General features: G+C 46.1%; 1 protein-coding gene across 8 annotated transcripts; it reads left to right on the forward strand.

Annotated features, from left to right (window-relative positions):
* Positions 1–7,929: 7,929 nt before the first annotated feature.
* On the forward strand, positions 7,930–31,653 carry LOC133361623 (zinc finger protein ZFP2-like). 8 transcript variants are annotated; one of them, XM_061580595.1, is made up of 4 exons: positions 7,930–7,990; positions 13,008–14,130; positions 19,320–19,418; positions 29,304–31,653. In XM_061580595.1, exon 4 carries the CDS (start codon positions 29,332–29,334, stop codon positions 30,214–30,216), a length of 885 nt encoding a protein of 294 aa, XP_061436579.1. In that variant the 5' UTR covers positions 7,930–7,990; positions 13,008–14,130; positions 19,320–19,418; positions 29,304–29,331; the 3' UTR covers positions 30,217–31,653. The 8 variants fall into 8 exon arrangements, with proteins under 8 accessions (XP_061436579.1, XP_061436578.1, XP_061436583.1 ...); XM_061580594.1 differs by having other exon boundaries at positions 13,008–13,335; XM_061580599.1 differs by having other exon boundaries at positions 13,008–13,292.
* The last annotated feature ends 40,436 nt before the right edge of the window (positions 31,654–72,089 follow it).

The raw sequence follows: 72,089 nt of genomic DNA on the forward strand, positions 1-72,089 counted from the left end.
CAAGTGGTTAGAAATATGCCTGAAAGCCCGAGTATCTTCAAATTAATGTTAACCCAAAACTCCACACACAATTTCGGCTGTCTACAAAAGGAACATTTATTTAAGCAACATTAATTTAACATAGCAAAGGGTGTTGGACATAATAGTATTATGCACACATGCATAAAATTAATATTCAATCGTAACATAAGTGAAGCCAGGCTCAGTTGTGCTTGAAAGCTCGGATGAACAGATCTAATTTCAGCTGCATATGTGCTGTGTTAATTTTATGACTGTTACCATGCTAATAAAAAGTTCCAGAGGAAAACAAAAACAATATTGTTTTGATTCAATCTCCGATTTCAAAAGAGTAATTATACAGCAAATACAAACTTGACACTGTTACACACTGACATGGTACAAAGGTGGTGTTTTGTTGTATATATAGGCCTTTCCCAAAATTGAAATCAAGAATAATTCTTCCAATATTTTTTAAATAATTGATCGGGGCGAGCATGGGACATGAAAGGGTCAGGTACAACCCGCTCACTCACAACAGATGCCTTTCACACCGACCAAGCAACAGAGATAAGCCATAAAAGGTAATTTTAAAAAAACCCCAAAAACAAGAGAAGGGAGAGGGGGTTTTGCTAGTGAGATTCTGGAAAATCTCTACAGGACTTCAAAAGGCCCCCTCAAAACAACAGACAGTAGACGCCACGATATACATATTTTTTTTCGTTTCTCTTAATACAACGGTTAAAGGTTCAGAACTTAGCGACAAAGATGAAGTCGATATCATAGTCTGCCACACTCACCCAGATTAAAAACCAGACTGCAGTCCCATTGGTGGGCTTGATTTATTATTTACCTTATTTTACTCCCATTAACCTCACATATTGTTTCTTGTTGTATCTTGCTAGCTACATGACGTTACCAAAAACCAAGAAATACGAATTCCAGCAGTCAAGAAAGCTTAAGTAACAACTTAGTTACATCTAACCTCAGGACATCTAAATATAACGAGTAAAACAGCACAATCCCTGGATACAGACACACGAAGGTTAATAAAACCATAGGAATATACGTGGTTATAACAATGATAAATCACAAATCTTGAATAAATAAACCAAATAATAATTATGAAGTATTAGACCAAGGGTCATCCAGGAGGGATGAGGCGAAATAGGTCAATCACACATAACCAAGATAAATGCATCTCATAGAGAGAGCCTCCCAACCGCTTTTGTCTCCCAGCAGCACGTGATAGAAATTGCATACGCATGCAGAGGGCATCTCCCCTTAAAAATAAAAATCAGACACCACGATGGAAGTAGGGTAAACACTACATAAAACATAATTTAAGTCACTGACAGAAATCAGAACTACAAAAGTGGTACGGTATCAAGCTATAGGAGGTAAAATAATATTGTTTTACTTTCAAATGGTACAACAGAAAAATAACTTCAAAAGCCACAACACACCTCTTTGTGAGAGGCAAAGAATGACACACCCAGCCGTGGGGGAAGAGGGGGAAAAACATACCCGGACAGGGGGACCCCCCCCCTCCTTCCAGATTAATTATTGCAGAGGGTTGGAGGACTGAAAGGACGCACTTGGGGGCAATCTGGAGCAGCTGTTTCCATTGATGGCAGGATGGGTTGAGGAAGGCGCCGGGAACCAGGCTTTGATGAAACTTATATTCAAAAAAATCAGAACACACACACGTATGCCGGACAAACAGCTATTCCCACAGGCTGAGAGCGAAATCAAAGGAAGTTCCGGTGGTTTTTGAGAAGGCGAGCCGAGGGGAGAGATTTTTACGTAAAAACAGAGACACTACCCATACATTACTGCCACTGCAAGGGACACAAGAGCTACGACCAGCGAGCAGACTCCGGGGCACGGCCTCGAGATCAACAATGGGTGGTGTCTCGCAGAGAAGAGGGGGGAGGTGATACTCGGTGCTGAGTTCGGCATGGACCGACAGAGTATCGCTGAAAGTTTTATTCTACATTTATCCTGATGTTTTGAGTCGCTTGCAAAGTCAAGGATTGCGATAAGTTGTATTGTACTAAGCTATCAGAGTTGTGTAAGAGGTGTGCAAATACAATTTACAAGTTTTGAGAGCGAGTGCCAGCTCCAACAAGCCAGCAGGGTTGCGATCGGCAGGCTCCAGGAACCTGCCCCCGTGACTGGCACATTGTCAACGAGCTGCACCAGCAGAAGCCACGAGTCTACGAAGTCAACGCAAAGAGTTGAGTACTGCAAGCAGCAGGCTCCGGGGTGAGAATCTGCAATCAACCAAGGATGGCGAGGCTTGCTGTGTAGCGACGGGTCACGGAGTCAGAGTTCAGCGCTGACAGAAGAAGTGTCGCTCAAAGTCACTCTACAGTCTACACTGAGTGTCAGCTCCCACCCAACAGCTGCACGATCAAGGAGAGCAACGTAAAGCAATCAACCTCGAGAAAGGGCGGAAAGCGCCCAGCATCGTCCAAGCCAGCATCGCTGAGAACCAGCTGCACGCGCAATCGTGCACCGCCAGAGAGCACGGAGCAGGAGAGAGAGAGCACGGAGCAGGAGAGAGAGCACGCAGCAGCGCCACCGAGCGCCACCGAGCAAGGGTGTCAGCTGCCAGCGAACAAGCGACAAGCGTTGTGCCGACTCCGAGGAATTAATCGATTGTTCCGATTACCCAGTTTGACAACGTAATCATTGAGGGTTAAATGTAAGGAACAAGGAGGAGAACATCTCCAGGAGTATGGTGTTAACAATTCCAAGCATAAGAGTTCGCATATTAGAGTGTTATGTTTTTGCTTAGAAATTAAAGTTGCTTAACACAGAAGTGTCTGAGTGGTGCTTTCCTAAGTTGATGCATAATAATCTTAATGATAAGAACTGTATCGTGTGGTGAGATGTGAATTTGGAGACCTGACATAAACAAAACACAGACATAATCAGTCAATGTTAAAGCGAGAATAATTGTATCACCCGATTGATAATACAACCCTAGACAACGAAGCCGAGCTTAATTTAGCATAATTACATCACACTTGCATAACTTCCTACAACTCATTGTTATTATCCTGTTTGATAATACGACCCTAGACAACGAAGCTAAGCCCAGAGGCGTAGCTAGGATATTTTGCGCCCGGGGACGAACTATAAAATTGGCATCCCCCCCCCCCCCCCCCCGTTTAATCACATTTTCCTATTGCATCGAATAAGGAATAACAATTTAAATTTTAATGAAACATTGTATTTAAAGAAGCAAATTTATAGAAATTATATTACATGGCTCATTAAGTCACTGTCGTAGACTGGTTGACATAGTCTACAAAAGATTAATTTTTCTTGATTTCACTGTCGCAAACTGGTCAATCACGCAATCAAAATCTGTTTTTTTCCAAAGTTTCTCTTTCAACGCTAAGAAGAGCAAGATCGCTGAGACGATCTTGTCCCATTGAAGCACGCAAATACGACAAAATAAGTTTCAATTTGCTGAACGACCGCTCACAGTTTCGATTTAAAGCTTTCGTGACTGCAGGGATTCATCTTCTTGGTTCTTTCGGTAAAGTCACGTAGAAGGGAAGTAATAAAATAATAAAAATAAAACATAATAAAACAATTCTCACGACGTTTCGGCCACAACGCAAGCAGCCGGCTGCTTGCGTTGTGGCCGAAACGTCGTGAGAATTGTTTTATTATGTTTTATTTTTATTATTTTATTACTTCCCTTCTACGTGACTTTACCGAAAGAACCAAGAAGATGAAGACCGCTCACAGCTTGCAATTGAAACTGCTATTGTTAATACAATTTGCAGTGAAATTCGCAAATTCGGAAATATGTCGTCTCCATCAAACACAATAAAACTAAGAAGATCCAAAGAAGTTTCTGGTAGAACTTCATTCCGGTTACTGAGCAGCATTTTGCAATCTCCAATTTCTGTGAAAAGTTTGTGGCCATTGTTGTCAGTGTCATAGAAATTTCCAAAATCTGTGCAATTTCGACGAATTGCATCGACATCTGTGTCGGATAGAAGAGTTTTGACGTCCAGCAGAAATCCAAATTTTGTGTTCAGGTCTTTTAGTCGTAAAAACCGTGTTGACATCTCCTGTTGAAGTCGATAAAATACGCTCTTCATAACCCGCACAATTTCTTCTGCTGAAAGTCCTGCATCTCTTGCCAGTTCTCCTGGCATCTTCCGACGTCGCCTAATTCTTCTGTCCACATCGATCCCCCAGGCTGTGCATCGTGTTTTGGCGTTTTCTACAGCAACTTGGCTCAAATCATCCCGAAGCTTGACACATTCATGCTCCAAAGATTCAAGATCAGTTGCTGCTTCTTTGAAATTCATAGTAGGATCCTGTAAGCGCTTCTGAACACGATCAATTTTTCCAAGAATGACATTCCAGAAATGTAATTAAACTATGAAGTTAAAAATTAATACGCATGCCTGTAACTGTTCTGCATCACTTCTGGTTTCAGGCGTCATAGTTACGTCCTCCGATAATTTGTCTAGTAGCCCTACTAGTTCATCCAGTCCTTCATAGATAGCTTTAACAGCTTCTGATCGTGCACTCCAGCGTGTTTCAGACTCCCGCTTTACTGTGATGGGCACAGCTTTTTTTAACTCTTCCCAACGAATTGTTGAACGAGAGAAAAACAAATATATACTTTCAACTGTTCCAAAAAATATGACGACAAGTGGATCCTGTTTACCTGAGTGTACTCCTGCTAAGTTTAAGCTGTGGTTGTCACAGTTGACAAACAATGCTCTGTGATTTTTGTCACATATTCGTTGTTGAAGGCCGGATATATGCCCAGTCATCACAGCAGCATTCTCATAACATTGTGCCCGACAGTCGGCTAGAGGTATGTTGTCAAATTTCAGTCTCTCGACGATGACTCTATCTAGGCTTGCTGCATCTTTTGCATGTATCTCGATATAACCTAAAAATGATTATTTGATAGTTACTTTTTTAGTTTGAAAATCCACATCCACAAATCTTATGACCTGAGAAAGCTGTTCCCGATGTCCTAGATCAGGAGTTGAGTCAAGTAAGATACCGTAGTACTTGTTTTTCCTGATATCACTCAACAAATGGCTCTTTACAGTCGACGCAAGTATGTGAATAAATTCATTCTGGATTTCCGGTGACAAATAAGAAACTGATCCCGGATTTTCTCCTGCAGGTTGTACGTGTTTTGCTAACAATGGGTCATACTGAGCAACGAGTTTGATCAGCGCGAGAAAGTTTCCAACATTTTTATCCTCATCCGCATTCAAATTTTCCTCATGGCCACGTAGTGACAAATTTTGTGAAACCAGAAACTTAATACAGGTGAGTAGTCTTTGCAGTATATCTCGCCAACATTGTTTTTCCAAATGAATCTGAGCTTGAACCACTGCGTCAATTCCAGTACCATCAATTATCCTTCGTTTGGCTTCCTTCCATGTAGTAAAAGCTGTGCGGTGGCTAGGATTGTTTTCATGAGAATTTAGTTTTTCTGGCTTTCTCCACTTGTTGAAACCGTTTGTTAACTCAAACGAAGCTCGTGAGTTTGAACTCGATGATGTAAATAATAGACAACAGAAACAGTAAGCAGCGGTATTGATTGGTGAATATAATAGCCACGAACGATTCACTTCCTCTCCGTTCGCTAGTCGGCGTTTAAACCATGCTGATGTAATTGAACGTTCTCTGGATACTGGTGGTAGATTGTCTCTGTGCTGAAAAGGCAAGGATCTGAGAGTAATCATTTCATTCAGAAGAGGCTGTGATATTTTCGATAGCTTTGTCGTTTTATCAAATTCTAAGTAACCAGCATCGTGAAACCTTAGTACAGCAGGAACAGCATCATAATGAGTATTTTCAGCTTCTCTATCAGAAGATTCTTCTATCTCATCTTCTCCGTTACTGTCAACAAGTTTATCATCATGTTGAACCTGTTCAACGACGACGCCCTGGTCCTCAGTGTTTTCGGAGTCTTCCTCAGCATAAACAGTAACATCCATGTTTTTCTCCGAGTCCTCAATGTCTTCAACCTTCTCGTTTACATGCTCTGAAATAGGTGTTTGATAGCCGCCATCTTCTGATTCTGAAGAGTTGGAGTTTGCAGCTTCAGCTTCTTTCTTCTTGGCTTTCTTTAAAAAGCTAGCCAGTAATGTACTTGACTTTTTTGATGCCATTTCAGCTTCTTTTTTTTTCTTTGACGACATTGAGCGCCACTTCGTTTTCTTCCTGACATGGCTGACAAAAATGATAAATATATTATTATATCACTGAGTGCACTGAAGTGAAAAAAATGTGTAGGCCTAGACAATAACATAGTAGCACTGGAATAGTGCTACTACAATAAATAATGATTATAATAATTAGGCTATACATGCAGATTAAAAGTACATAATTTATACGCTTAAAGACAGATTATGCTGCAGATATTAAAAAATATCGATATAATAAATTGTATTCTATATTTTAAAAAATATTAATTTATTTATCAAAAAATATCATAAAACATACCTCTTGTTGTTCAAGTAACCAAAATAGGTCGCCGCTTTGGACGCCACCGCTTATAAGCTTCTACTGTCGGTCGTATGCGGCCATGTAACGGCATAGACTTTCCTGCCGAGGTTGACGCTCGTCCGGTGGCTTGTAGTCGTGGCACGGTGGTCTAGCTAACACAGTAACACTCTCACTTAGTGTCCGCCAGCGAGCATGGCTCGGCTCTTAGGTCAGTTCAAATGTAAGGTACGAGCGACGTACACGTATAAGTGAGCCTTGTAGTTAATGCTGCTAAATGAAGGCCACGCTCTGTTGACGTGCGTGGGCTGCTCCGGCTGCTGCAGCTGCCTGGAGCGTGGTGTCACTAATAATAACAAAAAATAGGCCGTCGTAATTTCCGCCACCAAAAAACAGGCCAGTGACTAAGGCTGAAAGACTGCGCCTGTCTGTTGTTTGGGATGTTCTTCCATGTACGTTCTTAATAGGCGAGCGTACCAAAATGTAATTACATGACATGTAGGCTATGTGTGGCGGGATATATAAACTTTTAGGTTGAGCTGTAGATTTGTGCAGTAGTTTCAGGCTGCCGCGCCTGCCGCAATAAGTTATAATGTAACGTTGTAAGCCTCATTTTGGCGCCCCTTAACCTTGGCGCCCGGGGACATATGTACCCCCCTGCCCCCCCCGAGCTACGCCTCTGGGTATGACTGTGGCCGAGAAGAACCGAAGCTTCGTTCGGAGCAAAGAGACCACGTAGCTTCCACACAGCATTGCGCAGCTGATTAAAAGAATGCCGCCCGACTGATTCGGATCGCCTCCACACTTTGAACACACATACGCAGTGTAGACATGTATTGTGTACACACAAGGTACACACAGTGTACCCACAGAGTCTACACATACACAGTGTATACACAATTTATACACACACACAATGTATACACACAGTGTACACACTATACACACAATAATGTTCACGTTGTTGAGCTCACGCACCCAAGGGGTCTCTGTTCAAGAGAGGGAGCAATGGAAAATAAATCTAAATAAACTTAAACTCAAACCCCGCTCTCTGACGTCACCACTCCGCAGGACCTCATCGGCGTGAGACGTCAGGGGGAGGTGTACCCCGCTAGTGACGTCATGTCACCAAGGTATTCGCCCCCCAATCCCCCCTCCACCGCGATTTTGAGCGTGACGTCATGTCTAGTTGGTCACTGCTGATTTCCGTTACAGTAAAATCTTTATTTGGGCAAAGCTACGCCGAGTCATTAGCGGCTCATTAACATAATTTGTTCATAAATACGATGGGTTCAGCAGCCAAGCCTAATCATCCGACATGGGCCCGGGTCATTAACATAATTTATTCGGTACACCGCTGCTTGTCGGGGGAGAGGACTGTGTTGAACCCGGAAAGTGACGTCATGTCACCTCCTGCTGCCTCGTGACGTCACGAGATACTAGGAGGCTGCTGCTCCTCGCGCGCGCTCACTGAGATCCCGAGGTGAGAAGTTCACATCGTTGCTGTGGTTGTTGTTGTGGTGGTTGTTGTTGTTTACCCAGGTAGAGCCTCGCTCCTTCTCCCCCTCGTAGAGATATCAATTGAGTAGCAGCGAGTATGGAATCGATGTCCTGGTTGGAACATTACAACGCGGGGCCTTGCCTCCTACCCTCGCCTGATTGCATTTGCTTTAATTCTCTGCTTAAGTTTAATTTGTCTTTACCTGGCTCACTACTTTGAAACTTTTTTCATTTCAACAGTTTATTTATTTATTTTAGCGGGCCAAGCTCACTGAGCTATACCGCTCTTTTTCAGAAGCGACCTTCCCACGAAGTGGCTTATCAACGTGTGGGACTGTATATATAAAATGGAAATTTGTGATTATGTGTGTCTGTTAATAATGTTTAGCGTACTTCTCGACATGCAACAAACTTGAAATTTTCCATGTGGGTACTTTCCAGACTATACACCATGCAAAAATTATAAAAATAGACTTTTGTATTTTTTTTGGGGGGGGGGCAATTATGCATCTATATTTTGCACGGCAAGTGAGTTGTGACGTCACATCTGTCATGTGACCCGTGTGCGGAAGCGTCACCCAGTGTGCCTGCTCATGTCACGCACCCCCCCAACCCTCCGCGGCTAAAGTGAAATACAAATGTGTTGCAGGTCTCAGGCGTTCTTTGCGCAGCATTGCTTTATTATTTCAGTCGTTTACTGCCGTACGCACCCTGAAAGTTGTGTGTGTCTACTGCAAGCGCGTGTATGTGTACCTATGGACGCGCACACGTTTGGGTGTGGGGAGCGGAAGTGTAGTGGTTAACGCGCTGTGCTACGAACCCGGCGACACGAGTTCAATTCCCGCTCACGGCCACCACCGGTGACGATTATTTGAACCGGTCCTTGGCCTCCCCTAAGTCGACTCAGCCTCAAACGAGTAACTCATGTGGTGTGTGAACATCGCCACTGGGGAGACAAAGGCGGCCGGGCGTCGTGAATCCAAGTCGCGGGCGAAGCCGGGTAGTAAAGCTAGTCGGTCAATACTCTAAACACGTGGTGATGTTTAGGGAAAAACAGGAGGATCCGGAGGAAAATCTATGCGACCACGGGGAGAGAGAGACACTCAAACTCCAAATATACATTCATAATTCAGGTTTGTTTGGGTTAGATGGCGTAAATATATATGAAGGTGTCGTTAAACCCGCCAACACTTGACACAGCCAATTAGTAAGGGTTGTCACGTAAACAGAACGTGGCCAATTCGTCAAAAGTACAGTACACTGGTTGTGTGTTGGAGAGCCAAGCCACAACATTTACAATCTGAGTATGACGTTTTGCCAGTAATTACAACCAGCTTCATCAGGCGACAGCCAAATGTTGTGGCTTGGCTCTGTAGGAATAGAAATCGGCTCGCTGGGTTTATAGCTCAGCACGCTAACCGTTGCACTACCACTCCCCACTCAAGCACAAATATTGTCGGAAGTATTGTATTTATTCAATACTAGCTAAGTTACCCGGCTCCCACAGGTCTCAGTAATCAACCATTAATAGTAATCTTGATTTGAAATGGGCATAGCCCAAATGTCAGCAGCCAATGATAATGCAAGTTGTGGGCAGCCAAACTGACGGTGGTTGGTTTTCCACCAAAGAAAATTACAAAAAATAACAAAAAACTATGAAGTTTCGATCGCAACACAAGTACTTTAACACATGGCAAGAGAAAGAGAGGGGGGGGGGGGTTGAGGAGCGGGGGGGAGTTGGACGCTTCGGTGGGGGGTTGAAGTGTGCAGGTGTTACAGGTGTTGAAGGTGAGCAGGTAAGATAAAAATAGAGCGAAAAACACTAACTCACCAGTAAGTACGCATGGAAAGCTTGTAAGGTGTAGGTTTCATGGTGTTGGCACAATTTGGTTCCCAAAATAACGTATACGCGTGCAAAGTCTGCTTTATTTATATAGATGTGTCCTATTTTTTGTCTCAGAATATTTTTTGTATACGGTGTCCCAATGTTTACTTAAATTGTTTCGTTTTCAGTTTATTTGGAATACAGTACAGTTCTTATTTCAATTGTGATGTACCTAACGCCATTACTTGGGTAAAGCTTAAGTATTGAATATCGCTCTTTTAGCTGTCGCGCGGCACTTTCCAAGAACGTAACCTCTGACAATTAAGGGGCGGCTGTATTTTCTGTCAATCGAGTACAGCAGAGACGTATGGAAATTTTACCAGAAACGAGATCTCTGCTTTCTTGATGTAATTAAGGCCTATAGTACCATAAAGAGGCTTGGGGCTTTGGGTTCTTAGTTTTCAATGTCTCTGCCTCTGCTCACATTCGTTGAGGCTTTTTATGATTTTGGGCAGGCCTGTCTAAAGCTGCGTGACCAGGAGTTGGAGCCATTTCCTGTTCAACTCGGCTTGTGACAAAAATTCACTCTGGTCCCATGCATTACATTACATAGGATCTCCAATAATGATGTAGTTGGAGAAGCTCACAATGGGCATAACAAGTAATTGCTTTCATTGCGGTTACAATAATACGCTTATCTATGCCTATTCTTAGGTTTTTTCGGTAAAGTCACGTAGGTAAAACATCAAAATTAATAAAAAATAAATAAAATAAAACAAAAATCACGACGTTTCGGAGGCAACACAAGTCTCCGTCATCAGGTGGGACACGTCACAGCCGGATTAGCATCAAGTGATGCAGCTAATCCGGCTGTGACGTGTCCCACCTGATGACGGAGACTTGTGTTGCCTCCGAAACGTCGTGATTTTTGTTTAATTTTATTTATTTTTATTAATTTTGATGTTTTACCTACGTGACTTTACCGAAAAAAATCTAAGAATATGAATCCTTGCAGTCACGAAAGCTTCAAATCTAGAATTATCTATGCCTGGTTATAGTTAAGGGATTGTTCCCTGCTGGTCAACCCTGTTGCATCTGAGGATGATCTGGTAATGGCTACTCAATGAGATGGAGTTAAGGAATCTTGTTATGGATTATTCCATCATGAAATGGGGCCATCCCTCTCCCTGCCATACTGGCATCGCACCCGCCCCTCACCCTTCGTCCTGCGGATGGCAGGTAAACAGGATAGTACCACGTAGATATTTCAGGCTGGGCCCGACCAGGTTACGTGAGTCACCCGGCCACAAGGCGCTTGTTGGCGAACACAACCCCTGGGCCTTGCTCCAGGGGTGATATCAATATAGAATATATGTAAGGATGCTCCTCAATGGGCTCCCCCTGGAACTCTACCAGGCATTTCCTACTGGGCGAAGACCCTGGGGCTGGCCCAGGACACGCTGGCAGGACTATTGTCACTCGGCTGGCCTGGTAACGCTTGGGAATTCCCCACGAAGAGCTCGAGTCTGTTGCAAGGGAAAGGGAGGCCTAGACCGCCCTACTCAACGTGCTGCCACTGCGACCCTCACCAGGACAAGCAGATTTAGAAAGGAATGAGCAAACAAAGCTGTACCTTTTCTTGGCCACAGATATTACTCCTTTCTCTGTGGTTGCACAATATTAACTTATTTAAATGACCGTCTGTGCTGGCTTATACAATGAAGGCTGGCCTGCCTATGATCCATCCTCTATTGAACCAGACTATATTGTATCAGAAGCTTACAGATCCTTAAGATATCAATATTAAATATAATCAGTGAGTCTCTTTGCCAGGCAAGGCTGCATTGGTTTGGCCATGAATCCCACATTCCCAGACACCGCATGCTCAAGCAGCTTCTGTTAGTCAAGATATGAGGGCTAAACAGGCATGCCATTGGCTAGAGAATAGATTGGAGGATGTGATCAGACCTGCAGATGACTGGTACCAGGAGTGTCAAGATCGGCCTCTGGCGGAGGCCTGTGAGCTATGTTGCAGGGCAGTTGGAGGTATTTGCTCTGCAACAACAATGAGGTCGGAAGAGCGACACTCACATGAATGGGTGGAACACTGGCTTCCTAAAACCCAGCAAGACAGTGGGGGCAACAGCTGGTGCATCTGTCAGTCATCCCTTGACACCTGGATCATTCCCATGACCTACTGGGATCCACACTGACATGGCCTTAAATTGCACCTGTCATGGCATGAGCACTGATGAGGTTACTTCCAATTCGTCATGAATTGTGGCTGATTTTTATAGAAAATATTAATTATCCATGTGCAATGTATTTATTTGTAAGAGTTTATCTATCTTGGCAGCGGTGGTGCAATTATTTCACTGCATTATGAACTCAACAATTAAAGTTTGATTATCACCGACAGCAAACACGATTGAGCAGTGAAAACTGAACTTATTGTGGGCCTATGCTATGTTGATTTATCTTAAATTAATTACATGGTGAAGTGAGGAAGCATTAATACTGAGCAGATGAAGGTGGCCAGGCATGGTTCTGGACACACCACCACATTTTTACCATGCCTGTGTCTGACAGTGTAAAGTTTGTATTTGCAGTAAAGTATATTAACTATTGAACATGGAGGTTAAATAAAAACAATAGTTTATTTTTGTTTTCCTCTGGAACTATTTCTAAGAATGGATACAGTCAGAAATTAACACAGCACATATGCAGCTGACGTTAGATCTGTTAATCCACGCATTCAAGCAAATCTGAGCCTGGCTTCACACCTATAAGTTGCGATTAAACATTAATTTATGGATTTCTGCATAATACAAATATTATTTTCAACACCTTTTGCTATTTTAGATGAATTTTGCTTTTATAAATATTCTTTTTGTAGCCAGACAGCCAAAATTGTGTGCTTGGAGTTTTGGGTTGACATTCATTTTGGAGATACTAGGGCTTCCAAGCATGTTCATGACCATTGGCCCTCTCATTGTGTGCCTTAACAGCCCGTGTGATGAATTGGGGAATCTTTTTCACTATATTATGAAAATAAGAATAAGTATAGACGTGCAAGTCATGTGTGACTGTATATATATGCATTTTTCTGTGCCTCGATACTGACGCAAATGGTGTGGATATTTTTTTTCTGTTTGCATCTGCGCTTCCTCTGCAGAATTGGTCTGATGGAGCAAAGGCACTCGGCACAGCTCAGTACAAAAGGCAACAATGCGACCAGTGTGCATACAGCACGGATTGTACTGGAAATTTGACACGGCACCAGAGAACTCGCACAAGAGAGGAACCCTTCAAGTGCACTGTGTGTGACAAGGCATTTGCATGGTCATCAGTTCTTCAGAGCCACTAGAGAACACACACAGGAGAAAAACCCTTCAAGTCCACTGTGCCGGAATGCATTTTCAGAGTCATCGCCAGAGAGAGGGGGAGGCGCAGACTGATGGTGACGTCATCCCGCGAGACTACCACTCCCCACGTTATCCAGAGTATACACGCACATACAGTACACCTAGTCATTACACACTCGAACACAAAGTACACTGACACTAAATATACAGTTTGTTTGAGTGCTGTTTACCAGGACTTACTAATGCTGCCATAGCACGCAATGTTTTGTTTTGGGCAGCAGCACCACTGTCAGCTGAGCAGAATCAGAATATGTATTTATACTGAAAGAATCCGACGGGCTATAAAGCTCTTTTTCACAGATGCCCAGTAGGGGCGGATCAAAACATTATAACACACAATACAAAAACCTATAGGATTGCAAAGTATAGCAAAGGTAAACAAGCCACTTAAAAATAGATATACCAAAAAAAACTGAACGATAATTTTCTTACCAGGAACAACCCACTAAGCTATGTTTCTTTTTCAGAAGCGATCTGAGACCACAAATGATAGCTTAATGAAGTGGCTTATGTTGAAATTTATCGCAGCTAAATAATCTAAATAATCTTGATGCATGTGTAATGAGCAACTTCCCACAACACGTCGTGTAGAAGGTTCTTCTTCTTTATTACTCACACTGGGCACAACACAGGCCAACACTTGTTCTTCCTCGCACTGAGTGTAACTCTAGGTAATAACACCTCTACTGGCTACACACATTGCCAATCACTCGGCATGGTCCCATCGTCCTCACTCGGCTACGCCGCTGGCTGGCAGCGTGACGATGACGGCGATGGAAACTACACGAGATCTTCCACGTGGCCGGACAACGGAGTGAGATGTTGGTGAACAGCGACGCAGCCAGGACCCCCACATGAGCTCCGAGCCCCCGGGTCCGCTCCCCCTGATATCCCCCCAGGCGTGGCTAGGCCCCGCCTCCGGCCACACCCTCTCGTGGAACCTTTGAGCAGTATCTCGGCTAACCCCACCTGTTAACTTTTCCCCAGATACACCTCCTTCTCTGATTGGTTGGTACTTCACCGTGCTCGTACCCGTGATTCCTTTTCCGGCCAGCAGGTGTCAACCAGAGGTCGCAAACGGGTTTTGATTCCTTACCCGTACCCGGCCGCACCAGGGTCGCAAATGGGTACCCGTACCCGGGTATCGGGTAGGATACGGGTATCGGGTACCCGGTTGCGACCTCTGGTGTCAACCTATCATTACCCATATTTACACACTGCACGACGTAATCATACAAGGGAGGCACAGGACCGGTTCAGATATTCTCTGCCATTGTTAAAAACCGTGAGAGGGAATTAAACTGTCCATGCAGTTAGTAGCAGACTGCGTTGACTGCTGCACCATTACTCCGAACATTACACTCTCACGCACACAAATACAATCATATACTCATGGTCTGAAATGATGACCTGGATATGCCTCAATTGGAATTACATTTGATAAAATCTCAACTTACTGTTGGGAGTCTTGCGACTCAGCGAGGCTCTCACCATACGGGAAGGAATGGTGGGAGTACCAAAATTGCTATTCCAGTCTTGCGAATGCACTCGCTTGCACTTGCTTGCCTCTGCTCCCTGAACAGACAACCAAGCATTACGCTAATTTGTTTGGCACATTCCGTTGGTTAATTTCCTAATAGAATTAAGCCCAGCCATGTGTTGTATACAACATTTAGCGGTAAGTACCTGGCGTTGCCCGGGCGGTAAAGGCAGACACACACATAGACACACACACAGACATCAACTTTAGACACACATATGTAGTTACACACACAAATGGACACACACACACATAGACTTACATATCGACTCATACATACATACATAGACTCATCAACCGCCATTCGCCACTAAGTGGCGGTGACGTAACCACAACGTTTGTGGCAGGCTATGTGCACCTTGAGGCCACGTGAAGTGTCAAACTCCCGCTGGCAGGAGGTCACGGGGCAGAGCCAAATGCCACAGGTCGATTGACTGAGACGACTGGCTGATGCAGCACCTGTGTCCCCTACTGTGCCAACTTGCTGTGGTTTAGCCACCCGGCGCTCCGCTCGTTGTTGTGAGCGTCGCGTGGAGTGTCCGATGCTACATACTCACACACACATTGACCTACACAAACACACATGGATTTACCAAGACACACATCGACTTAAACACACAAACATGGACTTACACACACACGGACCCACGCACACACATCGACTTACACACACATACATAGACTGACGCAAACAAATGAACTTACACGCACATATCGACGCACACACACACACATGGACTCTCACATACACACATTGCCGTACACACATCGACTGACACACAGACTCCCACACAAACATACATGTACTCACACGCACATAGAGGCACACACACATGCACTGACACACACACATGGACTTACGCACACACATGTACATACAGACAGACGTGGACCAAAATACAGAAAGAAATGGACTTACACTGACTCACATGGAGCGACGCACACACAGTGACTAACACACGCACAACAAAAACAACTGCCATTCACCACTAAGTGGTGGTGATGTCACCACGACGCTTGTGCCAGGCCATGTGCACCTTGAGGCCACGTGAAGTGTCGAACGCCTGCTGGCAGGAGGTCATGGGGCAGACCCAGGTGCCACGGGTCGACTGACTGAGGTGACCGAGATGACTGGCTGATGCACCATCTGTGCCCCCTACTGTGCCAACTTGCTGTGCTTTAGCCACCCGGCGCTCTGCTCGTTGTTGTGAGCGTCGCTCCTCCGCCCTCCGTTGTTGTTGGAGGGTGACTGCCTCCAACTGCCCAGTAGCGTCCTTCACGAGCCTCCTCCACAGAGGCCGATCTTGACACCGCTGGTACCAGTCATTGCCAAGTCCACTCAGTTCCACGTCCTCCTGTACCACATCATTCCATCTCTTTTCTAGCCCGTGCCGTGCCCGTTTAGCCCCCTCGATCCAGCCGAACAAAAGCTGTTTAGGCATGCGGTGGCTGGGCATGCGGGCTAAATCACCCAGCCAACGCAGCCTTGCCTGCCGGAGGAGCTCACCGATGGCACTTTGCCCAGATCTTTCAAGGATTTGTGAGCTGCTCACACAATCCAGCCTGGTTAAACCCAGGATGGATCGTAGGCAGGCCAGCCTAACGTTTCGCAAGCGTAGAGAAGGGAGGGAATGACTGTGGCCGAGAAGACCTGCAGCTTCGTGCGGAGCGACAGACCAGGTAGCTTCCACACAGCATTACGCAACCGATTAAAAGTTATTGCCGCTCGACTGATTCGGAGTGAGACCTCTGCTGTTAAACTGGAGCCGGTCATAAGCACACTGCCCAGGTATGGGAAACTCTCCACTCTCTCCACAACTGCCCCATCACAGATTAGGAGTTGTGTGGGTGGAGTGTCCGATGGTACAAAATACCCAGGCAGGTGCTTAGTTTTGGTGGGGCTGATGGTAAGGCCCCACCTCGTAGTGGCCCGCTCCAGTCTCAGCAGCAGCGTCTCCAACTCCTCCTCTGAATGAGCAGCTATTACCAAATCATTGGCATACATGACGTGGTTGACCAATAGGGAGCCATCCCTTGATTGCACCCGGGCATCCATCAGCCTCAAATTATATCTGTACAAAATCGAAATTTTCCCAGTACAGCTATTGAAGGCTTCACGAACTACGTGGTCAAAATAAATGTTAAATAATGTGGGAGCCAGAGGACATCCCTGTCGCACCCCAAGGTGTACAGGGAATGGCTCTCCCGGCCACATAGATTTACCTGGGCCCACTCACCATCATGAAGGTCCTTAATGATCGTGAGCAGAGGTTCAGGGACTCCGAAAGCACGAACAACCCAGAGCCCAGGCCTACTGATGGTATCATAGGCCTTGACCAGGTCAATAAAGCAGAGATGTAGGTCTTGTTGGAATTCCCTACACCTCTGCTGTAGCAGACGGACAGAACATATGGCATCTGTGCAGGACTGCCCTTTCCTGAAACCGCATTGGGGCTCCGCAAGCCTCTCCTCCGCGTGCCTAGCAAGGCGATGTTGAATAATTCTTGCCAGGACCTTTCCCGGCACACTGAGGAGTGAGATGACCCTGTAGTTGTTACAGTCTGTGCGGTCCCCCTTCTTAAAGAGGGGGACTACCAGGGCATCCTTCCAATCCTGCGGAACCCGTCCAGTGGTCCAGACTGTTATGATGTCATATAGGGCAGTCTGTGCACAAACGCCACCCTCCCTCAGCATTTCGCTTGGGAGATCATCTCTGCCCGGTGCCTTTCTTGGTCTCAGACTCCGGATCGCCTTCAGTACTTCCTCAACAGATGGCACCTCAGCCAGCCACTCACAGGGAGTGACTTCTTCCAATATTTGAGGCACCGCAGCCTCAGCAGGGTCATCCCCACTTTGTGCCATGATGTTTTCCTGGCTGAGGGATTTCTCCTCCCCCAGGACCTCACAGAAATGCTCAGCAAATCTGCAAACCTGTTCCTGGGGGTCGGAGATTGGTTCACCGTTTTCTCCCCTAATGATGGTAATCGGTGTGGCGCGGTAGATTACTTTTTTTATGGAGTTAAATAGTGATTTGTGATCGCGGCCACTGAGGCAGACTCCATCTTCTCAGCAACCCGCGACCACCACCCATCCTTGCAGCGCCTTACGGCTCTCCGAACCTCCGAGCGAAGGCTGCGGTAAGCCTCCTAATTCTCTGACGTGGGATGCTGTAGCCGATGAGAGTGGGCCTGTCGCTTTTTAAATCCTTTATATTTAGTTCACTTGCTTGCTTGCGCGCTTACGACCGTGCAAATCTTTCGGTCGTTTTTTAACCCACTTCCCGTGATCCAATCGAGCTGACATTTTGCACACAGACTCGTTGTGCGTGACAATTTATTTTCGTGAAAAAAAATTCAAAAATGTTCCACTTTTGAGGAAAAAAAAAATTTCACTAACAATCATATTTTTCCTAAACACCGAAAATTATTAAAGAAAACAACAAAAATGTACAATATAAACAATCATACAAGAACTGAAAACCTTATAATCCTTATATACGACTTTCCTTATATTTAATTTAAAATACCAATGTGATAAAAATGAAACTCTTACTCAAGAAAAACTGAAATGAATAATAAAATAAAACCGATGCCACGCATATAAAAAATTTATAGTCAAAAACTTAGTTTTTACGGGTTAATTTTTTCTCAACTATCCTCAACACCTCTGTCAGCCAGGGTCTCTGGGGAGGTCTGGACCGTGTACCAAAAGCAGCCATTGCAGCTGCATGCTATTAATACAGCAGTGCATACTGTGGTGGTACCTGCTATCGGTACAGCAGTGCATACTGATTGTGGTGGTAGCTGCTATGATAGCAGTGCATACTGTGGTGGTACATGGTTTAACAACAGCAGTGCATACTGAATGTGCTGGTACCTGCTATGATTACAGCAGTACATATTGTGATGGTACCTGCTATGATGACAGCAGTGCATATTGACTGGTGGTAGCTGGTATGATTACAGCAGTGCATACAGTGGTGGTACCTGCTTTAGCTACTGCAGTACATACAGACTTTGGTACCTGCTTTCACTACAGCAGTGCATAGTGACTGTGGTGGTCCCTGCTATGATTACAGCAGTGCAAAGTGTGGTGGTACCTGCTTTCCCTACAGCAGTGCATGCATACTGTGGTGTAAGCTGCTATGATGAGAGCAGGGCAAGCGACAGTGGTGGTACCTGCTATGATGACAGCAGTGCATAGTGACTGTGGTGGTACCTGCTAGCAATACAGTAGTACATGTTGACTACTTTATCGCAGTATATATGGAACTAGCTTTACTACCCGGCTTCGCCCGGGACTTGGATTCACCTTTGTCTCCACAGTGGCGATGTTCACACACCACACCAGTTACTCACCACTTTACGATTTAAATGTTGTTTTCGTCGAATGAGTTTGCTAATGTGTCTCCAATGTTACAATTGTTATGCTGCAGATAATTTTTTTCATAAAAAGCTTAAGGACTAATGTTTTTCTTAACCAAATGAACGAATAAAATAAATTCATCTCATTCCCCATTCAGCCTCTGAGCTCGCGACTCCGCGTGATGTCACGAGACCAGCTGGAGCCATGAAGTGGTCACGAAGTCGAATCCATGGATCTCTGCTGACTCTGACCTGAGGTAAGAAGTTAACATTGTGGCCGTGATTGTTGTTGTTTACCCAGGTACAGCCTCGCTTCTTTCTTTCGTAGGGATATCAATTGAGTCGCATAGTTGTGGAATCGATGTCCAGGTTGTATCATTAACACATTGCAGCGTGGGGCAAAGCCATGCAGGGCTGGTTACCACTTTGCTCGCCACTCACAGATCTGAGCTGAAAAGTTCATATCGTGGTGGTGGTGGTTCTTGTTTACCCAGGTGTAATGCGAGCGTGAATGAGGTTGCTGCTGGACTCTAGCCCAATCACACGACCCGGGGTATTGGAGGTGGAGCCAGCAGGGCAGTATGAGAAGAGCGGATCTGACGATCCGGAAGGGAGGAATCAGGGTCACGTGAGAGAGGTTATAGAGGGGAGCCCGGAAGAGATCGGGGCCAGTCGATGGAGTGAAGAGGCGGGACCACGTTGGGTGGCCGCCGCGCCATCAGCCACGGGGCTGATGGGGCTTGGCACACCGTCGGCCAGCGGTGTGCGAAGCGAGAAGAGTGAGCGGGGCTAGCGGAGTGGCTAGCAGAGTGTGCGGGGCACACGGGGCTAGCGGAGTGGCTAGCAGAGTGTGCGGGGCACACGGGGCTAGCGGAGTGGCTAGCAGGGCGTGCGTGGCACGCGAGAGGAGACAGTGCTGATTGCCAGACTGGTTACAGCCTTTGGAGCAGTTTTGCACATCTCGCTGATAATTTTTGAAGTTGGATAATCGCGCATTGGATAATCGATGACCAACTGTATGTATTTGTTGCTTTTTCTAGGCCTTAAATATTCCAGGAAGTAACCACACTGTCAGTGGTTGGCTGGTGAACCCTCTGTTGAGGAAGTGTGAAGGAAAATCCAGAGTCTAAGAGGTGTCTTCATGCTGGCAATAATTGACCTCCAAAGGGAGGGTGGTGATTTCATACTGGTTGCAATACAGCTGCATGGATCAAAGGATGACCCAACTGATGGTCAGATAATGATTATTCAACATTGGCTTGCCAGACCTGCTGAGAAGAATCTTGCAAAGCCCCATTGTGGTTTCAGGCCAGGAAATGTATGCACAAATGTCATAGAGGAGACGGTTGAATATTGCGGGTTCATCATTTGTGGTTTCAACCTTTAGCGGGAAACCTCTATGCATACCAATTTAGCCTTTCGCCGGTATACTTTACCCGCAAGTACTGTTTCATTGGCTTTTATCGTGGTATGGGTCATGGCGAGCGAGGAATACGAGGCAGTCAGTGGCACCTCAACCGTTGCAATGCAGGCATCTCATGTGATAAGACATTGACCTCCCCCCCCCCCCGTTTAGCCTTAACAGATTGTTGGGGAAAGTGCTGTTAGTGCATAGCACCTATGAAGAGCGACATGGTACTCGAAGGGGTGGGTGTGACCAACACCATGCTTGCCGAATTTGTCTCCCCAGTGGCGATGTTTACACACGGTTACACATCAGACTCGGTACTTTTTAAATCCTTTATATTAAGTTCACTTGCTTGCGTGCTTGCGTGCTTGCTTGCTTGCTTACGACCATGCAAATCTTTCGGTCGTTTTTTAACCCACTTCCCGTGATCCAATCGAGCTGACATTTTGCACACAGACTCGTTGTGCGTGACAATTAATTTTCGTGAAATTTTTTTTCCAAAATTTTACACTGTTTAGGGATTTTTTTTTTATATTTAATTACCAATTGCTTAATGGTGGCAGACACTCATCTGACCCATAGGTGGCAGCCATCTCAATACAGAGGACGAGAGGACTCTAGCCGCCCGTTTCATGATGATGCAAATGTTGACTAACCACATGGCATGAAATCCCTGCCCCCACGCTGTACAATGGAGACTATTTATAGAGCAGTTAAATTGAAGCCGCCAGGTTCTTGAAAGTGGTAAAACGGGTCAACGCTAGTGCCCTCGGGAATATACGGGGCATGTCAAGAGGTGATCTTTCATTTTTAAATCCTTTATATTAACTTCACTTGCTTGCTTGCTTACTCAAGAAAAACGGAAATGAATAATAAGATGAAACCGATGCCACGCATATAAAGAATTTATAGTGAAAAACTTTGTTTTTACGGGTTAATTTTTTTGAGGTGGTGTTGACCTAGGGAAGGCCCAGAGCTGATTCAGATTTTCATCATTGGTGTTGGGCATGAGCGGGAATATAAATCATGTCGCTGGGTTCATATCGCAGTACGCTAAGCATTGCACTACCGCTCCTCACTCATGCACAATCATTAGTATCGGAAGTATAGTATTTTTTCAGTACTAGTTAAGCTCCCCAGCTTCACACGGTTCTCGGTCATCAACTTAAGAACAATGTCTTGCCATGCTGGCTTTATTGGAATAATTTAATTATGCCAATGATTTTGTTAAATGTGTATTTGGTCATGGTTTTTTGGTAGTGTTATACAATCGCAGGGCTTGCTTGTTTCATAATGAGGACAGATTTTAGTTTTGTTACACTTGGAGAGCTTCAGGATAGACAATGTTGGATTTTTTGCCATTTGATGTTTTTAATCGAATGAAGCTTCAATTGTGACATACATGTCGACAACAAATTGGTGGAAGAGCTCTTTGCATCTTGACTTAAAGCTTTCGTGACTGCAGGAATTCATGTTCTTTGGGTCTTACATTAACATGCTAATCTCTCATATTAACATAGCCACCTCCACGCTGTCGTCTTGTTCGCCTCTCTCCGATCTGACATTTACATGCTAATTTCTAACATTAACATCACTAGCCCCGCCCACTTCATTTATGACCCTTGGGTTACACCCATTTTAAATCTTTAAAACAGTGCCTCAGCAGCTTCCCTCTTTTCTCCTCCTGATGACGATCGCTTGTGTTGTGAAACGTCGTAGTTTTTTGTTATTTTCTTTCAACCTATCTACGTGACTTTACCGAAAGACCCAAAGAATATAGCTCTTTGCATCTAAAGAAGAGATTGAAGCTGTTGTTTCGCACTATGATCCTGAAGGCAAAGAAGTCCATGGCAGAAATCTTCTTTTGTGTTGGCAAGCCTGTTTCTGCGTCAGTTTGGCGAAGTAGGGAATGGTAGCTGGTCATCACCTTGCCAGAAAAGCAGTGGACATTGAAGAGCATCATAGGATCGTTGTTCCAATTCTGTGTAGGGTATTGTGCCTCAGTTACAAGACGATGCCTCAAGTGCCATATTTTTCAGCAGTCAGAACGAAAGATACTTCAGATGTGAGTACATTTAAGTGGCACTCATATTGACCATGTGGAGTTTAGTCTGCATGAATGACAACATTGTACTCTGAAGTCATCTTCTCCATGGGGCACTTGAAACAGTGAACATAAGAGTTTTCCTTATGGAGCATGTCTTGCCACAGAAATAGGACTTGCATCTTGGTGTTGATGACATTTTTGCAATGCTGGTGAGCCTGTCTGGTATTGTCAGACATGCAAGTAGAAGTGTGATAATGTAGGTATGTCATTAGGTAGTCGCAGCAGACTGCCAATGCCATTTTGTATCTGGCCCTACACTTTCAATCTGGGCATGTAGCCAGATGTTGGGATGAGTTGGTCAGTGCCAAAACATGTAATTTGGAAGCATGAGTTCTATCTTATATTGTTTTGGAAATGGCTTTCCTACGTAATGTTGGCAGGTATCAATACATGAAAAGGCTCGGGATGGTAATTAATGTTAGGCAGCTGAACCATGGTAGTGTTGCAGCATAGCCCTGGAGGGTCTCCTTTTAAATGCATTGCATGGCAGTATCTGCAAGAAGTAGACATGGAACGAATGGCAACTAATGGATCATAAGTGTAAATGAAGTGAGGAATGAATGGAAAAGACGAATTTTCCTTTTGGCTGCAGGTTAGGCACCTGGGTGCAGCCATTGTAGTGCTGTTAGAAAGCTGCCTTGCTTGTTGGTGGACTGGAGTTTTATTAGCTGTGGCAGCAGCCATTTATGTTGTGTTAGTTTTCTGTGTAGCTTTTTGCTGTTAAGGAGTTGCATTCGTTGTAGGTGCAGGCATAGCAGCACGGGTCGCATGCTGTCTTGCTTCTTGGTGTTCAAGAGATTAATTAGCTGTAGGTGTAGTATAGGTAGCATGCTGTCTCGCTTTGTGTTCAGGAGTATCATTAGCTCTAGGTGCACCCATTACAGCACTTGTACGAATGGCATCAATTATTGTAATCGGCTTTGGTGAAGAGAAGCACACGTTTTCCGCAAGGAACATTATAGGTGAAATTAATAAGCATAAAAAGAGTAAATAGTGAGTCTGAGTGAATGCTGTGTAGAGATTGTTAATGAAATTATAGTTGAATGTGTGCTCGTTGTAGGAATGTGAAGACAGCCACAAATAAACGAAGTATAAAGCTGTACATTGTTGGAGGGTGTAATTGTTTGTCGTGCGTGAAGTGGGTATGAATAGTATGTGTGGTGGTGTGTACATATATAATTATTATAACGCACGTGCTGTTGTATAGCATCTATAACGTTTAGGAGGAGGTCGGTAGTGCTGGTACGTAGATGTACATATTTAAAATAGTACGTATTTTTAAAATAAATATTGCAGTGTGTGTTTAGAGGTGAGCCGTGCACATGCAGAGAGGACAGTAAGGAGCTAGAAGTGGATGAATTTGGCGGCAAAACTGCAGGGCTGATAACCTGTGTATCTACCGGCTGTGCAGCAGTATATACTGAATATAGTGGTATCTGCTGACTATAGTAGTATCTACCGACCCTACGGTCGTATCTCCCGACTCCATTGTAGCATCTTCCGAATCTATAGTAGCATCTACCGACTCTATAGTCGTTACTACTGACTCTGCAGCAGTATATACTGACTGTAGTGGAATCTACTGACTGTAGTATTATCTACTGAATATAGTAGTATCTACTGACTCTACAGTAGTATCTACTGACCGTAGTAGTATCTACTGACCGTAGTAGTGTTTACTGACTGCAGTAGTATTTACTAACTATACAGTAGTATCTACTGACTATAGTAGTATCAACCAAATCTATTGTTTTAAAAACTGACTACAGTATATAATGACTAAAGTAGTTTCTGCTGAATCTATAGTATCTATTGACTGTAGTAGTATCCACTGACTATAGTAGTAACTTCTAACTCTATAGCAGTATCTACAGACTCTATATTAGTATCTGCAGACTCTATAGCACACACTCATCCCCGTCTCGACTCACTAGCTTGTCTCCGTGCTCTCAACTGCCTACCCATCGCTAGTAGGGTCACATACAAGACCGCCTGCCTCTGCCACAATGCCTTCATATCCGCCTAACCGCCGTACCTTTCTTCATTATTGACAACTTGCAGCTCAGCACACGGAAGATGCCTGCGCAGCGCAACTCACGACCTCCTCTCGATACCAAGATCCAGGATGGTCATGTCTATGCGCCGCTTCTCGGTGGCAGCCCCAACAGTCTGGAACGATATCCCTCTGCACATTCGCAGCATCACCTCAATCGCCTCCTTCAAGAGAGACTTAAAAACTCACCTCTACAATTATGCTTTTGAGCGACTTTGAGCTTGGCTCCGCGCCTCTGAGTTGCGGCCACTACGTCTGCAAATTTGCGCGCGTTACAAATTGAACTATTATTATTACTGATTATAGCAGTATCTGCTGATTATAGCAGTATCTACCGACTACAGTAGTATCTACTGAATCTATAGTCGTATCTATTGATTCGATAGTAGTATCCACTGACTATAGTAGTAACTACTAACTCTAGCAGTATCTACTGACTCTAGTCGTATCTGCAGACTCTATAGCAGTATCTGCTGATTATAGCAGTATCTACCGACTATAGTAGTAACTACTGACCCTACAGTAGTATCTACTGAATATATAGTCATATATATTGACTCGATAGTAGTATCCCCTGACTATAGTCATAACTACTAACTCTATATCAGTGTCTCCTGACTATAGCAGTATCTGCTTACTCTGTAGCAGTATCTACTGACTCGACAGTAGCATCTACCAACTTTACAGTAGTATCTACCGACACTACAGTAGTATCTTCCAACACTACAGTAGTATCTACCGACTCTACAGTAGTATTTACCGACTCTACAGTAGTATCTCCCGACTCTACAGTAGTATCTCCCGACACTACAATAGTATCCACCGACTTGACAGTAGTATCCACCGACTCTCCAGTAGTATCTACAGACTCTACAGTAGTATCTACTGACTCTACAGTAGTATCTACCGGCTTTAATGTACTATCTCCCGACTTTGCATTAGTATCTACCGACTCTACAATAGTATCTACCGACTCTACACTAGTATCTACCGACTCTACAGTAGTATCTCCCGACTTTACATTAGTATCTACCGACTTAACAGTAGTTTCTCCCGACTTAACAGTAGTATCTACCGATTCTAGATTTGAAGCTTTCGTGACTGCAAGGATTCATACTCTTAGGTTTTTTTTCAGTAAAGTCACGTAGGAAAATAATAATAATAAAATAATAATAAATCACGACGTTTCGGAGGCAACACAAGTCTCCGTCTTCAGGTGGGACCGTCAGCTAAATTTACTGTATCATGTGAAGAGAAATCCCAAAGACAAGATCTTAAATACTGGTTAAGGGGAGGGTGGAGGGGCTTATCTAAATGTGGCAGTCAGGGACTGGGAGGGTGGGGGGCGGGGCTAGAAGGGAAGGTACAAATGAAGAACCTCACAGGGGGTACACGGCCGATGTTGGCTGCCAAAACCAAAATATCAGCACTGTTAAGAGCTGGGGATGTCAGCAACTCGGTAAAATCGACTAGTACCTGTCAAATAAGATGGTACAAATATGCGTAGTTAAATCTTTTTTACATGGTCTAACCAGGCTGGATTGTGTGAGGAGCTCACAAATCCTTGAAAGATGTGGACAAAGTCCCATCAGTGAGCTCCTCCGGCAGGCAAGGCTGCATTGGCTGGGCCATGTAGCCCGCATGCCCAGCCACCGCATGCCTAAACAGCTTTTGTTCAGCCGGATCGTGGGGGCTAAATGGGCATGGCACGGGCTAGAGAAGAGATGGAGTGATGTGGTACAGGAGGATGTGGAGCTGAGTGGACTTGCCGATGACTGGTACCAGTGGTGTCAAGATTGGCCTCTGTGGAGGAGGCTCATGAAAGACGCTACTGGGCAGTTGGAGGCAGTCGCCCTCCAACAACAACGGAGGGCGGAGAAGCGACGCTCACAACGCCAGGTGGCTAAAGCACAGCAAGTTGGCACAGTAGGGGACACAGGTGGTGCATCAACCAGTCGTCTCAGTTAGTCGACCTGTGGCATCTGGGTCTGCCCCGTCACCTGCCAGCGGGCGTTCGACACTTCATGTGGCCTCAAGGTGCACATCGCCTGGCACAAGCGTCGTGGTGACGTCACCGCCACTTCGCCTCCCATTATATCTGTACCAAATGGAAATTCCTCCGGTACATCTATTAAAGGCTTCACGAAATATGTGGTCAAAATAGATGTTAAATAATGTGGGAGCCAGAGGACGTCCCTGTCGCACCCCAAGGTATACATGGAATGGCTCTGACTCCCGGCCACGTAGTTTTACCCGGGCCCGCTCACCATCATGAAGGCCCTTAATGAGTGTGAGCAGAGGGTCAGGGACTCCGAAAACACGAAGAACAACCCAGACCCCAGGCCTACTGATGGTCTCATAGGCCTTGACCAAGTCAATAGAGCAGAGATGTAGGTCTTGTTGGAATTACCGATATCTCTGCTGTAGCAGACCGACAGAAAATATGGCATCTGTGCAGGACCGCCCTTTCCTGAAACGCACACATTGACTCTCACACACACACATGGACCTACACACACAGGAAGAAATGGACTTGCTCACTCGCATGGAGCCATGCACACGCATCAACTAACACACACACACATATTGACTGACACAAACACACATCGACGCAGACACGCACATCAAATTACACGCACACATGGACTTGGCACACACATACATATAAAAAAATGTACTAAGTTAATCTTAAAATCTTAGTTGTCTACACACACACATCACGCACACACATTGACTAACACACATTGACTAACTCACACATCGACTCGCACGCACTAATGGACTCACACACATGGACTTACACGCACAGCGACTTACACACATATCGACTTACAAAGACACAGCTACTCACACATACACACACATACATCGACTCACACATAGATTTACACTTACACACACACATCGACTCACACATCAACTCACACATGCACCTACACACACACAACGAAATGGACTTACACACTCACATGTAGCCACACGCACACATTGACTGACACACACATAGACTCACACACTTCGACGCAGACAGGCACATCGACTCACACGCACACATGGACTTAGACACATTATTTTTAAAAAATTTAGTAACCGAATAGTTACATATTAGTTGTGTACACACACACACCACGCACACACATTGACTAACACACAGACACACATCGACTGACACACAGACATATCAACTCACGCACACACACATCGACTCGCACACACATCGACTGATACACACACCTTGGCAGGCTGGGGGCTGGGCCGCTACCCCCGCTCTCCCACCATCCCCACGCCTGCGCTACAATAATACTAAGCGCTATAATATTAATATCTACGGACTCTATAGTAGTAACTGCACGCATTGGGGTGGGGGAGGGGGGAGAAAAGGACATCACACTGTGAAGAATTAACCTTAAGTGTTATGTGTGTTTTGATTTAATTTTTTACACGTAAAATAAAATGTCCCTCTCACCCCCACCAAACGCGTGTCACTGGGTAGGGGCCGTCATCCCCAGCGAAGGTGTGTGAGTTGGTATGGTCGATCGCGTGCTATTGAATAAATATATAAACGAAAACTGCACAAAATCGCATATTAAAGTACTTTAAATTTGATGGATGGGAAAAAGGATAGCGCTTGCTCACGTCGGGACTTACGGCATGGTACCTGCCTATTTTCTTTTTTACATAAACCCCACCGTTTGAGAGTAAGCGTGCGCACACACAGACAAAATATGACATAAGTAAGATGTTAATGATCCATGTGCAATGTATGTGTATTTATGTGGGGAGCGGTGGCAGTTATTTCATTGCATTATGAACTCATGAATTAGAGTTTGATTATCACTGACAGCAAACACGATTGATAAGTAAAAGCTGAACTTATTGTGGGCCTCTGCTATGTTGATTGATCCTCAATTAATTACATGGTGAAGTGAGGAAGCATTAATACTGAGCAGATGAAGGTGGCCAGGAATGGTTCCGGACACACCACCACATTTTTACCATGCCAGCGTGTGACAGTGTTAAGTTTGTAACTGCTATAAAATATAACTTTTGAAAACGGAGGATAAATCTTAACAATAGTTAATTTAGTTTTCCTCTGGAACGTTTTTCTAAGAATACATAGGAAATTAACACAGCATATATGCAATTGATGTTAGATCTGTTAATCCAAGCTTTCAAGCAAATCTGAGCCTGGCTTCACACCTCTAAGTTGCGATTGAACATTAATTTATGCATTCTGCATAATACAAGTAGTATTATATTCAACACCCTTTGCTATATTACCTGAATTTTGCTTTTATAAATATTCATTGTGTAGCCAGACAGCCGAAATTGTGTGTTTGGAGTTTGGGTTAACATTCATTTTGAAGATACAAGGGCTTCCAGGCATATTTATGACCATTTGACCTCTCATTGTGTGCCTTAAGAGCCCGTGTGATGAATTGGGGTATCTCTTTCACTATCATGAATATATGAATAAGTATAGATGTGTAAATCATTTGTGACTGTGTATATATGCATTCTTCTGTGCCTTGATACTGACGTAAATATTGTGGATATTTGTTTTCTGTCTGCAGCTGATGCTTGCTCTGCAGAATTGGTCTGATGGAGCCAAGGCACTCAGCTCAGCTCGGTACAAAAAGACAACAATGCGACCAGTGTGCATACAGCACGGATCGTACTGGAAATTTGATGCATCACCAGAGAACTCACACAGGAGAGAAACCTTTCAAGTGCACTGTGTGTGACAAGGCATTTGCACATTCATCAGTTCTTAAAAATCATCAGAGAACACACACAGGAGAGAAACCCTTCAAGTGCACTGTGTGTGAGAAGGCATTTGCGCAGTCAACATATCTTCAAACACACCAGAGAACACACACGGGAGAGAAACCCTTCAAGTGCAGTGTGTGTGGGAAGGCGTTTTCACAGTCATCTCCTCTTGTATTACACCAGAGAACACACACGGGAGAGAAACCCTTCAAGTGCACTCTCTGTGAGAAGGCGTTTGCACGGTCAACATATCTTCAAATACACAAGAGAACACACACGGGAGAGAAACCCTTCAGGTGCACTCTGTGCGGGAAGGCGTTTGCACAGGCACCACATCTTCAAAGACACCAGATAACACACAGGCATCATAAGATCCCCAAGGAGCGGAGTCTCAAATCGGCTTGTGAAAGTCAAAGTGCTGCAATGAGCCCATCCCTCATAAAACAAGAACCACATGAAAATCCCAGCTTGGACAATTTGAAAGGTATCAAGGTGAAATATGAAGAGGTGAATGTGAAATATGAAGAGGCGAAGGTGAAATGTGAAAAAGTGAAAGTGAAGAGTGAATCGGACCTTCACATCGATGGAGGCAACGTAAAGCAGGAGGAAAATTCAGACTGTGAGGCAGAGCGAGGCAACTCCCTGCAGTTTGTGGAAGTGGAGGTGTGGATGGACTTTGACAATACAAAGTCAAGTGGAGATCCGGGAGATGTGTAAGCTTGGGACACTGAAGCTCCGATAGATTGACCTTTGTCACAGGCCTTTAATGAAAGAATGTGAAGTTGAACACTCAATTCCTAGGTTCAACCTGCAGAGTAAGAACGGCAAGTATTTGTGGACCTGTGGGTTGGGTAGATCTCTAACCAGGAGCCAGAGCCAATAAGCTCCCAAGCATTCACTACCCTCCCCTCCCCACCCAGCCCCTCCCTCCCCACCCAGCCCCTCCCTGCACGACGGACACAATAATCCCCTGTGGGCTAGTGTAACCAGGAGGTTCCTACCAGCATAATTGCATATATATGGTGCTTGCTTAATTGCCTCAGCAACTCGGAGTTTTGTATCATATCTAATCAAAAACATTCGATAAGCACCCCAAAGTGGGAGCTGCCCCTGTGTGGCATAAGGTGGCCCTGCATCAGCCTGCATGTGGGCATGAGTCTGTCAGTAGGGGGCAATAACTGATGTGTAATCTCAGTTGTGTAATTTGTGGGTAATGTTTCGAATTTGACAAACTTTAACCACGACGTCAGCATGCAATGGCCTCGTTTTCAATGACACAATAGTACGTTTTACTTTCACTGTTAAGCATTTGTGCATAGTTGTAATGAACGTTCCTGGACTAACCAGGGATGCCTGTCGGACTTGAACCTTGAACCTCTGCATCAAACATAGAATGCACTACCACTTAGATTCCATCAAACTGAGTGCTGCAGGTGTAGGCCTCATCCAGACAGAGATCAACTTCTTGTACATACGATATAACATGAAGTACATGTCAGTGCATTAATTATATTTTTTTAATATGCCTATCGATAATTTAGAATTATAATTTAATGAATACTTGTCTGATTTTGTGCATACAGGTAACATTTTGTCTAAGGGTCAAACATGGAATACGTGAAAAAGTGGGTGCTTGGTAGTAACCTGCACATATGACTCACGTGAGAGCTGTTGTTCTTGTGATACAAGTCCAAGGATATTTTTCGTGATTCAGGAAGCCTCTGCCTCTGCAGCAAGTCATTGTCTTCGAAATAAGGATCATTTGCATCATTCATCAGTTACAAGGCATACCACTTACAAGTTATGGATAGGAGATACATTCCCTACAACACGAATTATAATTTTCTTTATATAGATTTTGTCGAATTAGGACTAAAAATGATCCTTGCTGATTAACATCTGCATATTCGTAACTATCTGTTGAAGCAAGCCCGAATGCTGTTGAGACACTACACCAAAACCGGTCCACAGTTGGCTTTCGCTGAATCAATGATGCACTCCCAGAAGCTGGTGGTATTTATAGTTTGTGTAAAACATTCTTTTGTTTCGTGGAGAGACTGATGAATGAAATAGATGTCGTGTCTGCTGATCTGTTTCATAGCAAGGAGGAAATTTTAAGATCCCATTTGCTTAAATAAAACGTTATTAAATCACTACATCGATTTCACACATTGCTTTACCACGTTTATGTAAAACCCCCCTCTGGAGACGTCACCTCAAAGTCACAAGTAGGTTATGTCAGCGCCCCCCTTTCTCTGGATTGTGACCTCACCAAGAGCACAACTCACCCCGTCGACGGGGGGGGGGGGGGGGGGGGGTGACGACGGTGCACTGAGTTTTATAATTCATTTGCACGATTATCAAATCTTGACCGAAACCAGAGAACACACACAGAAGAGAAGCCCCTCACTTGCACTGCATGTGGTAAGACGTTTACACGGTCATCAAATCTTGACAACCGCCGGAAAACGCATTAAGAAACCCTGTCAAGTACACTGTGTTTGAAGGCATTTGAAGTGTTTTGAAACCGAAACGCGGATAATGAGATCCATAAGGAGCAGAGTCTGCATTCGAGATGTGAAATTCAAAGTGCCAAAATAATCCCATCCCTTGTAATGCAAGAACCATAAGAAATTTCTAGCTTGGATAAAGGGCCAGAAGGAAAGGTGGCATGAAGACTCCAGGCTTTGACCTCCAGGTCGTCAATGAAGGCAGCTGAAAGCGGGAGGAGAGGTTTGACTGAGGGAGCTCGGGACAAATCAGATTGTTTTGGGATTTGGAGGTTTGGGTAATTTTTTTTTTATAATGGAGAGTAGGAGCAGCCAGTATATTTGACCATACGTGTTGGGTAGAACCTGTATCCAGGAGCGTGAGACACGCAAGCTCCATAGCATGCACCTTGGGATACTAATGTAGTGTCTTCAAAAATTATGACACGTAACAAGTCACCTGCTTACAATTTATTCGCCTACTAGCGGTTAGTACCCGGCGTTGCCCGGGCAAAAAAGGCAGCCACACATGTAGTTACACACGCAAATCGACTAACACGCACACATAGAGTTACACGCACAAATGGACTCACACATACATACATACATAGACTGAACAACAACAACCGCCATTCGCCACTAAGTGGCGGTGACGTCACGACAACGCTTGTGCCAGGCTATGTGCACCTTGAGGCCACGTGAAGTGTCGAATGCCTGCTGGCAGGAGGTCACGGAGCAAACCCAGATGGCACAGGTCGACTGACTGAGACGACTGGCTGATGCACCACCTGTGGCCCCTACTGTGGCAACTTTCTGTGCTTTAGCCACGCGGCGCTCCGCTCATTGTTGTGAGCGTCGCTCCTCCGCCCTCCGTTGTTGTTGGAGGGTGACTGCCTCCCAACTGCCCAGTAGCGTCCTTCAGGAGCCTCCTCCACAGAGGCGGATCTTGACACAGCTGGTAGCAGTCATCCGCAAGTGGACTCAGCTACAAATCCTCCTGTACCACATAACTCCATGTCTTCTCCAGCCCCCTGGATCATGCCGAACAAAAGCTGTTTAGGCATGTGGTGGCTGGCCATGCGGGCTACATGACTCAAGCAACGCAGCCTTGCCTGCCGGAGGTCACCGATGGGACTTGGTCCACATCTTTCAAGGATTTGTGAGCTCCTCACACAATGCAGCCAGGTTAAACCCAGGATGGATCGTAGGCAGGCCATCCTAAATGTTTCTAACCGGCGAAGATGTTCCATTAGGGGGGTCCAAGTTTCGCAAGTATAGAGTTTGGAGGGAATGACCGTGGTGGCCGAGAAGACCTGAAGCTTCGTACAGAGTGATAGAGCAGGTAGCTTCCACACAGCGTTACGCAGCCAATGCAAAGATAATGCAGCTCGACTTATTTGGAGTAAGACCTTTGCTGTTAAACCGGAGCCGGTCATTAGCACACTGGCAAGGTATGGGAAACTCTCCACTGTCTCCACAACAGCCCCATCACCAATTGGGAGTTGTGGGAGTGAAATGTCCGATGGTATAAAATAGCCAGGCAGGTGCTTAGTTTTGGTGGGGCTGATGGTAAGGCCCCACCTGTTGGTGGCAAGCTCCAGGTTCAGCAGCAGCACCTCGAACTCCTCCGAGTGAGCAGCAATTAGCAGATAATTGGCATACATAACGTGGTTGAGCAATAGGGAGCCATCCCTTGACTGCACCCGGGCATCGATCAGCCTCTCATTGTATCTGTAGCAGATGGTAATTCCTCTGAAGGACGTGGTAAAAATATATGTAAAATAATGCGGGAGCCAGACATCCCTGTTGCACCCGAAGGTGTAAAGGGAATGTCTCTGACTCACGGCCACGTAGTTTGACACGGGGCCGCTCACCATCATGAAGGTCCTTAAGGATCGTGAGCAGAGGGTCAAGGACTCCGAAAGCACGAAGAACAACCCAGAGGCTAGGCCTACTGATGGTATCATAGGCCTTGACCAGGTCAATAAAGCACACACATGGACTAAGACGCACACAAGGACCAACAGACACGCAAAGAAATGGACTTACACTAACTTACATGGAGCCACCCACACACAGCGACTAACACACATGCACATGGACTGACACATACACTTGAGATATATACACACATGGTGTCACACACACACATATCGACGTACACACAGCAACTCTCACACACACACATAGACTCACACACACATACATAGACTGACACACATTGGCGTACACACACATGGACTCTCATACACAGACATATACTTTAAATAAGGACGCATGGAGTAACACACACATATCAAGTCACACACATGCATTGACTTACACACATCGAATGACACACACACATGTATGGACTTATACACACATGTAGACTAACACACACACATATGGACTGACACATACATACACATGGACATACACACACACTGACTGACACACAGACACACAAACGCACATTGACTTACACACTGACATGGAGCCATGCACACACATCGACTAACACGCACACACATATGGACTGAAACACACACATCGACTCTCACACACACATCGACGTGCACAGCAATCCCCGATGATGGCACAGCTATCAGCATCGCAGTACTACGTATAAGTAAATTGCAGGACGTGAGCAATCGAAACAATAGAAATGCATAGTAGAAATAATCTGAAATAAGTGTATATTAAATAGCAGCAGTACGCACAGGTACGTTGAGAAGCAGGCTATAGTATAGATTACTAGCTGTACTACCCGGCTTCGCCCGGGACTTGTATCCACCACGGCCGGCCGCCTTTGTCTCCCCAGTGGCGATGTTAATACGCCACAGCAGTTACTCGTTTGAGGCAGAGTCGACCTAGGGGAGGTTAAAATAATGGTCACCGGTGGTGGCCGTGAGCGGGAATCGAACTGGGTTCGCCGGGTTGGTAGCGCAGCGTAGCGTTAAGCACTACACCCACCGATCCTCACACACCACACACGCACAGACACACACAGACACACACACAGACACACGCAGACACACACAGACAGACACACACACAGACAGACAGCACGCTAAGCACTACACTACCGCTCCCCACACACCACACACGCACACACACAGACACACACACAGACACACACACACAGACACAGGCAGCACGCTAAGCACTACACTACCGTTCCCCCTACACAACACACGCGCGCGCGTCCATAGGTACACATACACGCGCTTGCTGCAGACACACACGACTTTCAGGGTGCGTACGGCAGTAAACGACTGAAATAATAAAGCGGCAATGCTGCGCAAGGAACGCCTTAGACCTGCAACACATTTGTGTAATGCGAGCGTAAACACACAAACACATACAAACACATACACAATACACACACACATACATGCAGACACACAGACAGACACATAACACACATACATACACACACATACATACACAGAAACACATACACACACATACATAGACACACACATACATACACACAAACACATGCACACACGTACATACACACATACATACAGACACGCAGACATACACATAAAGACATACAAAAAAACCCACATACATACACACAAACACATACACACACATACATACACACATACATACAGACACACAGACATACACATAAACACATAGACATGACCCGGCTTCGCCCGGGACTTGGATCGGCGATGCCTGGCCGCCTTTGTCTCCCCAGTGACGATGTTCACACACGACAGCAGTTACGCGTTTGAGGCTGAGTCGACCTAGGGGAGGCCCAGGTCCGTTTCAAATAATCGTCAGCGGTGGTGGGCGTGAGTTGGAATGGAACTGGGGGCGGTCAACCAGCTTAATGACTATTTGTACAAAGAACATATAAAGAATCGATTATAATAAGCAGGCAACAGTCCACATTATAGACTGCCAGTACACGCACTCAGCTTCATAAGCAGGCTAGAGTGTACATGATAGTGGCAGTACGCTCACCGAGCTTAATAAGCAGGCTACAGTCTACATGATAGACTGGCAGTACGCTGACCCAGCTTAATGACTATTTGTACAGTGAACATTTAAGTAATCGATTGTTGGCGCGTTGGGTTTAAAAGTAATATTAATTGCACACATTGTGGTGGGGGTGGAGTGAAGAGTACGAAAAACTTTGATGAATTTACCTCAGAGTGGCGTGGTGGGTGTCGAGGCCTAGTAGCGTGCAGAACCTGCGGCCTCGCCAAAATTGGGCACCCGGCAGAGGCAGGGTACGGGTGGCGTTCCTTCCCCCCCCCCTCAGCGCTCCAACAATACTGTGTAATGGCTGTTATTTAATTAATTACGGAGCCTATGAAAGTGGCGAAGGCGTGGCTAGCCATTGGCAGGGGCAACCGCCGTCCAATGAAAGTGCAGCCCTTGGCGAAGGCATCGCTAGCCGTTGCCAGGTCCAATGAAAGCGGCGAAGGCGTCGCTAGCCGTTGGCAGGGGCAACCGGCGTCCAATGAAAGTGCGTATGGTCCGGCGACACACACACACACACAGACAGACAGACAGACATTCACGATTTTATATATATAGATAGACTGGCAGTACGCCGACTCAATGACATAAGCATTGCTACAGTGGCGATAAAAAGCTGACAATACAGGCAGCAGCTGAAAAAGCAGGATACAGTCGACATGAAAGGCTGGCAGTACACTTAGTGAGGTAAAGAAGCAGGCAACAGATTATAGACTGGCATTCACTCATAATGGGTAAAAGCAAAATTAACAGTGTAGATAATAGTGGCAGTGCACTGACATTAATGAATCAGCAGTCGACAGCACAGAATGGCAGTACACCGTCGCAGCGTCGTAAAAAGGCACACAAAAAGGGAAATATTTAGCAACCTAAGAATGAAAATGTAGTTTTCTGCACACAAACATTATGATTGTAATATTGGGCAACGTATTAGTTTGATTATAGTACACAATGAAGCAGAGTTGTTCTCTGCACAAACATAATGTTAGTAATATTTGTAAACTTATTTGTTTAATAATAGTAAACAATAAACCTGAGTTATTAGCGAAAGATTCAATAAAATTGTACTTTATATTGGCGTGGTGACGCCTCATCCCGTGCAGAGCCCGCGGCCTCGCCTAGATTGGCAAGCCGGAGGAGGTGAGACATTGCCAGAACTTTATAGCAGTAACTGCACGCATCGTGTTGGAGGGGGGTGAAGAGGACATGAGACTGTGAAGAAAAATCCGCAGGGTGATATGTATATTTATTTCATGTTAAACGCGTAAAATAAAATGTCTCCCGTGAGCTCGACCGAACGCGCATCACTTGGCAGGGTCCGCCAACCCCCCCCCCCCCAGGCAATTGTCGTGAGTTGGTATGGTCGATGTTGCGCAATAAGTAAATAATTAAAATAAGAATGCCACAAAATCGTTAATTAAACGACTTTAAAGTTTACGGATGTGAAAACGGAATAGCCTATTCCCACCGCGGGGCTTAGGGCGTTCCGGCTGGCAAATTTTTATGTATTTAAAACCCACCGTCTGAGAGCCAAATCCCCCGCAAGCCCGCGTGCGCGGAGACTTTTATATATAAGATTCTTGCGCCAGTTGTAGGCATTCCTATAACTATCTGTCCGGTCACATATATAACTTATTCCACTCGTCTCTACGTTATACCGCACTTATCCTGCACTCAGCAACTCTGATCTCAGCGACTCCGCACACAGCAACTCCGCACACAGCGTAGTCGCACACAGCATCATCGCACACAGCGTCTCTGCACACAGCAGCTTCGCCCACAGCAGCTCTACATCTCCACCACTGCCCTCACCTACGTTCCCTCGACCCGCTCACCCGTCTGTCGGGAGGATTAGCCAACATCCGCCCAGCGACGCATGAAGGTTGAGGTCTGTTGACAGGTTGAGCAGCAGCCGCGAGATGTCTTCACTCTTGTCCCCAGTAACAACTCTCCGCCCCACTCATGCACACGCCCTTATGCCCCCTGCCAATTATCCGAGACCTCTCGTGTGTCTCTTTTAGTTCAGCCAGGCTGGCGCCTGTTTGCCCATCAATCAACCCTCATCACCCGTCTCCCTGGCAACACCTCCGGTCTTGATGTGCACAACCGGTCGACCCCGTTTGTACCTGCTTTGCCCCTTAACAACTGGCAGTTTGTCCGTACAAACCTAACGTTTGCACCCGCACACCCATTTGCTCTCAGTTGCCTTCGGCTAACTGTGAGCACCATGCATTTCACTCTACATCATTCCCCCATGAATAAAAACGCAGCCGTCCCAGCTGTCAATATATACAAACGTGCGTATATGTGTTGTGACTGACCCATGACTAATGTCATCATAAGCAGTGACCATGGAAGAACAACGAACAACAACAATAAACAAGAACAAAGGAAATGTGTCGGCGTGAACTAACCATCCTAATTAATGAATAATGACGCGTCGCGAGCGGGTGCGTGCGGCAAGACCGTCCCCGCGGGTAGAGACGGTTCCACTCGGGCGTGATGAATGGTCCACCGCAGGAGTCCTCGTCGCTCTGTCTGTGGCCATTAGGCTCTCCGGTCCTGTAGGTGGTAGAGAACAATCCTCACGTCCCATTTCCTCAGGCGTGGCGGTCAGTGCACCGGACACATCAGACATTGCCTGCAAGGGACGTGGAGATCAATTGACAGGACTGGGCGAGATGTATAATTTCAACCACAACGGATGGATGAACCAGCGCTGATGGCCCAACCGAATACACACACTGCGGCCACCGGACCTCAATAACCTCGACTGGTCTTTGCCAAGGATGGTATAGTTTTGGGGACGTGCCTACGGGCACTTGAGGGAAATGCAACCACGCCATGCCCCCCTCTTTCCAAGGCACCCCCAGCCCTCCCTGTCCCAGCAGCCGCTCGTTCCCAGCCTGCCTGCGGTCCAAGTTGCTCCTAGCAGCCTCGTGGGCCAACCACAGCTACTCAAGCATTTGCGACATTGGGTTCGGCACTACTGACCCCTTCTGAGGAGGGCGCAATCCCAACTGTGCCTGCACCGGGGGTTCGGGCTCTCCAATCCATCAAATAAAACGGCGAGAATCCTGTCGAGGCATGAGGAGCTAGTCTGTAAGCAGCAAGGACCCCTGGAATGTGAAGATCCCAGTCCAACTGGCCCATGATCACTTACTGGCCTAGCATGGAAGTGAGGGTCCTGTGCAACCGCTCCACCATCACATCCCTCTGCAGATGATACGGTGAGGTGCGTATCTTCTGTGTGCACACCTCCTGAAACAACTTGGAGGTAAAATTCCTGCCCTGATCCGTGAGGCGTTGCTCAAGGGTCCCTTTATCAAGGACATAGCCATGTAAAAAGGCATCGGCTATAGACGCAACCGATTGGTCAACCAGAGGCCAAGCCATAGGTTAACGAGTTAGATATTCAACAGCAACGAGACCGGAAAGGGCCCCAAAATGTCAAGGGCCACCAATTCATTCACCTGCGACACAACGATGGACTGTAACGGGATTTGCGGTCGCAGGGCAGGAGATTTCCAAAGTGCACAATTGGCACAACCTTTAATCAGGAAGAGTACATCGGCTTCAATGCCGGGCCAGTAAAAGTCTTAACTATATGGCCCAAGTATTTAACCGATTTCTGAGGCTTGAATTTCAACTTAGCCGCACGTACTTTCTTAAAGACCGAGCACAATCGCTGTAAATGTTCGTCAAACGTACTGCCAAAAACGATGATGTCATCGAAATATATAAGATAAGAATCCCATTGCAACCCTGCTAGGACCAATTCCATTAATCGCTGAAAAGTGGCTGGTGCTGAATTAAATCTCATCGTAAGACAATTGAAGTGGTAGAGCCCTTGGGGCATGTACGAAAAGCGTTTTTTGGTTTGGATTCGTCATCGAGGGGCAATTGCCAAAACCCGGACAGGAAATCAAGCGTTGAAAAAAACGGTGCGCCTGACAACGCATCTAGCAAGTCGTCCATATGAGGGAGGGGATATGAATCTGCCACCGATATCTTATTTAACTTGCGGAAATCAATGCAACATCTTAAGTTCCCATCACGTTTTTTCACTAGGACTATGGGCGCCCCCCACGGGCTATTGGACGGGGAAATAATATCAGCTGCCAGCATCGCATCAACAGCCAGGCGTACCTGTACTGGCCATAGTAGTAGCTATACTAACTCTATAGCAGTGTATACTGGCTGTAGTAGTAGCTATACTAACTCTATAGCAGTGTATACTGGCTGTAGTAGTAGCTATACTAACTCGATAGCAGTGTGTACTGGCTGTAGTAGTAGCTATACTAAGTCTATAGCAGTGTGTATTGGCTCTAGAAGTAGCTATATAAACTCTATAGCATTGTGTACTGGCTGTATTAGAAGCTATACTAACTCTATAATAGTAATCTTTGGGTCTTTCTGTCAAGTCAGGTAGATAGAAATGTAATTTTTAAAAAGTTAATAAAAAAATAACCATTAATGTAGACTGTAGCCTGGTTTTTAATCGGAGTGATTGTACTGAAAATCTATCATGTAGATTGTAGCCTGGTTATTAAGTTTGGTGAGTGTACTGGCAGTCTATAATGTAGACTGTATCAATGGTTATTGAGAACCAAGAATAAGTCTACATTATACTGTCAGTACACTCACTCGTGTTAAGAACCAGGCTACATTATACATTATAGACTGCCAGTACGCTCACTCAGTTTAATAACCATTTCTACAGTCTACATCAGAGACTGCCAATATGCTCACCAAGCTGATAAACCAGGTTACGGTCTACATTATAGACTGCCAGTATGCTCACCGAGGTGAATAATCTGGCTACCGTCTACATTATAGACTGCCAGTATGCTCACCCAGCTTAATAACCATTGCGACAGTCTACATTCTAGACTGCCAGTACACTCACTCCGATTCAGAACAGGCAACAGTCTACATTTGTTTTTATTTTATTTTAATCACTTTATTTTTGTTATATTTCCATCTACGTGACTTTACCGAACGAACCAAAGATATGAATTTCTATAATAATACCAACTTTTCAGAGTGTTGTGGTGAGGCCTAGCATAGATTGCCCAGCCAGCCGAGGTGGTACCTTGGCAGGCTGGGGCTGGGCTGCTACCCCCACCCCCCATGATCCCCCTGCCCACTCTACAGTAGTATCTACAGCCTATAGTAGTAGTATCTAGCGACTCTATAGTAGTAACTGCACATATTGGGGTGGGGGGGGGGAAGAAGAGGACATGGCACTGTGAAAAAGTTACCTAATTCTTGCATGTATTTATTTTAAATTTTTAACGCGAATGAAAAATTCCCCATTCCATCGAACGCTTGCTCAGGGCAACCACGGCTCTGTCGCACATGGGCAGATGCGTGCTGTGGCGCGCGGTGAGCGGCGTAATATAATAAATAGTACTAAATTGTTTATTTAACTACTTTCAAGTTGACGGATGCAAAAATTGAAAAGTGCTGGCTCACCACGGGGCTTATCGCATGGTACCCGGGTACTTTTTTAATACGAGAACCCCACGGTTCGTGAGTCAAATCCTTCGCAAGACAGTGAGACAGACACACAGACAAAAAAATCTTTATATATAAAAGTCTCTGCGTGCTCGCGCTTGCGGGGGATTTGGCTCTCGGACGGTGGGCTTCACGTAGAAAAAAAAATGACAGGCGGCACGCCCCAAGCCCCGCCGTGGGAATAGGCTATTCCGTTTTCCCACCCGTAAACTTTAAAGTAGTTTTATTAACACATTTGTGCCGTTTCTATTATTAATTATTTACTTATTGCACGCCATCGGCCCTACCAAGTGACGCCAATTGCGTGGGGGGGGGGCAGACCCTGCCAAGTGATGCGCGTTAGCTCGAGCTCACGGGGACGTTTCCTTTTACGCGTTTTATAGCCAACACATACACACATAACGCTGCGGATATTCCTTCACAGTGTCATGTCCTCTTCGCCCCCCCTAACACGATGCGTCCAATTTATAGTACAGACTCCGTAGATAATAATATTTTAGTGCATACATACCATTATTCTTGCACGCGCAGGGGATGCCCCTAGCCTGGAAATGTGCCAACTCCGCCGCCTCGCCAATATAGGCCAGGACGGGGGCTACGCATGACACAAGGCCTCAACATGGCTATGGTAAGTACAAAGTTCCTTGCTTCTTACGCTAACTCAAGTCCATTGTTTACTATTGTTAAACACATTAGTTCACAAACATTACAATAATAATGTTTGTGTGCAGATCATTAATCACGTTCATTGCTTATTATTAAACAAATCCCTTGCCAGATATTGTGTGCAGATAACAACTCAGGTTTCATTGTTTACCATTATGAAACAAGTTCACATGTTACAATAATTATGTTTGAGTGCACAAAACTCCTTTTGGATTTTTAGGTTGCTCATTTTTACCTTTTTTGCTGTCTTTTATGACGCTGCCACGGTCTACTGCCAGTCTGTGATTTCTGATTATTTCTTCAATAAATTTATATTGTTTCCATCGCTCACGTCACGCTATTTCCTCATACGTAGTACTGCCATACTGATAGCTGTGCCATCATTGGGGATTGCTGTGCCCGTCAATGTGTGTGTCTTTTGAGTCCATATGTGTGTGCGTGTAGAGCCATGCGTGTCTTTAACGGCATGTGTGTGTCTGTCTTTTTCTAACGGACAACACCCCATGTGTGTGTGTATGTCAAAGTGTTTGTGTGTGTCTCAGTCCAAGTGTGCGTATCAGTCCATTTGTGTGCGTGTAAGTCCATGTGTGTGTGTAAGTACATATGTGTGTTTACGTCAATGTGTGTGTGAGTCCACGTATTGCTGTGTGTGAGTCGGTGTGTGTGTGTGTGAGTCGCTGTATGTGTGCACATCCATATATGTGTGTGTAACTCCATGTGTGTGTATCTCAAGTGCATATCTATGTGTGTGTGTCCATATGTGTGTGTGTATCTGTAAGTCGATGTGTTTGTGTGTGTGAGTCGATATGTGTGTGTGTGTGTGTCTCAGTCCATGTGCGTGTGTGTTAGTCGCTGTGTGTGCATGCCTCCATGTTAGTCAGTGTAACTCCATTTCTTTGCGTGTTTGTAGGTCCATGTGTGCATTTTAGTCCATGCGTGTGCTTTATTGACCTGCTCCAGGCCTATGATACCATCGGTAGGCCTGGCCTCTGGGTTGTTCTTCGTGCTTTCGGAGTCCCTGACCCTCTGCTCACGATCCTTAAGGACCTTCATGATGGTGAGCGGCCCCGTGTCAAACTACGTGGCCGTGAGTCAGAGACATTCCCTTTACACCTTCGGGTGCAACAGGGATGTCCTCTGGCTCCCGCATTATTTTACATATATTTTTACCACGTACTTCAGAGGAATTACCATCTGCTACAGATACAATGAGAGGCTGATCGATGCCCGGGTGCAGTCAAGGGATGGCTCCCTATTGCTCAACCACGTTATGTATGCCAATTATCTGCTAATTGCTGCTCACTCGGAGGAGTTCGAGGTGCTGCTGCTGAACCTGGAGCTTGCCACCAACAGGTGGGGCCTTACCATCAGCCCCACCAAAACTAAGCACCTGCCTGGCTATTTTATACCATCGGACATTTCACCCCCACAACTCCCAATTGGTGATGGGGCTGTTGTGGAGACAGTGGAGAGTTTCCCATACCTTGCCAGTGTGCTAATGACCGGCTCCGGTTTAACAGCAAAGGTCTTACTCCAAATAAGTCGAGCTGCATTATCTTTGCATTGGCTGCGTAACGCTGTGTGGAAGCTACCTGCTCTATCACTCCGTACGAAGCTTCAGGTCTTCTCAGCCACCACGGTCATTCCCTCCAAACTCTATGCTTGCGAAACTTGGACCCCCCTAATGGAACATCTTCACCGGTTATAAACATTTAGGATGGCCTGCCTACGATCCATCCTGGGTTTAACCTGGCTGCATTGTGTGAGGAGCTCACAAATCCTTGAAAGATGTGGCCCAAGTCCCATCGGTGACCTCCGGCAGGCAAGGCTGCGTTGCTTGAGTCATGTAGCCCGCATGGCCAGCCACCACATGCCTAAACAGCTTTTGTTCGGCCGGATCCAGGGGGCTGGAGAAGACATGGAGTTATGTGGTACAGGAGGATTTGTAGCTGAGTCCACTTGCGGATGACTGCTACCAGCTGTGTCAAGATCGGCCTCTGTGGAGGAGGCTCCTGAAGGACGCTACTGGGCAGTTGGAGGCAGTCACCCTCCAACAACAACGGAGGGCGGAGGAGCGACGCTCACAACAATGAGCGGAGCGCCGCGTGGCTAAAGCACAGAAAGTTGCCACAGTAGGGGCCACAGGTGGTGCATCAGCCAGTCGTCTCAGTCAGTCGACCTGTGCCATCTGGGCTTGCTCCGTGACCTCCTGCCAGCAGGCATTCGACACTTCACGTGGCCTCAAGGTGCACATAGCCTGGCACAAGCGTTGTCGTGACGTCACCGCCACTTAGTGGCGAATGGCGGTTGTTGTTGTTCAGTCTATGTATGTATGTGTGAGTCCATTTATGCGTGTAACTCTATGTGTGCGTGTTAGTCGATTTGCGTGTGTAACTACATGTGTGGCTGCCTTTTATGCCCGGGCAACGCCGGGTACTAACCGCTAGTACATTTATAAATAAGACTAGCGGTAAGTACCCAGCGTTGCCCGGGCGAAAAGGCACACACACACATGGACTTACACACAGACATCGACCCACACACATAGAAATCCATCGACTTACACGCACACACAACAACAACCGCCATTCGCCACTAAGTGGTGGTGACGTCACCACGACGCTTGTGCCAGGCCACGTGTACCTTGAGACCACGTGAAGTGTCGTATGCCCGCTGGCAGGAGGTTACGGGGCAGACCCAGTTGCCACGGGTCGACTGACTGAGATGACCGAGATGACTGGCTGATGCACCACCTGTGCCCCCTACTGTACCAACTTGCTGTGCTTTAGCCACCCGGCGCTCCGCTCGTTGTTGTGAGCGTCGCTCCTCCGCCCTCCGTTGTTGTTGGAGGGCGACTGCCTCCAACTGCCCAGTAGCGTCCTTCACGAGCCTCCTCTACAGAGGCCGATCTTGACACCGCTGGTACCAGTCATCGGCAAGTCCACTCAGCTCCACGTCCTCCTGTACCACATCACTCCATCTCTTCTCTAGCCCGTGCCGTGCCCGTTTAGCCCCCTCGATCCGGCCGAACAAAAGCTGTTTAGGCATGCGGTGGCTGGGTATGCGGGTTACATGACCCAGCCAACGCAGCCTTGCCTGCCGGAGGAGCTCACTGATGGGACTTTGTGTACATCTTTCAAGGATTTGTGAGCTCACACAAAGCAGCCTGGTTAAACCCAGGATGGATCGTTAGCAGGCCAGCCTAAATGTTTCTAACCAGCGAAGAAAGGGGGTGCACGTTTCACAAGCGTAGAGAAAGGAAGGAATTACCGTGGTCGAGAAGACCTGGAGCTTCATGCGGAGCGAGAGACCAGGTAGCTTCCACACAGCGAAACGCAGCCAATGAAAAGATAATGGCACTCGACTGATTTGGAGTGAGACCTCTGCTGTTAAACTGGAGCCGGTCATGAGCACACTGGCCAGGTATGAGAATATTTCCAATCTCTGCAGAACTGGCGCATCACCAATTGTGAGTAGTGGGGGTGGATTGTCCGATGGGCCAAAATACGCAGGCAAGTGCTTAGTTTTGGTGGGGCTGATGGTAAGGCCCCACCTCTTAGTAGCAAGCTCCAGGTTCAGCAGCAGTGCCCTCAACTCCTCCTCTGAGTGAGCAGCAATCACCAGAGCATCGGCATACATAACGTGGTTGAGCAATAGGGAGGCATCCCTTGACTGCACCCGGGCATCGATCAGCCTCCCATTGTATCTGTACCAGATGGTAATTCCTCCGAACGACAGTCATACCTCGGTATACGACCGCTTTGGAATACGTCGAATTTAGTATACGTTGTGTATTCTTAGGTTTTTTCGGTAAAGTCAAGTAGGTAAAACATCAAAATTAATGAAAATAAAATAAAATAAAACAAAAAATCACGACGTTTCGGAGGCAACACAAGTCTCCGTCATCAGGTGGGACGGAGACTTGTGTTGCCTCCGAAATGTATGTATGCATTTTAATAATAAGTAGTGTCTAAATTATTTTATACAACCCCATTAATGTATAAATAGCCATATAAAATGTAATTTCTTATACAGTAATCCCTCGTTTATTGCAGTTAATGGGGACCGGAACCCCTCGCGATAGGTGAAAATCCGCGAAGTAGGATTGGCCCCCCTAGGAATTTCCGTATATGTGTGTGTGGGTACCAGAATGTTTAAAATATGTATATACGCGAGACACAGTTGACAGCGTGAACGAGAGTGGCGAGATACAACACGGGAAGAAGCTGGGAGAGGATGCGATGATGCGCAGCCAATCAGCTCACGGAATACATCCACTCGTGCTCTCATTCGTCGATCTCGCGCCGGGAACCAATCACGTGCCTTGTCTGAGTGCCCGTGGGTATGTACAAAGCCTCTGAGAGAGTTTCTCTCTTTGTCTGGCATCCTGGGAAACCGTTTCTCTCACGATGAAACAACGCTGCTTTTCGCAATACGGCTGCCAATATGGCGGTATTTTTGAATTTTTATTTTTCGATGAATATTTTTGAAAAATCAGCGATGCACTGAGGCCGCGAAACTTGAACCGCGAAGTGGCGAGGGATTATTGTACTCTGGAACGGATTATTTCCTTTCCCTTTGTAGGGGTGTTACGGGAGGGAAACGGACAACACACACAGGGGTGTCCACATCCACGTCCGCAAACAGTTAATATCCTGAGGGGCTGTGGGGGGATGCTGGGATCCCACACAGCCCCACCCCTCGGTGGCAAATTGGTATAAAAGGCGGGGAGCGAGGGCTCGTGGTGCAGTGTTGGGAAGCCTAACCAGTGAAGACTGAAGACCGGCAGATAGGCCCTGAACTCCTCTGACTCGCCGTCCTTCTCAGGACCGAGCAGGGCAAGCCAGTGGCGTGGCCCCAGAGCCTCAGAGCCGATGTTCTTCTAAGAGCCGGGTCTGTCTGGCTGGGTGTCGTGACCTGTGCCTTGACCAGGGCCGGGTGAGATAGCCTCCCCTAGCACCCTTAGCGGAGGACCTGGGAGCAGACCAGTTGGGCAATAGCTCTAGGGGTGTATCCCAGTCCAGTACGGATGAAGGGGCTACTACCCCTTCAAGTGTTGTATACGTTGCCCTGTGTTGAATGTAAAGTTATAATAAATAGTGTGCCTCGACTACACCGTCTCTGTCGCCTGTGAACTCACTACACCTTTATTTCTTATGGGAAAAATCGTTTGGTATACGTCATTTTTGGTTAAAGTCCTACCTTCTGGAAGAATTAACGACCTATACCAAGGTACCTACTGTACGTGGTAAATAGATAGATGTAAAGGCTTCACGAACTAGGTGGTCAAAATAGATGTTAAATAATGTGGGAGCCAGACATCCCTGTTGCACCCGAAGGTGTAAAGGGAATGGCTCTGACTCACGGCCACGTAGTTTGACGCGGGGCCGCTCACCATCATGAAAGTCCTTAAGGATCGTGAGCAGAGGGTCAGGGACTCCGAAAGCCCGAAGAAAACCCCAGAGCCCAGGCCTGCTGATGGTATCATAGGCCTTGACCAGGTAAATAAAGCACACACATGGACTAAGACACACACAGGGACCAACAGACACGCAAAGAAATGGACTTACACTAACATGGAGCCATGCACACACAGCGACTAACACACACGCACATGAACTGACACACATATCGACTTACACACACATATGGACTCACACACACATAGACATCCACTTGAGATATACACACATGGAGTTACACACACATATCGACGTACGCACATACAACGAATCACACACACACACATAGACTCACACACATACATAGACTGACACACACATTGCCAAACACACACATACACATATGTACTCTCATACACAGCCATATACTTTAGATACAGACACATGGAGTTACACACACATATCAAGTCGCACACACGCATTGACTTACACACACACACATCGAGTGACAGGCACACATGTATGGACTTACACACACATGTGGAGTAACACACACACAGCGACTGATACACACACATGGACCGAGACACACACTTGGACTGACACACACACAAACACATCGACGTAAACACGCAGACACATCGGGCGTTGTCCATTCGAAAAAGACAGACACACACATGGACTTACACACAGACGCATGGACCGACACGCACACACATATGGACTCAAACACACATCGACACACACACACAGATCGACGTGCAAAGCAATCCCTGATGATGGCACAGCTATCAGCATCGCAGTACTATGTTTCAGTACATGACGGGACGTGAGCAATCAAAACAATAGAAATACATTAAAGAAAAAAATGTAAATAAGTGTACATGAAATAGCAGCAGTACGCACAGGTAAGTTGAAAAGCAGGCTACAGTCTAGATTATAGACTGTTTAATACGTAGGCTTTCGCGGGAGCAAGAGCAGAGCCTCACCATTCTGGCGAATTGCCCGATGATGCTAGATGCAATTACCAGCGAAAGGTCGTACTCAAAAATTGTAAATGTTGTGGTTTCACGCTTCAACACACCGGTGGGCTAAAGCAGTGAACTATTTGTCTTTTGTCAACGTGACACTTTGCTGATTGGCCGTGTCGGGTGGTGGAGGGTTACGACACATTTATAAATAACGCGATCTAACTCAAAAACGTTGATTATGAATAGATTATAGACTGCCAGTACGCCGACTCAATGACATAAGCATTGCTACAATGGATATAAAAAGCTGGCAATACAGGCAGCAGCTGAAAAAGCAGGATACAATCGACACGAAAGGCTGGCAGTACAGTGAGCTCGACCGAACGCGCATGACTTGGCAGGGTCGCCCCCCCCCCCCCCCCCCCCCACACAATTGGCGTGAGTTAGTACGGCCGATGTCGAGCAATAAATAAATAGAGCCTTTTAATACAATGTAAGCGCTGTAATAATATTAATATATATGTACTTTATAGCAGTAACTGCACGCATCGTGTTGGGGGGGGGGTGAAGAAAACATCACACTGTGAAGAAATAGCCGCAGGGTTACGTGTATATTGATTGCATGTTAAACGAGTGAAAGAAAATGTCCCCCGTGAGGTCGACCGAACGCGCATCACTTGGCAGGATCCGCCCCCCCCCCCCCCACCACAGTTGGCGTGAGTTGGTATGGTCGATGTCGCGCAAAAAATAAATTAATATATCGATATCCCACAAAATCGCAAATTTAACTAATTTAAAGGTGATGGACGTGAACAAGGAATAGCATATTCCCACCGCGGGGCCTAGGGCGTGCTGCCCGGCAATTTTTGTTCTTCGTATAGCCCACCGTCCGAGAGCCAAATCCCTCGCAAGGGCGCGCGTGGAGACTTTAATCTACAGTGGTACCCCGGAGATCGAGCTTAATTCGTTCCAGAAGGCAATTCGAACACCGATTTGTTCGAACACCGAATACATTTCACCTATAACAATTAATGTAAATTACATTAATTGGTTCCAGACACAAGAAATATCTCATTATAAAGCATTTTTTACACGAAGTTTACAGTAATTACATGCATAAAAGCATACAAGAAACACAAGAAATAAATGGAATAAATATATTGAATAAATGAAATAAATGAACATTGAACTTCACTTTACCTGTAGTAAGGAGAGTGTATGGCTTGAGTGGAAGGTGGTGAGGAGAAGGTGGTGTTATTGTTTGGAAGGGGAGTCCCCTTCCATAATAACGTCGGGTAACTGCCCTTCTGGGGTTCTTTCTCTTTTGTGCCTCTTTTCTGACACTAACTGTGAGTCACTTGAGCTCTTTCTGAATATTGTGGCACTTTGAATTTCACACCACGAATGCAGACTCTGCTCCTTATGGATCTTGTTATATACATTCGGTCTGGGAAAAAATTATATTGAATACAAATATGTATTTATTATCATTTATGTAATTATGCTAATTGTGCAGTATGCTAATTGGGAATATGTAATTGTATGAAGTTATACAAGTGTATGTAATTATTCTAATTTATTCGATTTTGATAATTAGGCTGGAATTCGTTGTCTCGGGTTGTATTATCAATCGGGATAATACAATGATTCTCGCTTTAACTTTTACTGATTATGTTTTAGTGCGTTTATGTCAGGTCTCAAAATTAACATCTCACCGCAGAAAACAGTTATTATAATTAATATTATGCATGAATTTAGGAAGGCATCACTCAGACTCTTCTGTGTGAAGCAACTTTAATATCTAAAAAAACATAACACGCTCATATGCGAACTCTTATGTTCGGAATTGTCAACACAGTACTCCTCGAGATGTCCTACTCATTGATCCGTACATTTAACCCTCAATGGTTACGTTTGTTAAACTGGGTAATAGACCAATCGGCTAATTCCTCAGAGTAAAGCGAGCATACACGGCGATAGGAAAAAGTCCTTAAAAATGTATGTGACAATATTCATACGAACAGTAATAAAGAAACATGTGCCTCAATTAATTCATTGGTAAGATTATGCAATTAACGAAAGCGAATGACTAAAATACTTCTAAACAATCGTATTCATGTAATTCGACGGGCAGCAATGATTTTCACGATCAGCTGATGTTTAAAGCACCACCTTGGAATTGCAACCCTTCTCGAAACACAAAGATAACTTTTTGGAACAATCTTATTAGTCCCGATATGCCCGTTGTGTCTTCTTTGTCACTTGATTTAGCGGCGTAGGCGGTACAGCGTTCCTTGTGTTATAAACGACTTCCATGACGACTCTGGACTGTTGTCTTTTATTTAACAAAATGTCTGCACAGCTCCGTGCGCACTCTCTCTCTCTCTGGGTAGTTCTCTCGCTTCCCTGTCCGCTGCTGCGGTACGTCTCCCTTTCTCTCTCTCCGTTCACGCCACTGGCTAGCAGCGTGCCTGGAGGAATGGCGGCTTCGCTGGAGGTTTGCCACGTGGTCATTGGCGAGGAGAGGTAGAGTGGCGATGCAGTCCGGACCCGAGGCTTCCCACACCGACCACAAGTTGTATTGTACTAAGCTATCAGAGTTGTGTAAGAGGTGTGCTAATACAATGTAGGAGTTTTGAGAGTGAGTGATCCAGCCAGCGAAGCAGTGGAAAGAGCCGGAGCTGGCGCAGCCTGAAGTAAGGGCGGGAGAGGGCACCACCGTGTGCCTGCGCGAAGCTGGCAGCTAGACGATAAAGGTGAGAGCACGGAGAGGGCAAGGAGAAATCACGGAGCAGGGGAAAGAGCCTGACCAGCCACCCGTGAGGAAGTGTAAGCGCTGGCGAGAGCGCCATGGGTTCGACCCACACACACACCGACAAGCACCAGCTGGGAACCAAGACAAGAGTGAGGAACGGCGACCAGCCATTCCTCAGCAGTGCTGCGTATATTTATTGTTTACCGTCCCTTTCTGTAAAGAAACGTCTGAGTATAATTATTTGATTAACTTTAAATAAGGAAACGTCAAATGTAAAGCGAATTTGCGTAAATCCCATAGAAAATCTGTGGAGGGAGCTGAAGGTTCGAGTTGCCAAACGTCAGCCTCGAAACCTTAATGACTTGGAGAAGATCTGCAAAGAGGAGTGGGAAAAAACCCCTCCTGAGATGTGTGCAAACCTGGTGGCCAACTACAAGAAACATCTGACCTCTGTGATTGCCAACAAGGGTTTTGCCACCAAGTACTAAGTCATGTTTTGCAGAGAGGTCAAATACTTATTTCCCTCATTAAAATGCAAATCAATTTATAACATTGTTGACATGCGTTTTTCTGGATTTTGTTGTTGTTATTCTGTCTCTCACTGTTCAAATAAACCTACCATTAAAATTCTAGACTGATCATTTCTTTGTCAGTGGGCAAACGTACAAAATCAGCAGGGGATCAAATACTTTTTTCCTTCACTGTAGTAGTAATAATAAAAGCCACTAATGTAGACTGCGGTCTGGTTCTTAATCTGAGTGTCCTGGCAGTCCATAATGCCGATTTATTTTTGTCGCTAAGTTTCGAACTTTTAATGTTGTTAAAAAAAACGCCAGTTGTAATGTCCGATTGCCCCTGCTCTGTGTTCGTGGAGATCTGAATGGGGTGGTGCAACGACCGTTTCAGCAAATTTCGATTTGAAACCAGGCTGTTCCCCCCACGCCAGCGAGTCTGGAGAGTTGTTTGTGAAACTGTCCAAAACGTCCGTGGAGGTGTGTCCCATGGTCCCCCACATCGTGGAGATTTCCCAGATTGTGATTAACCTCCCTTTGCCCAAGGGTTTTATTATTTCATGGCCTCCAGCTGCTTGGTGTGGCTTGTGAGAGGTAGCGGGGTGAGGGTGTGCCTCACCGTTTTTCATGCCCCATGCTACATCGATTATTATAAATAAGTATAACCAGTAAAAACAAAGTTTTTCACTATAAATCCTTTATATGCGTGGCGGCTAGAGTCATCTCGTCCTCTGGCTTGAGATGGCTGCCACCTATGGGTCAGATGATTGTCTGCCAGTATTAAGCAATTGGTAAATACATATTTAATTGGTTTTCCCTAAACAGTGTAAATTTTTGGAAATTTATTTCACGAAAATTAATTGTCACGCACAACGAGTCTGTGTGCAAAATGTCAGCTCGATTGGATCACGGGAAGTGGGTTAAAAAACGAGCGAAAGATTTGCACGGTCGTAAGCAAGCAAGCACGCAAGCACGCAAGCAAGCAAGCAAGCGAACTTAATATAAAGGATTTAAAAACAATATTGGCAGAATTATTTTTTCTAGAAATTTTTGAAAAAAGGCCTATATATACAACACTCTCCTTACATGTGTTTCAGTTTCAAACCACTTAAAAGGCTTTCAAACACAGTGTACTTGACGGACTTTTGAATGTGTGTTCCCTGGCGGTTGTGAAGATTTGATGACCGTGCAAAAATCTTAAAAAACAGTGCACCTGATGGGCTTCTCTTCTGTGCGTGTTCTCTGGTGACGGTCAAGATTTGACGAGGCGAGTTCTGCTCTTGGTGATGTGACAAACCAGATAGGGAGGCGCTGACATTACCCACTCGTAACGTTGAGGTGACGTCTCCAGAGGGGGCTTTTACATATTTAAGTAAAGATGTGGTAAGCAGTGGGATATCGTTGGACACGGTTATTTTCAAAAGTTTTATTTAAACAGATATTAAAATTCAATGAAACCTAGGTTAGAATACAAATCGGTAACAAAAATCCATGATGCATTTCAAATGTGCTCTTAAAATGACCTCCTTGCTATTAAACAAATCAGCAGACACGTCTCTTTCATTTATCGGTCTCTCCACAAAACAAATAAATGTTTTACACAAACTATAAATACCAGCCTTCTGGGAATGCATAATTGATTCAGTGCAAACCACTTGTGGGCCTGTATTGGTGTACAATGTCTCAACATCAGTTAGGCTGGCTTCAAACGATGGTTACGAACATCCAGATGTTAATCAGCAAGGAGCATTTCTAGGCGTAGTTCGACAAAATCTCTGTTAAAACATAATACAAATTATAATTTGTGTTGTGGAGAATGTATCTCCTATACGTAACTTTTCAGTGGTATGCTTTGTAACTGATGAATAATGCGAATGCTGTTTATTTCAAAGACAAATACTTTCTCCAGAGGCATATGCTTCCTGAATCACGAAAAATACTCTATGACCTGTATTAAAAGAACAGCTCGCACGTGAGTTATATGTGCAGGTTACTACCAAGCACACACTTTTGTCATCACGTATTCCATGTTTGAGCCTTATAGACAAAATGTTACCTGTATGCACAAAATCAGACAAGTGTACATTCAATTATAATTGTAAATCATCGATAGGCATATTGAAAAAATGTAATTACTGCACTGAAATGTACTTCATCATGTTATATCGTATTTGCAAGAAGTTGATCTCTATCGGATGAAGCCTACACCTGCAGCACTCAGATTGAGGGAAGCCAAGTGGTAGTGTATTCTCTTTTTGTTGCAGTGATTAAATCCTTTATATTAAGTTCGCTTGCTTGCTTGCTTGCGCGCTTACGCGCGTGCAAATCTTTCGGTCGTTTTTAAATCCTTTATATTAAGTTCGCTTGCTTGCTTGCGTGCTTGCGTGCTTGCTTGCTTACGACCGTGCAAATCTTTCGCTCGTTTTTTAACCCACTTCCCGTGATCTAATCGAGCTGACATTTTGCACACAGACTCGTTGTGCGAGACAATTAATGTTCGTGAAAAAAATGTTCCAAAATTTTACACTGTTTAGGGAAAACAAATTAAATATTTAATTACCAATTGCTTAATACTGGCAGACAATCATCTGACCCATAGGTGGCAGCCATCTCAAGCCAGAGGACGAGAGGACTCTAAGCGCCCGTTTCATGATGACGCAAATGTTGACTAACCACATGGCATGAAATCCCTGCCCCCACGCTGTACAATGGAGACTATTTATAGAGCAGTTAAATTGAAGCCGCCAGGTTCTTGAAAGTGGTAAAACGGGTCAACGCTAGTGCCCTCTGGAATATACGGGGCATGTCAAGAGGTGATCTTTCATTTTTAAATCCTTTATATTAACTTCACTTGCTTGCTTGCTTGCTTACTCAAGAAAAACAGAAATGAATAATACAATGAAACCGATGCCACGCATATAAAGGATTTATAGTGAAAAACTTAGTTTTTACGGGTTAATTTTTATTTAAATCCTTTATATTAAGTTCGCTTGCTTGCTTGCGCGCTTACGACCGTGCAAATCTTTCGGTCGTTTTTTAACCCACTTCCCGTGATCCAATCGAGCTGACATTTTCCACACAGACTCGTTGTGCGTGACAATTAATTTTCGTGAAATTTTTTTTGCAAAATTTACACTTTTAAGGAAAATAATAATAATATTTAATTACCAATTGCTTAATGCTGCCAGGCAATCATCTGACCCATAGGTGGCAGCCATCTCAAGCCAGAGGACGAAAGGACTCTAGTCGCCACGCATATAAAGGATTTATAGTGAAAACTTTGTTTTTACGGGTTAATTTTTTCAGGGTTCAAGTCCGACAGGCACCCCTCGTTAGTCCAGGAACATTAATAAAAACAATACGCACCGTCTGTTTAACAGTGGATTTAAAACATATTATTGTGTCATTCAAAACGAGTAGGCCATTGCATGTTGGTGTCAGTCCAAATTTGGGTAATTCCAAATATTATCCAGAAATTACATGATGGAGAGTACATAAATTATCGCCCCCTGCTGACAGACTCATGCCCAGATGCAGGCTGGTGCAGGGCGACCTTATGCCACACATGGGCAGCTGCCACTTGGGGGTGCTCTTCGAGTGTTTGCGATGAGATATGATGCAAAACTCCGTGTTGCTGAGGCCATTAAGCAAGCACCATATAAATGCAATTATTATAACATAGTGAATGCTTGGGAGCTTATTGGCTCTTGCTCCTGGTTAGAGATTTACCAAAACCACAGGTCCACAAATACTGGCCGCTCTTATTCTCCAGGTTGAACTGAGGAATTGAGTGTTCAACTTCAATATTATTTTCGTTAAAGGCCTGTGACACAGGTGAATCTATTGGAGCTGCATTGTCTCAAGCTTACACATCTACCAGGTCTCCATTTCACTTTTTATTGCCTAAGAAGTCCACTCACACCTCCACTTCCACAAACTGCTGGGAGTTGCCTCGCTCTGCTTCGGTCAGAATCATCCTCCTGCTTCACATTTCCTCCATCGATGTGAAGGTTCGATTTTGGAGTTGAATCTTCATCTTCACATTTTACCTTAGCCTTTTCATATTTCACCTTGATACCTTTCAAAGTGTCCAAACTGGGATTTCCTTCTGGTTCTGGTTTCATGAGGGATGGGCTCATTGCAGCACTTTGACTTTCACCAGCTGATTTCAGACTCCCCTCCATGGGGATCTTATGATGCCTGTGTGTTCTCTGGTGTCTTTGAAGATGTGATGAATGTGCAAATGATTTTCCGCACAGAGTGCACTTGAAGGGTTTATCTCCCGTGTGTGTTCTCTGGTGCCTCCGAAGGTCTGATGACTGTGCAAACGCCTTATCACACACAGTGCACTTGAAGGATTTCTCTCCTGTGTGTGTTCTCTGGTGGCTCTGAAGAACTGATGACTGTGCAAACGCATTCCCACACAGAGTGCACCTGAAGGGTTTCTCTCCCGTGTATGTTCTCTGGTGCCTCTGAAGGTCTGATGACTGTGCAAAAGCCTTATCACACACAGTGCACCTGAAGGGTTTCTCTTCCGTGTGTGTTCTCTGGTGGGTCTGAAGAATTGATGACTTGGCAAACGCCTTCTGGCACAGAGTGCACTTGAAGGGTTTCTCTCCTGTGTGTGTTCTCTGGTGGCTCTGAAGAACTGATGACCATGAAAATGCCTTCTCACAGACAGTGCACTTGAACGGTTTCTCTTCTGTATGTGTTCTCTGGTGCCTCTGAAGGTCTGATGACTGTGCAAACACCTTATCACACACAGTGCACTTGAAGGGTTTCTCACCTGTGTGTGTTCTCTGGTGCTGTATCAAATTTCCAGTACGATCCATGCTGTTTGCATACTGGTCGCATTGTTTAATTTTTGTTCAGAGCTGCGCTGAGTACATTTGCTCTATCACACAAATTCTGCAGAGGAAGCATCAAAGGAAGCGTCAGCTACAGACAAAAAAATATCCTCACCATCTACGTGAGTATCGAGGCACAGAGGAATGCATTTCTCAAATGGTCATAAATAAGTCTGGATGCCCAAGTATCTTCAAAATGAATGTTTACCAAAAACTCCAAGCACACAATTTCGGCTGTCTAGCTACAAAAGGAAAATTTATTTAAGAAAAAGACAGCTAACATAGCAAAGGGTGTTGAAAATAAAACTACTTGTGTTATGCAGAAATGCATAACACCTCCATATCCTCTAATCATTTCTCTAGAAAATGCCATGCCTGTTTAACCCCTAATATCTGGACTAACAGAAACTGCGTACGCATTCGGGGTCTGAGAATGTGGCATTCATGACCGAACCAATGTAGTCTCGCTTGCCAAAGAGACTCACTAATTATATTCTATAATGATATCTTAAAGATCTGTAAGTTTCTAAAACAATATATGCTGGTTCAATCGAGGATGGATGATAGACAGGCCAGCCTTCATTGTATAAGCCAGCACAGATGGTCATTGAAATAATTTCATGTTGCCTCCACAGAGAGGAGTAATATACGTGACTAAGAATAATCACAGCTTTGTTCGTTCCTTCATTTCTAAATCAGCTTGTCCTGGTGAGGGTTGTGGCAGCTGCACATTGAGTAGGGCGGTCCAAACCTCTCTTTCCCTGGCGACATCGACTCTAGCTTTTCCTGGGTAATTCCCAGGCGTTCTCAGGCCAGCCGAGTGACATAGTCCCACCTGTGTGTCCTGGGCAGGCCCTGCCAAATGGGATGTGCCCAGTAGACTTCCAGGGGAAGTCTATTGGAGGGAATCCTTACAGATATTCTATATTGAAACCACCCCTGGAGCCAGGCCTGGGGTTGGTGTTCGTCAACAAGTGCCTGGTGGCCGGATAACCCACATAACCCGTTCGGGCCCAGCCCAAAATGGCTACGTGGCGCCGTCTTGCGCACCCACCATCCGCAGGACGAAGGGTGAGAGGCAGCTGTGATGCCAATATGGCAGGGAGAGGGATGGTCTCAGATGGACTGGACCTTGGCGATGGACACTTACAACTTAGTATGGAACAAAATTCCAGGCAGCTTCCACACAGTGTTACACAGTCTAATGAAATAATGCTGCTCGACTAATTTAAAGTGAGACTTCGGATGCCAAACCAGAGCTGGTCGTGAACACATTAACCAGGTACAGGAGCTCCACCACTTGTAGAACTGCTTCATTATTCATAAAGAGCTGAGCAGGTGCAGTGTTGTATGACATGAAATTCCCAGGGAGGTAATTTATTTTTGTTGAACATATGCAAGGACCCATTTCATAATGGAATTCTCCAGGTACAGAACAAGATTCCCCTATTTAACTATAGCCAGGTATCGATTAGCGTATCATTGTAATCATTGTAACTGTATTGATTGGCCATTGTGAGCTTCTCAAACTACATAATTCTTGAAAATGCAAAGTAATGTAATGCAATGCAAGGGGCCAGATGGAAATTCCACCAGAAGCCAAGTTGAACAGGAAAGGGCTCTGACTCCTGGTCACACAGCTTTAGACAGGCCTGCCCAAAACCAAAAAATACTCAACGAATGTGAGCAGAGACAGAGACATAGAAAACTAAGAACCCAAAGCCTCAAGCCTCTTTATGGTACTATAGGCCTTAATTACATCAAGCAGAGATCTAGTTTCTGCAGAAAATTCGTACACATGTGCTATACCCGATGGACAGAAAATACAGCAGCCCTTTGAATAGCACAGAGGTTACATTCTTGGAAAGTGCCGTGTGAAATATTCTTAGGTTTTTTCGGTTAAGTCACGTAAGTAAAACATCAAAATAAAAATAAAATAAAAATAAAAAATAGAAAATCACGACGTTTCGGAGGCAACACAAGTCTCCGTCATCAGGTGGGACCGTCACAGCCGAATTAGCTGCATCAAGTGAAGCAATGATTCAAGATGTAATCCCTTATAAGCAAGTTGAAGGGAGGTGGAGAGGGGGGGTGGAGAGCTTATCAGACTGTGGTAGCCAATGAATGGAAACGTATCGGGAGGGAAGAGGAGCGGTGATCAAAGACTGCACGCAGTGCTCAACACAATGAATGGAAACGTATCGGGAGGGAGGAGGAGCGGCGATCAAAGACTGCACGCAGTGCTCAACACAATGAATGGAAACGTGTCGGGACGGAGGGTGAGCGGCGATCAAAGACTGCACGCAGCGCTCAACACAATGAATGGAGACGTGTCGGGACGGAGGGTGAGCGATGATCAAAGACATCACGCAGTGCTCAACACAATGAATGGAAACGTGTCGGGACGGAGGGTGAGCGGTGATCAAAGACTGCACGTGGGGATGTTAACACTCGGTGAAGTCAATTAAAATAGTGCCTGTCAGATAAGATGGTCCAAAAAAGTGTAATTAAGTCTTTTTTGCGTGGTTAATAACATCTTTCCAATGATTACTGAGTTTGTACCCATCATCACGGTTGAAATTATGTCTGTGTTTCTATATTTGTATGGCTTCGTGTACAAACCTTTGATGGTAGCCAGGAGGTTTGCAGAGAACCTTGGTCTCGGAAAAGACAATTTCATGAGAGCCCGCCGAGTTGTAGCAATGATCGGCAACGGCCGAAGAATCAGTTCTGCCGTGTTTCAGATCTGACTTGTGCTCGCGGACACGATCAGCAACATGACGTTTTGTTTCTCCAATGTAGCAATCACCACAAATGCAACTCAATTTGTAGACTCCAGGATACTGTAAGTCAGGAACGACATCCTTCACAGATGGAATCAGATCACGGATTTTATGCACTGTACTGAATCGGACTTGGATCTTATGTTTGTTTAGAATTTTGGAGATCTTTTGGTCACGCCTGCTATGTATGGTAACGTGATAGTTTTGGTCGGAGTTTCATGTGGCTGTTTCTTCTGTGTGGTGGGAGAAACCGCTTGGCGGATAGTACGGTCAGAGTATCCGTTCATCCTGAGGGCCCGATGTACATGTCTCAATTCACCGGTCAGGTGGTGTTGGTCAGAAATGCCATGGGCTCTGTGGTATAGCGTTTTGATGAGAGAATTCTTTTGAGATGGGTGGTGGTGGGAATCCGGTTTCAAGTAGGAATCTGTGTGGGTGGCTTTCCTGTAGACAGAATGTCCCAAGGATCCGTCAGGTCTCCTCTCAAACAGAATATCCAAAAATGGTAGTTTGCCGTCTTTCTTTACTTCCATAGTGAATCTGATGGATGGGTGTCTAGAATTGATGTGGTCTAAGAAGTGGTTCAGTGCTGGGAGGCCATGTGGCCAGATGACGAAAGTGTCATCAACATACCTCTTCCAAACGGAAGGACGCAGGGTGGATGTCTGGATGGCGTCTGATTCAAACTTTTCCATGAACATGTTGGCTATAACTGGTGACAAGGGGGAGCCCATAGGGGTACCCTCATTCTGTTTGTAGAAGGTGCCATTCCAGGTAAAATAGGTGTTGGTGAGGCAATGCCTCACCAGCGCAGGTACATCAGAATTCAATCCATGTTGGACTAAGTCCTCAATTATTGTTAGGGTGTCCGGTACTGGGACTTTGGTAAACAAAGATACTACATCAAAGCTGACGAGGATGTCATCCGGAGATAGTACCATGTCCTTAACCATGGAGACTAATTGTGTTGAGTTGAGTACTGCCGAAGAGGTCTTGCCTGTGAAGGGGAGCAGAGTATCTGATAGAAAACGGGCTAGTTTGTACGTAGGAGAGTTTATAGTCGACACAATGGGTCGTAGCGGGATGCCTTCCTTATGAATTTTGGGAAGACCATAGAGTCTGGGAGGTCTAGCCGCCGATGGTTTTAGAGATGGACGTTTGCTTGGTTCGATTAGGGAAGTCGAACTCGTGATGATACTGTTGGTTTTCGTCGTTAGGCTTTTAGTAGGATCGTTTTTAATTTTGGAGTAACTCCCATCATTAAGAAGGTCCAGGATTTTGTTGTTGTATGAGTCTTTATCCATGATGACCGTGGCATTGCCCTTGTCTGCCGAGAGGATGACTATATCATCTCTCTTTTTTAGGTCCGCGAGTTCAGAGCGTTCGTTTTTGCTGATGTTACTAGTGGGTTTCTTAGCATTCTTAAGAATAGTAGCTATTTCAGCTCTTGCTACATCCGCATGGATGTGTCCTATGCCTCTGAGGGCTACATCAATCTGAGAAATCATATCTTCTACTGGTATATATTTAGGGGTGACGGCGAAATTTAGTCCTTTGGACAGTACCGTTTTTAGATTGTCAGAAATTGGGATGTTACTCTGATTAATCACGGTCTTGTTAACATCCAGCTTTGACCGTTTGAACGTCATGTTGCTGATCGTGTCCGCGAGCACAAGTCAGATCTGAAACACGGCAGAACTGATTCTTCGGCCGTTGCCGATCATTGCTACAACTCGGCGGGCTCTCATGAAATTGTCTTTTCCGAGACCAAGGTTCTCTGCAAACCTCCTGGCTACCATCAAAGGTTTGTACACGAAGCCATACAAATATACAAACACAGACATAATTTCAACCGTGATGATGGGTACAAACTCAGTAATCATTGGAAAGATGTTATTAACCACGCAAAAAAGACTTAATTACACTTTTTTGGACCATCTTATCTGACAGGCACTATTTTAATTTACTTCACCGAGTGTTAACATCCCCACGTGCAGTCTTTGATCACCGCTCACCCTCCGTCCTGACACGTTTCCATTCATTGTGTTGAGCACTGCGTGCAGTCTTTGATCGCCGCTCCTTCTCCCTCCCGATACGTTTCCATTCATTGTGTTGAGCACTGCGTGCAGTCTTTGATCACCGCTCCTCCTCCCTCCCGATACGTTTCCATTCATTGGCTACCACAGTCTGATAAGCTCTCCACCCCCCCTCTCCACCTCCCTTCAACTTGCTTATAAGGGATTACATCTTGAATCATTGCTTCACTTGATGCAGCTAATTCGGCTGTGACGGTCCCACCTGATGACGGAGACTTGTGTTGCCTCCGAAACGTCGTAATTTTCTATTTTTTATTTTTATTTTATTTTTATTTTGATGTTTTACTTACGTGACTTAACTGAAAAAACCTAAGAATATGAATCTTTGCAGTCACGAAAGCTTCAAATCTAGAATTAATGCCGTGTGAAAGCTAAAACAGCGATATTCAATACTTAAGCCTTACATAAATAATTTAGTTAGGTAAATGGTAATTAAAATATTGATAATAGGTTTTCCCCTTTTTTCTGGCAACAAAACAGGTGTTAAGATGTTAAAACAGCAAGGAATCATGTTTGCATTAATCACAATGATTGTGGTCAGAATGCAAACAAAAAACGTACTCTGATAATATATGTATTGTCTTTGAAACGGATTGGTCCACACCAGAGACAGCTTTCTTTTGACCCTCGTCTCAAACGGTGTTAGACCAGAGGACGCCAAAAGGAGACGCCAAATTTCTGTCGACATGTATTCCAAAATGTAAAGCTTCATTCCATTAAACCCACCAGATGGCAAAATATCCAACATTGTCTATCCTGAAGCTCTCCAAGGGAAACAAATATAAAAGCTGTCCTCATTATGAAACAAACAAGCCCTGCAGAATTCCATAATTCTAATAAAGCCAGAATGGCAAAGACATTACTTTTAATGTTTGATTACGGAGACCTGTGCGAAGCCGAGTAACTTAGTTATTACATAATAAATACTATACTTTCGATATTGTTTGTGCGTGAGTGGGGAGCGTTAGTGCAATGGTTAGTGTGCTGCGCTATAAACCCAGCGACCCGATTTGTTCCCAAAGAGCCAAGCCACATTTGGCTGTCGCCTGATGAAGCTAATTGTAATGACTGGTGAAACATCGTACTCAAGATTGTAAATGTTGTGGCTTGGTTCTCCAACACACAACCGGTGTGCTATACTAGTGTAATAAGAGCCTATGTCTGGCTCACGTGGTGATCGGCTCTGCCAGTCCCGCTTTACAGCCAATGGGGGGAGAGCCTGGGAGCATGGCCTCGGCGTGATCACGGGATGTCAGCTCGGGTGATTGGTTCTGCTGGTCTTGGCCTCAGCCAATGGGAAGACAAGGGGCGTGGTCCCGGGAGTTGATGGGGAATCTGGAACATTCGGCGCAGGCTATTAAGGATTGGCTGGAGGGTACCACGTGACCCAGGCGTTAAATAAGGGGAGCGATCAGAGACACGTGGTCAGACACGGAACGAAGAGAGAGAGGGCACGCGCGAGCGGGGCTCCGGGTGCCACGTGACGGTGCGTCGCTTGTGGGCTGTCTGCCCACTTCCCGTTGCCTGCCAGCAACGGGGAGTGTTTGTGAACCGAAGAAGTGAAATAAAAGGACCGACTCCACAAGCCGTCTCCAAGAGATTTATTACACTAGTGACGAATTGGACACGTTCTGTTTACGTGACAACCCTTACTAGTTGGCTGTGTCGGGTGGTGGCAGGTTTCACGACACATTTATATATTTACGCAATCTAACCCAAACAAACCTGTATTACGGATGTTTTTTGGAGTTTGCGTGTCTCTCTCCCCGTGGTTGCGTGGATTTTCCTCCGGATCCTCCGGTTTTTCCCTCCACATTAGAGTCAACATCACCACCCGTTTAGAGTATTTGACCGATATACATTTTCACACGTTGATAAGCCATTTTGTTGTGGGCAGGTCGCTTCTGGAAAAGAGCGGTGTAGCTCAAGTGGGCTTGGCCTGGTAAAATATAAACTGTGGAAATATTTTAAATAAAAGTTTCAAAGTAGTGAACCAAGTGAAGACAATTTAAACTTAAGCAGAGAATTAAAGCAAATTCAATCACTAGAGATTAAACATGTTAAAGAAGCACTAAGACAGAATGGCTAAAATAATGCTCAAATTAACAGAGCACTAAATGCCAAATCACGATCGCAAAGCAACACTGCTGAAAGCGATCAGATTATCAAAACAATAAAAATACCATTTATCTCAGGAGTAACTGACAAATTAGCCCGTGTTTTGCAAAAGCAAAACATTACAGTAAGATTTGGTACAGTACACAAAATTCAACAACTAGTAACGTGCACTAAAGACGAATTACCTAAATTATCAACAGAAGGTGTATATCGGATTAATTGTGTATGTGGCAAATGCTATATTGGACAGACAGGGCGTAACGTTAGTGTAAGACTAAAAGAACACCAGAGAAATATTAAACTATCGCAAACACAACTGTCGGCAGTGGCAGAACATGCATGCCAACAGGGACACTCAATTGATTTTGACAACGTTGAAGTATTGTGTAAAACTAGTTACTACTGGCAAAGACTATTTAGAGAATCCATTGAAATTGAGAGAAACAGAAATAGCTTTAATCGCTCAGACAGCTACAGGCTTAGTGCGGCCTGGAAGCGTATTATTAAATAAGATGCATTACAATTCCTTATAAGGGAAACAAACACTAACTGATTACTAATGTAGCATAATCACAGTAAAACACATGCCAAATTATTACTAATCTACAACTCGCATCGTAACAATAGCCTGATTACTAATCTAGTATATAATTACAATAACCCCCCTCAAATCTTTGCACCTGACGAATGAATGAGTTAATGATGACGTCACCCTGCTGCTGCTCTATATAAGAACAGGAGACACAGCAGAGCCTCACCATTCTGGCGAATTGCCCGATGAGGGGGAAACTGCCCTGGCTTGCCAGGGGAGACACCAGGAGCATCGAGGTGATCCTTCCAGCCCGTCCGGATCTCAAGTGAGACCTAGCCACCAGCCCCAAGGCCTGCGAGGGCCCTGACCGTGTGGCCAGGGATGACCATGCTGCCAAGAAGCGGGGACTGCTGGAGAATGGAGACGGAAATCGCAACAGACGAAGAGGGGAAACGGCAAGAGTCAAGGACCACGAGGGCCACCCGAGTTGCTGAAGGAGACCGGGATGACCGAGCCGCCCAGCTTATGCTCGCAGCAGATGAAAAGGAAGCAGGGAGTGCGTCAAGAGAAATGAATGCCACCTGCACTGCTGAGGGAGCCTGGGACGACAGAGTCGGCCAGACGGTGACTGCAGGAGATAAAAAGAAGACGCGGCGAAAGCAGAGGGCCACCGACACCACCTACGCTGCCGGAGGGGACTGGGGCAACCAGACCGACCCGCTGGCAGCAGGGGGATGCGTGGAGGAGGCATGGAGACGGATGGAGGGGAACGTGGCGGAGGCACGGCAGAAGGAGTGGATGGAGGAACTGGATGGGAGGGCGGGAGCTGATGGAGTGGGTGAGGGAGGCCGAGGAGAAAAAGGTACGGCGTCCGGACGCAGAGATGCGGGTGCCCCCGAGCGGAGGGTGGGGAACGAAGCCAGAGAGACGCCAGCAACCCTGGGGCAGGGGGAGGCCCGGAGGGAGAACGCGACAGTGGACGCTGGACCGGTGGGAGCTGGGAGGCCCCGGGAACGAGACGGGAAATGGCGAGGCGGGGCAGGGGTGAGTCTGACACCACCTCATGTCAAACGACATAATTGCGTCAGAGTAATGATGAAGGACGAGGTAGCAGAAGAAGTGACCATCGACCGAGCGACCTTTGTACGGTCAATAATGATGGGCTTGCTACAAATAGAGCCGACAGACTTGTACTGTTTGATAACTCTGCCGGGAGGGAGGGCGTTTGATGTAAGCTTCAACTCAAGCCCCCTGCTACAAAGATGTATGACCCGCTTCGAGGAAAAGGCGGAGGAGAAGCCATTGATATCAATGAAGCTACAACTGTTATCAGAGCTGGACACGAAGGTGGTGACTATTTTCCTATACAATGAAGCCCTACATGACCACGACGTGGAGGTCTGGCTAAGACAGCACTGCTCGGTACTGTCGGGCTGTAAAAAGGTGAGGGACTCAGTGGGGATATGGACAGGGGCAAGACAATGGAGGGTGCGGCTGAAAACAGAGGGAGGGACCTTGAGACACATCCCGAGTGCCCTGAACATAGGAGGCAACCGGGGATATGTTGTGTATGTCGGACAACCTAAACTGTGTAGGAGGTGTGGGGGCAGCGGTCACCTGGCTGCAGTGTGCAAGACAAAAGTCTGCTATAGATGCAAGGCACTGGACCACGAGGTAGAAGAATGCAGTGTTCCGGCACAATGTAACCTCTGCGGTAGCCGAGAACATCTGTACAAAAATTGTCCGGAGTCGTACGCCAACAAGGTTAGGGCGTATAGGGTAGGAGGAGTGAGGGATGAGGAAGGGGGTGGAACCAAACTGGACCCGGATAAGGAACTGGTGAGGGAAGGACGTGGGGAGGTGGCTGAGCAGCAGCCACCAGCGACGGATGGAGGGGGAGAAGGGGAGAGGCATGCAAAAAGAGCAGAATCGACATCGAGCGAGCAGGAAGAGGGGCTGGCGGGGGAGGGGAGCGACGGCATGGGCAGCATCTCCGAGACGACCGTGGAAGACTGGGCGGAGGCGGTGGAGGAGGATGAAGGAAAAGGGGAACGACAGCAGGAGGAAGGCAGTAGCGAGACATGGGAGGGACCAATCGGAAGGAAAAGGAGGATACGGAGAGCCCCAAAAAGAGGCGCCCCTTTCGGCAGCACGGAATCCTCGGACTCCTCGCTGGACACAGAGGCCTCGAGGGAGCGGATGGAGGAAAGGGTGGAGAGCCGGCGCAGGGGGACACCCTTGAGAACAAGGGGCAAAATGAAATTGCGGGAACTGGCGAATGAAGACGGTTACGGAGGGCGAGCGGAGAAGGCCACTTCGGACTGAGACACATCCCAACATGGAATTTTCCGTGGCGTCCATAAATGTGAGGAGCTTGAAGGGAAAGGGGAGGAGAGGAGCAATAATACAACTGCTACAGGCTACCAAGTGGGAGGTGGTCTTCCTCCAGGAATGCCACCTACCATACACCCTGGGCCGGGAGGAGCTGTTGGAGAGCTGGGATGGCTACTACTTTTGGTCCGGGAGTAATGAAAATCGATGCACGGGGGTGGTTACCCTCCTAGGCAGGAGGGGTATACAGATAGTCGGGTCCCAAGAGGTGATCCCGGGCCGCCTCCATTATGTGGACGTGTCTTATGGAGAGGCAGACCTGAGACTAATAAATGTGTACGCCCCCACGACGTGCACAGAAAGAGTGGACCTATGGAATAATGTAGCGACCCTACTCGTGACGAGATGGCAAGTCATAATGGGGGGTGATTTTAACTGCCCGTTGTGCCTGGCAGACCTATTATCGGTGGCTGGGAGGAGGAGGCTCGATCCTTCCTCTAGGAAGTTGAAGGAGCTGATAGAGGATTTTAAAATGACTGACACCTTCAGAAAGGTACACCCGGTGAGACCGGGATACACGTGGTCGGATAAGGGTGGTAGAAGGCAATCACGAATAGATTTCATCTTTGTGTCTGCCAATGTGAAGGTGGATGGAGCAGACCTGGAACCCTTCCCCTTGTCAGATCACAATTTGGTGAAGGCAAAGCTCGGTATTCCAGGTGGCCTGAAGATGGGGAAGGGAACCTGGAAAATGAATGTGAGCCTGTTGGAAGACAGAAGGGTTGTGGAAGACTTTGTAAGGAAGTACGAAGACGACCCTGCAGGAATGCTTTGCCACGAGGGTGGAGTGGTGGAGCATGGTGAAGGGACGGATAAAGGCCCTCTTCCAGACACATAGTAGAAGGAGGAGTGTAAACAGGGAACTGCAGCTGTGGAACGCTAGAATCGAGAAGAAGCACAGGTTACTTGAGCTGGGATTCCCGGTGGGTGAGGATATACGGAGATTGAAGGGAAGGTTATCCTCGGTATTGGAGAAAAGAGTCAAACAAATGGCATACAGGGCAAGGGTCAGGGAAACGGAACAGGGAGAGAAATGTACGAGTTTCTTCTTTAAGAAATGCAAGGCAGGAGACAACACACTTAGGGAATTGGTGAGTCCGGTCAGAGGCAGGCAGGCAACGACAGAGGGTATGATAGAGATAGCGGAGGAGTACTATGGGGAGTTGTATGGGAGGAAGGGAACGGATAAGGGAATAAGGGAGGCACTACTAGGGGAGCTAAGACATGAGGTTAAGAACCCAGAGGTACTGGGAGGGAGGATCCAGATGGAGGAAGTGGAGGAGGCAGTGAGGAGGCAGAATAAGAATAGGACGCCAGGACTGGATGGAATTCCAGCAGAATTCTATATTACATTCTGGGATTTAATGAAAGGGGACATGCTGCAGATGTATAGGGAAATGCTGGAGAGTGGACTGGTGCCAGAAGAAATGTGTGAGGGGCTCATCATACTGATGTATAAGAAGGGGGACCGGAGAGAGTTGGGAAACTGGCGTCCAGTTACGCTCCTGAACTCGGACTACAAGATTATGGCAAAAATAGCTGCGACGCGACTGGGGAAGGTGGTGGAGGGAGTAATCGAACCCGACCAGACGTGTGCGGTGGCAGGAAGAAGGATTTCGGACTCCCTGATTTTATTAAGGGAGGCAATAGAGGTAGAAGGAGAGAGGGGATGCCCCCTAGGGCTTCTTAGCCTGGATCTTGAGAAGGCTTTCGACCGCCTCTCGCACGAGTATATGTTCGCAGTGTTGGAAAAAATAGGAGTGAGGGGACCCTTGGTCGATTGGGTGAGGCGGCTTTACCAAGGGCTCAAGACCAGACTACTGATAAATGGGGAGCTCTCGGGGACAATTCCAGTAGAGTCAGGGGTGAGACAGGGGTGCCCGGTGTCCGCGGTTCTATTTGTAATGTGTATGGAACCCCTTGCACAGGCAATAAGAAACAATGAGGAGATTAAGGGAGTGACCATCCCCGGGAATAAGGAACAGGGGAAGGTGGCGCTATATATGGATGACGTAGTCGTGCTCTGTAGGGACGTGGCATCAGTGTGGGGGGCCATGAAGGAGACAAACCGCTTCGGCCTGGCCTCCGGCTTGAAGGTGAATGCGAGGAAGAGCGAATTGATGGCCTTCGGGGACCCGAGACTATTTGAGGGTCGGCCGCCTGAGTTGGGGATAAAGACGGAGGAAGTCAAGGTCTTGGGAGTGTCCTTTTTCCGAGAAAGGTCGGCGGAACGAAACTGGGACGGGAGGATAAAGCAGGTAAAGGGACAGTTAGGCAAGTGGGCCGGGAGACGGCTCACGATGGAAGGGAGGATTCTGGTAGTGAGGGTGGTGGTTTTACCAACACTCGACTACCTCGCATATGTGTACCCGCCAGGTAGGAGGGAGGCAAGAATCCTGGAATCGATGTTGTTTAAATTCATTTGGGGAGGCGGGATGGATAGAGTGAAGAGAGTGGTGATGTGTAAACGCGTCGAGAACGAGGGGAAGGGTGCCCCAAATATTGCACGTGTGCTGTCCTCAATTTTTGTGTGCAACACTTTGAGGTTATTCTTTTCCGAAGAGCCCCGGGGGAAGGCCGCGTGTTATTTAAGGTATCGCCTGATGTGGCTCCTGAGGGGGCTTGGGATGACCCAATTACCGGCGGGCACGCCCTTGGCCTGGCCACAAGGATGGCTGAATGCGGCGGTGGGTGACTACATAAAAGAGTACAATTTGAGTCAGAGAGGGGGATCGTGGAACTCCAAGGAGGTATTGGCCAAAGTAAACGAAGGGGAGGCCTGCGAGGGGGTGATGGGCGCGAAGAGGACTATGTACCGTCAAGTGTGGAGGAACACTTCATCAACGGCGCTCACAAAAGAACAGAGAGATCTGTCCTGGTTGGCGGTGTGGGATAGATTGGAGACGAGGGGCTTCATGTTTTCTCGCCGAATGGCACGTTCGCCCAAATGCCCGAGGGGCTGCAACACAGATGAGGACGCGGTGCACGTCATGGTGAGGTGTCCCTTCGCACAGGAGGTGTGGAGACTGAGCAGTCCGCTGTTGTCCTGGTTTTACCCGTCGCAGGTGATAAGTCGGGACATTATGTGGGGAGTCTTAAGGGAGGTGCGGGGAGATGACAGAGATCGAACGTGGGCTATAATAGGCGCGACAAAGGAGGCCTTGTGGGGAGCTCGCAGAAAAGAGTTGGATGGGTCCCCTATATCACCGTTGGAGGTGTGCTACTGGGCGAGGAGGTTGCTAGAAAGGGTGATGGAAGTAGACCGGGTTAGGCTGGGATACAAGGCCGCAGGTGTGAAGTGGAAGTGGCCCCTACCCGGGGTGGGGTAGCGAGGGGACCGGCGGGTATAGGGAAGGGATAGTGAAGGATGGCCACGCACATTTTAGCCGGCCTGCTAAATCGTGTGGGCGAGGAATGTACGTGTTCGATCGGGGGAAGGCGATGTGATGGAGCAAGCGCATGGGTGAATGGTGGTGATGAATGTGAATAAGGGGAACGGGGCGGTGTGCGTTATGGCGGCGAGCTTTGTTTTGTTGCATTGTATGTGGGTGGAGCCCGCGGATGTGACGGAGACTCGAAGGGGCCAACCGGGGCGCCCGGGAAGGAGTGGTTTTCAGTACTCTCTTTGGTTTTCCTTGTACCCGTTGAGAAGTTAATAAAAACCTTTAAATCGCAATTACCAGCGAAACGTCGTACTCAAATTGTAAATGTTGTGGTTTCACGCTTCAACACACCGGTGGGCTAAAGCAGTGAACTAATTGTCTTTTGTCAACGTGACACTTTTTTACTGATTGGCCGTGTCGGGTGGTGGAGGGTTACGACACATTTATAAATAACGCGATCTAAACCCAAAAACGTTGATTATGAATAATATTGGTCGCGAAAGCCTACGTGTTAAACTGAGAGGCGGTATAACTGAATAAATTATGTTAAAGAACCGGGCCTATGTCGGGTGATTTGGTTATGCTGCTGAACCAGTCGCAATTAATTCGCGGCGGTATTTACGAATAAATGATGTTAATGAGTCTCCAGTGGCTGGGCATAGCTTTGCCCAAATAAGGATTTTACTTGAACGGAAATGAACAGTAACCAACAAGACATGACGTCACGCTCAAAAGTGCGGTGGCGGGGGTTGGGGGGAGCGAATACATTGGTGACATGACGTCACTAGCGGGATACACCCTCAGGCGTCTCACGCCGTCGAGGTAATGCGGAGTTGTGACGTCAGAGAGCAGGGTTAGAGTTTAAGTGTATTAAGATTCATTTTCCTTTGCTTCCTCTCTTGAACAGTCCCCGTGGGTGCGTCAGCTCAAAAACGTCAACATTATTGTGTGTGTGTGTGTGTTTACACTGTGTGTGTGTAGACTGTGTGTTGGCAGAGTAGGGGGCACAGATGGTGCATCGGCCAGTCATCTCAGTCGACCCATGACACCTGCTGGGTCTCCCCCGTGACCTCCTGCTGGGGGGCATTCGACACTTCACGTGACCTTAACGTGCACATAGCCTGGCACAAGCGCCGTGGTGACATCATCGCCACTTTTCATCAGCTGCGCAATGCTGTGTGGAAGCTACCTGGTCAGTCGCTCCGCACGGACCTTCGGGTCTTCTCGGTGACAGTCATGCCCTCCCTTCTAGAGGCATGTGAGACGTGTACCCCTCTAAATGGAACATCTGCGTGAGTTAGAAACATTCGGACTGGCATGCCCACACTCAAATTGAAGGAAGCCAAATGGTAGCACATTATCTATTTATTGCAGAGGTTCAAGGTTCAAATCCGACAGGCAGTAACATTAAACAAAACATGCAGCGTCTGCTTAACAGTGGATGTAAAACATGCTACTGTGTAATTCAAAACATATAGGTCATTGCATTTTGGTGTCAGTCCAAATTGGGGTTATTCCAAATATCCAGAAATTACATGACGGAGATTACGCACAAATTATCGCCCCCTGCTGACAGACTCATGCCCAGATGCAGGCTGGTGCAGGGCCACTTGTTGCCACACAGGAGCAGCTGCCACTTGGGGGTGCTCTTCAAGCGTTGGTAATGAGATATGCCGAGGCGATTAAACAAGCGCCATATGAATTCTAATATTATTATAACATCATGAATGCTTGAGAGCCTATTGGCTCTCGCTCCTGGTTCGAGATCTACCCAACCCACAGGTCCACAAATACCGGCCACTCTTACTCTGCAGTTGAACCTAGGGATTGAGTGTTCAACTTCACGTTCTTTAATTAAAGGCCTGTGACAAAGGTGAATCTATTGGGGCGTCATTGTCTCAAGCTTACACATCTACCGGGTCTCCATTGAAATTTGTATCATCTAAGTCCACCCACACCTCCACTTCCACAAACTGCTGGGCGTTGCCTCGTTCTGCATCAGTCAGAATTCTCCTCCTGATTCACGTTGCCGCCATCGATGTGAAGGTCTGATTTTGGAGTTGAATCTTCATCTTGACATTTTACCTTCATACTCTCTGGTTCTTTCGGTAAAGTCACGTAGATATAAAAATGCCAAAAAG

Source organism: Lethenteron reissneri, unplaced genomic scaffold (genome assembly GCF_015708825.2).
Source record: "Lethenteron reissneri isolate LAM-NWPU_2019-01 unplaced genomic scaffold, ASM1570882v1 scaffold_115, whole genome shotgun sequence".
Classification (NCBI taxonomy): domain Eukaryota; kingdom Metazoa; phylum Chordata; class Hyperoartia; order Petromyzontiformes; family Petromyzontidae; genus Lethenteron; species Lethenteron reissneri.

Coding starts and splice junctions, on each gene's coding strand:
- LOC133361623 (XM_061580595.1), top strand. CDS start 29,332: ATGGAGCCAAGGCACTCAGCTCAGCTCGGTACAAAAAGACAACAATGC.